The sequence below is a fragment of the Setaria viridis genome, chromosome 3 (assembly GCF_005286985.2).
Source record: "Setaria viridis chromosome 3, Setaria_viridis_v4.0, whole genome shotgun sequence".
NCBI classification, from domain to species: domain Eukaryota; kingdom Viridiplantae; phylum Streptophyta; class Magnoliopsida; order Poales; family Poaceae; genus Setaria; species Setaria viridis.
The window spans coordinates 19,755,617-19,823,389 of NC_048265.2; the positions used below are offsets into that span (position 1 = coordinate 19,755,617).

At 46.4% G+C, this 67,773-nt stretch overlaps 4 protein-coding genes and 2 pseudogenes across 5 annotated transcripts; 5 read left to right on the plus strand and 1 right to left on the minus strand.

Annotated features, from left to right (window-relative positions):
• Positions 1 to 1,705: 1,705 nt before the first annotated feature.
• On the plus strand, positions 1,706 to 2,139 carry LOC117849118 (uncharacterized). Its single transcript, XM_034730711.1, has 2 exons — positions 1,706 to 1,840; positions 1,924 to 2,139. The coding sequence occupies exons 1-2, from the start codon at positions 1,706 to 1,708 to the stop codon at positions 2,137 to 2,139; spliced, it is 351 nt and encodes a 116-aa protein (XP_034586602.1).
• Positions 2,140 to 14,306: 12,167 nt separating this feature from the next.
• Positions 14,307 to 18,547, plus strand: LOC117850209 (protein NRT1/ PTR FAMILY 3.1). 2 transcript variants are annotated; one of them, XM_034732014.2, is made up of 3 exons: positions 14,307 to 14,564; positions 16,594 to 17,377; positions 17,461 to 18,547. In XM_034732014.2, exons 1-3 carry the CDS (start codon positions 14,462 to 14,464, stop codon positions 18,368 to 18,370), a joined length of 1,797 nt encoding a protein of 598 aa, XP_034587905.1. In that variant the 5' UTR covers positions 14,307 to 14,461; the 3' UTR covers positions 18,371 to 18,547. The 2 variants fall into 2 exon arrangements, with proteins under 2 accessions (XP_034587905.1, XP_072148878.1); XM_072292777.1 differs by lacking the exon at positions 14,307 to 14,564 and adding an exon at positions 14,571 to 16,489.
• Positions 18,548 to 30,281: 11,734 nt separating this feature from the next.
• Positions 30,282 to 32,114, plus strand: LOC117849119 (protein NRT1/ PTR FAMILY 3.1-like). Its single transcript, XM_034730712.2, has 2 exons — positions 30,282 to 31,063; positions 31,193 to 32,114. The coding sequence occupies exons 1-2, from the start codon at positions 30,483 to 30,485 to the stop codon at positions 32,112 to 32,114; spliced, it is 1,503 nt and encodes a 500-aa protein (XP_034586603.1). The 5' UTR covers positions 30,282 to 30,482.
• A 3,197-nt stretch (positions 32,115 to 35,311) lies between these two features.
• LOC117849120 (uncharacterized) lies at positions 35,312 to 36,644 on the plus strand (annotated as a pseudogene).
• Positions 36,645 to 55,058: 18,414 nt separating this feature from the next.
• Positions 55,059 to 56,272, plus strand: LOC117849121 (anthocyanidin 5,3-O-glucosyltransferase-like; annotated as a pseudogene).
• Positions 56,270 to 58,744, minus strand: LOC117847708 (protein NRT1/ PTR FAMILY 3.1). The gene is made up of 3 exons (XM_034728973.2): positions 58,414 to 58,744; positions 57,499 to 58,297; positions 56,270 to 57,333 (listed from the first exon to the last, which is right to left on the minus strand). The coding sequence occupies exons 1-3, from the start codon at positions 58,496 to 58,498 to the stop codon at positions 56,373 to 56,375; spliced, it is 1,845 nt and encodes a 614-aa protein (XP_034584864.1). The 5' UTR covers positions 58,499 to 58,744; the 3' UTR covers positions 56,270 to 56,372.
• Positions 58,745 to 67,773: the final 9,029 nt, after the last annotated feature.

A 67,773-nucleotide genomic window follows, 5' to 3' on the forward strand; every position in this document is an offset into this window, starting at 1 on the left:
CACCCCTAAATAGGAAGACGTGCTCACCAGTGTCCTCAAGGACAACTCGGACATATTCATGTGGAAAGCATCCGATATGCCTGGTGTCCCATGAAAACTGGCTAAGCACTCCTTGGAGCTGAGCAAGATAGTAAGGCCGGTCAAGCAGAAGCTTTGCCGTTTTGCTCAAGATCGCAAGGTGGCCATTAGGGTAGAAATAAATAAGCTCTTAGCTGCCAGTTTCATCCGTGAATGTAAGCACCCCGACTGGTTAGCAAATCCAGTCCTTGTAAAGAAGAAAATCGGTGAATGGAGAATGTATATCGACTACACCGATCTCAACAGGCACTGCCCTAAGGACCCCTTCCCTCTTCCTCGCTTCGACCAAGTCGTGGACTCCACAGCCGATTGCACCCTACTGTGCTTCCTTAATTCCTACTCGGGCTATCACCAGATCACCCTCAATCCTGCCAACTAGGATAGGACCACATTCATAACGCCGTATGGCATCTACTGCTACAACACCATGACCTTTGGGTTAAAAAACACCAGCGGCACCTACCAAGAGGCAATCCAGAGTTGCCTCGCGAAACAACTTGGCAAAAACATAGAGGCCTACGTCGACGATGTGGTTGTCAAGACCAAACATGAAGAAAACTTCATCACCGACCTTGCCCAAACCTTCGACAACCTTCGGGCCTATTGATGGAAACTCAACTCGGGCAAATGTGTCTTCGGTGTCCTGTCCAGAAAGCTCCTGGGCTTCATGATCAACCAATGCGGCATCGAAGCTAACCCCGTCAAAGTGGACGCCATCAGGAACATAGCGCAGCCGGCCAGAAAAAAGGACATTATGAAGCTTACAGGCATGATGGTGGCCCTTAGCTGTTTCATCAGCAAGCTTGGCAAAAAGGGACTCCCCTTCTTCAAGCTGCTCAAGAAGGTGGACAAGTTCGAGTGGGACAACGAGGCCCGCAAGGCCCTCAAGGAACCTAAAACATTCCTCTCAACCCCTCCCATCCTGACAGCTCCGGCCGACCAAGAAATGATACAGCTATACATCTCTGTGACAACACATGTTGTGAGCACGGTGCTAGTTGTAGAACGCGAAGAACGCAACCACGCCCACATGGTGCAAAGGCTGGTATGTTACGTCAACGAGATCCCGAGTGACTCCAAGGTCCAGTACACGCAGGTCCAGAAATTGCTCTACGCAATCTTGATTACCTCCCGTAAGCTGCGTCACTACTTCCAATCGCAAAAGATCCAAGTGGTCTCCTCCTACCCAATCGATGAAATGCTGCACAACAGGGATGTACACGGTCGAGTGGTCAAATGGTCTATGGAGCTCGGCAAATTTGACATCGACTTCTACCCATGTCATGCGATCAAGTCCCAGATCCTGGCTGACTTCGTCACTGAATGGACTAATATCCAAGAGCCGCCCTCCCTGGAGAGGTCGGAGCACTAGATGATGTACTTCGGCGGCACCCTCAACCTCGAAGGAGCTGGCGCGGGAGTCCTCTTCATATCCTAGAAAGGCGAGCAGCTTAAGTATGTTCTCTAGATCCAATACAAGGCTACCAACAACGTCACTGAGTATGAGGCCCTCATACACGGGTTTCGCATCGCCGTCTCGCTTGGCATTAAGTGCATCCCGGTGTTTGGTGACTCCAAGGTTATCATCAAGCAGGTCAACAAGTCCTTGTAGTGCACCTAGGAAACCATGGATGCCTATTGCGCCGTGGTCCGCAAACTTGAGGCTCACTTTGAGTATCTCGAGTTCCATCATGTCCCCAGGGAACACAATGTTGCCACCGCCATCCTATCCAAGCTCGGCTCGAAATGCACCCAAGTCTCGGTTGGCATCTTCGTCTAGGACTTGAGATAACCCTCTATCAAGGTTTTGGATCTGGACCAAGCTAACGCAACATCCAGGCTCAGGTCGACCCAACGCCCACCGATGTCCTGATGATCGAGGCAGAGGATGACTGGCGCGCACCTTTCATCGCATTCATCACCGACAACATGTCCCCAGAGGATAAAGCTGAGCACGAAAAGCTCGCACGATGCAGCACCAACTACGTTGTGATCAGTAAGGAGTTGTACAAGAAGGCCGCATCTAACGACATTCTGATGAAGTGCATCCTCCGCAACTAAGGCCTTGAACTCCTCCATAAAATCCACTCTAGTTCATGCGGGAACCATGCTGCCTCGGGCAACCTGGTCGGGAAAGCGTTCCGCTCTAGCTTTTACTGGCCAACTGCTATCGTTGACAAAACAGAGCTCGTCCAGAGGTGTAAAGGGTGTCAATTTTTCTCCAAGCAACAACACCTCCCAGCGTAGGCCTTGCGTACCATCCCACCATCCTAACCCTTCACCTGCTGGGGGCTGGATATGGTCGGCCCTTTCAAGACTGCTCCGGGTAGATACACCCATATTTTCGTGGCGGTTGACAAATTTACCAAGTAAATTGAAGTCAAGGCTGTCACCAGCATAGAGTCGGCTGAAGCCGCTCAATTCGTCGAAGAGATCACACACCACTTCGGGGTCCCCTATTGGATCATCACCGATCTGGGCAAATAGTTCATATGATCCGAGTTCTGGGATTTTTGCTAGGATAACCTCATCAACATATACTACTCCTCAGTAGCTCACCCACGATGCAATGTCCAGGTCGAACATGCGAATGGGATGGTCCTTCAATCCCTCAAGTCTTCTATCTTTGACAACGCATCCAAGTACGCCACCAAATGGCTTCGCGAGTTACCCCACGTCATTTGGGGCCTCCGCACTCAAAAGAGTCAGGCCACCGGCTACATCCCATTCTTCCTTGTCTACGGCTCAGAGGCTGTACTGCCCACAGATGTAGCCTTTGGTGCCCAGCCTAGAAGAGCACCGTTTGGCGGCCCTCATCCAGCATACGTGGCATGAGCAGTAGCTTTGATGCTATCATGACATGAACATCCAGGAACGCTTACTCAATGTCGACGAACTAGTGCTCCGCCGGATCCAGTCCACCAAGGACATGCACAAGCTGTCGGCCCCATAGGAGGAGCCCTTCATCGTTAAAGAAGTCATCCAACCCAGCACTTACCGGCTGCAGTGGGCGGACGGCTCAAGCGTCCCCAACCCATGGAACATCCAACACCTGCGGTGCTTCTACCCCTAAGACCTAAAAGCTATGTACTCTTTTTACATTTTGCATTGAATAAATAAAACCCCAGAGGTTCCTTGTGTACCTACCACCTTCTCGCTTCCTTACCCGAGCCCTTACCGGGGGTTGTTTCGACCTGATCGACGGACCATACCCTTGCCATTTTGCTCAGGGGCTTCCCCCGTTATGTGCCGACCTTCGTGTCTCACCCCTTCTCCTTCCCCTCCCACGGCAAATATGACTAACTCATGTGGACGGTGTCCTAGCTCGTGAAACCCAGACAACTTTGCACCTGCCCCCTCTACAAGCTCGAGATCCACTCTCAGCAGAGTGCTGGCCAAACAAGGTTGGGCACTTAGCGGCTATAGGTCTAATCCACTTGATGTCCTGTCATATACAATAAAGGAGGGTGGATGCTTTCCATTTTCACAAGTCATCTATTTACATAATTATCCATAACCTGGAACAAATTGATACACCACAAGTTCTGTTTTATAGGTCCAGCTCCTTAACAACATTCTCCACCACACCATTAAACTCCTTGGCCAGTTCCGGGAGTTTCCTCATGTCAAAGTCCACTACGACCCCTGCACCAGCACACTCTAGAGGAATCCGTGGGAAGTGCATCTTTAGTACCGCCAAGACATTCTTGGTGCACTCCATCACGGTTTCCTTTAGCAATCCTTTTAGTTGGCCAGGCGCACTCTTAAGGTGATCGAGAAGTGGCATCGGCCCGGCTGGGTCAGCTTCCAGTTGGACCATGTCCATCACATAGCCGGCCGCCCTGCGCAGACCTTCCAGCTCCACCTCCAGCCCTGCAATCACCAATTGGTCACGCTTAAGACTTTGCATTGCGGTGACTAAGCATTGGTCAGTGTCCTTATGCAAGCCAACCTCATAAGTCAGTTTCTACGACACTGCATACTCATAGTGAACTACCACATCGTGATCTTGCTGGAGCTGGGCGTTGGCCGCCTCGCACTCCTTGAGGTCCTGGCTGAGCCTCTGCTCCCTTGCATCAGCATCTGCCCATCAGAATCAACACACATAAGCACCAGGAGTTCAGGATTAGAACCAAGCCAGCAGGTTGGAGCAACATACCTTTTAACAGTGCATCGAGGTCACCCTGGATTTCCTTGGTTATCTGTTTATGTTCGGCAAGCTCTCGGTCCTTCTGCTTGAGCAGCTTCACGGCGTCCTCCTTGGCCCTCTTGAGGTCGGCCTCAAGCTGCTGTGCCTTAAGACTGTTGAAGCATCCCCACATCATCAGAGACTAAATATGATACAAATATCAGTTCCAGGAGGCTGATAACACATTTATTCAATAGATAGTTCAAATACCGTACAACTCCCAAGGGAGTGGGCGCGAAAGCCACGCCGAAATGATGAGCAAATAAATCACAGCAGCGAGTCAAGCTATTGTCAAGCGATAGCACTCAGGACTACACGGCAGTGGAAGCACTCTGCAAAGGCCAACACCACAGGTAGCGTTGGGTGCGGAAGCGACCTCCTACTCAAATTCCTCGGCAACGAAGTCTGGGTCTTCCTCTGTAGCAACAAACAAGAGTGAGTACAAAAGTACTCAACAAGTCCAACCCCATCCATGGAGGGGGATACAATCAAGAATATGCTCAAGATAACAAGGATAAGGCTAAGGTTTATTTTTGCCATAAAGCTAGGTTTTTCCACACATGCAGGGGTTCCTTTTCAAAGAGATTTTCACAAAACATTTTCTTTATTACTCGAATCTATAAGAGGGGTTGATCTTACACAAAGGATCCAATTTTTAATGCTACTGGACTCCCCGTCCACAGTAGCTCACGGCGCGACTGCCGGACACCTTCCAAAATTCAACTCACACCATGGAAAGCATCCATCACCCAAACACTAGTTATGTGTGCAAGCCGTAACTCGTCCAATACTGTGGACACAGCTATCCGGATAGGTTCTAACTCTGCAGAGGTTGTACACTTTACCTATAAGTAGGGTACCGCAGCACGATCACCTTTGTGTTGGTGCAGATCCTATCAAAGCCATTACCCACCTTAGCTAAGAATGACTAGCCAACATGGAAGCAACCAAGGGGTTAATGACCTTCCAACGATGTCTTAACCGGGATTTAAGTTCACAAAGTTTTTAGTCCTTCTCCATGGTCTCCCATTGCTCACCAGCTCTCTTGATGACTAATAGACCAGCTAGTGGGATTTATGCTAAGCCGCCGCCCACACAACGGTCGAGTGGTTGCATGATAGTGGGTTAGGCAATATGGCACATCACTCGGTCCTTAAATGTGACAAGATGGATATCTCCCAACCTTTCTCAACCATAAAGGTATGAGCCCAACCTACTGGCATTTCACACAAGAAACACCCATCCATCTCATCTAAGAATTTCCTTTCTTTATTTCCGAAAATCCATTTTCTCATTTGAAAACACTCACACATTTATCCTTTAAATAAACTATTGTGGTCATGATTGAATTGAGTAACAAGGTCCGAAGCATTCTAGCAGTAATTATCATCCAAACAGAGCAAATCATATTTAGAGATAATTATAGGACAAATAAGAAATGTTCATAAGAATCAAGGGATGGCTATCCAACCGTATTTCAGCAGTAAAACAATATACAATTTTGTAAAATAGGCCAATAGGTTGTGTTTGAAAACTAGGAATAAATATGCATCAAAGGGTGAGATTGGAGTTGCCGTCCTCAAAGCCTTCCGGGGGTTCTTGCTCACGGTGCTGGTCCTCGGGCCTGGGCTCACGGTCAAACTCTTCCTCAGGTACTCCACGACCTAGGGCACACACAATCGAGCACACAATAAATAAAAGAAAATAAGATTTTACCCGTTGAGCTTCGAACAGAGAACGCGAACGAAAAGTAGAAGGAATGAGTATTTCCATGAAATTTGGATATGACTTGGCGGAAGTATATTGGAGGATGACGTGGTCGAATTTGGGATTAATTGGAGGAAGTTTGGCGCATGAAATGATGAGATAACCGTGTATTTAGGGGTCAAAACAAGGCTTTAGGACTAAACTGCGAGAAACCAGGGACCTATTTGTAAATACTTTTGGGAGGCGGAGGGGTTGATCTATGGAAAGAGTATGAGAGAGGTGGGAGGGTTATTTCGTGAATAGAGAGAAGTAGGAGGTTACATCGAAATGGGGGGGGGGGTTCTTCTTCCTCCTTTGAACCGTGACTTGGAGAGGAGAGAGGAGGGGAAATCCGGTGGGGGCGGCCGGCCATGGCTCGCCGGCAGCGAGCTTGGGCGGCGGGGGAAGGTGGAGGAGGCCGTGGGGTCTCCATTTTGCCCCTTACCTTGGGGATTTGGTTGTTGGGAAGGGGCGGCCGGCGGAGGATAGGAGGCGGTGGCGGTTAGGCGTAGGGGGAAGGCGGGCTGCTCGGTGAGGTGATGGTGGGGCGACGAGGCAAGGCCAGGGCTCTGGCAGCTTTTATAGGTGGCGAGGAAGGGAGCTGCCGGTGGGGGCCTGGACGGGGCGGGCGTCGTCGCGGCCGGCGCAAGGCGGGGCTAGCGCGGTGGTGGAGCGGGGGCCGGAGGCACGGCCGGGCAGGCGCGGTAGCAGAGCGGGGGCTGATGGGGGACAAGCCGGCAGCACGGTCGTCGAGGCGCGGCCGGCCGGGGTCGGGGATGCCGTGCCAGGAAGCAGGGGGCACCGGGCATGGGGCCCTGCGTGAGAGGCGAGAGAAAAAAAAGGGGGGCGTAGGGGCGCAGGCGCGGGCGATGGGCCCCACACGCCGGTGGTGAGGAGAGAAGGGAGGGGGGCCGGCCAGAGGAAGTGGCGCTAGGAGGGGGGCTAGCTTGGAGGGTGGCATGCGTGACCAGCCAGGGAAGAAGGTAGGAGAAGAAAGAAGAAAGAAGAAGAAGGAAGAAGAAAGAAGAAAGAGAAGGAAGAAAAAGAAAAGAGAAAACAAGGAAATAGGAGAGAGAGAGAAAAAAGAAAGGGAGAGTCAGCGGTGATTGCGGAATGCGGTCGGAGCATGCGCGGCGGTCTGTCGACCGGCAGGCGGCGAAATTTACGGAGAGGATAAAAGGATGGTTGTCGGCTTCGGGTGCCGGGATGGCGAAATCGCCGGGATGATTTAGATTTTCGGGTGCTCAACAGTAAAAAGATTTTGGAAACAATTTTTAGCGGGTGATTTGAGTTGGCATATTTTACGGGTGTTACAACGGTATTCCTCGGCTCGCTAAATCGTGTCTACCTTCTTGTGCGCACGCACGGCTAGATTCTGCCCACACACTAAACTCAGCACACTGGAAAGAAATGAAACCTCAAATGCAGATCTCCAATGGTAGTTGGCATACTTACATATAACAGTGTAGAGACCTTGGAAGACGTCTGCTGTAGCTCAGCAAGGTCCTTCTTGTCTTCCAACACGTCCCCAACAAGGCTAGTCCCGAAGAAGTCCAAGGTGTCTAGACTATCTCCTTCTTGCATATCCACGTCGGCATCCTCGGCGAACCTCTCTAGCAGTGGATCATCCCTGGGCAGCTCCTCCAGGTGGGATGTAGCTCCAGCTCTTTCACCAGTCACTTCTGTAGCCCCGGAGCTGGCTGCAGTAGCGTGCATAGCAACCGCACTTGAAGCCGCAGCATCCTCGACCATGCCCTACTTTGGCACCGGAACTTGCACTGCTTCTCCTCCCACCCGACGATCTTGGTCCTCACCGGCCTCTGGAGGTGAGGAGTGCTGAAGGATGTGGCCGCTCGCTCCTTCAGCATGACACAAACCAACAGTCGGCTGTGTACCAAACTCATCATCTAGCACGTTTTTCCTGTATTGTTGGTGCAAAAGGAAATATGAGAAAGACATGCAGCAAAAGAATCATGAGGTGGATAATATAACTAGATTACACTTACATGGTGCTCTATTTCACTCAAAACTTGGGACAAAAGGGTGGTGGCAGCACCAACATGTCTTCGCTTGGTGTCCCTCCTCCCCCCTCCCCCGAACCTCCGCCTTCAGCTTCTCCTTGATTCGCTCTGCATCGGCCATGGTCATCTCAAGGAGCTCGGCCTTCATCTTCTTAGCGACCGGGCTCGGCAAGTCGGACTCCTCGTCCACTTTGCTGGTCGATCCGTTCGTGGGGGCAGTGCTCGATGCAGTCTTTTCCTTCCTCCCGGCCACTTTTTTCCTCTTACTGCTCAGCTTCTGAGAATTAGAGGCGGGAAGTTTCCTCACGGCCTGCCATGTCCGGCATCCAATTGGCACGGAGTCCTCAGCCCTGCTGCCCTCGTTTGGTGCATCCTCATCCGACCCTTCAATGGAGGAGTCCGACTCCCAATCAAGGGCAACAGGCAGCTGGTCAGACTCGGTGGTCGGGTGGATCTTGGGACGCTGCTGGTAGGCTCCTTCGGGAAGCGATGCCATACAGAAGAACTCAAACTCACGGCTTTGGCCAATCAACAAGATCGGTCAGAGAAAATGCAAAAGCAAAGTAGGAAAGCCAAATGATGTAATTAAGATCTTACTGTGTCCACCAGCCTCTTGAGGGAGTACGTCTTGGGGTAGCACTTGTTCTTGATGACACCACCGAAGAACTCACATACAAGGTTGGAAACTTCTTCCTTCGACACCTTTCGCTGCACCTCTCGGGTCGGAACCAGTAGCCCTGAGTACTCATACGCCGGGTGGACCCTGTCCTTGATCGGCTGCTTCAGCCGCCGACAAAAGTTGATGCTGACAGCCCCGACTGTGATCCCACGACCTTTTAGGTTGGCAATTTCCTTCAACAGCTGCTTCACCTAAACCATTTCCGCAGAGGTCAACTGGTTTGACCACTCCGGCATTGTCAAGGGTGCATATCCAAGGTGGGATGACAGCTTGGGCTTCTGATTGTCGATAAGGAACCATTCCTTGTGCCACCCCTTGTTCGAGTCCTTGAGCTTCAGCGAAAATCCACAACCACAGATCAATCTCGACTTCTCCTTGGTCAACACAATTTTCAATTGGTAGAGATATTTCCACAGATTGAAATGGGGAGGAATGCTGAGGAAAGCTTCGCAAAGGTGGATAAAAACTGCGATCTCCAAAATAGAGTTAGGGTTGAGATGCACTAACTTGATCTTGTAGTACTTTAGCAACCCACAGAAGAAATCTCCCATCGGGATCCCAAATCCACGCTTGAAGAACACCGCGAAGACAACAGCCTCTGTCCTGTCCTCAGTAGGGAAGTCTTGGCCGGCGGTCACCTTCCACTCCAGCAGCATGTTGGGCCCAAGGAGACCCCGGTTGACTAGGGCCTAGATTCGCTCCTCGGTCATCACGGACTTCACCCAATAGGTGGAAGGGTCCAGTGCTTGCTCCACCGCTATCACTTTAGTCTCTACCCCTCGTGATGCAGATCTAATGTGGGCGGGTCTCTTGGTTTGCATACAGCGGGGATAGGCGGCGCAGAGGCGGTGGCTACAACCTTCGAGTGGAGGAGTGGTGGATGCGGCGGCATGACTTAGGGCTCTCAGGCGCGATGATGATAGCATTGGTGGTGGCGGTGCTTGACGGTGAGTGTGGGGCAATGAAAATGAAAATGCGCCTCTTCGGCTTTTGAAGGCATTAACGGCGTAAACCTAGCACCGGAATCCGCGGATCCCCCATTACGACACATGCGATGGATGGAAGCCACGGGTTTTCTGTTAAATCTCACGGCGTACCTCCGTGGCTCCGCCGGTCCTCGTGCTCGGGGGTTGGTCGCCTATCTCAGGTCAGCGTGCCTCCGTGGCTCCGCTAGTCCTAGTGCTCGGGAGATGGGCACCTATCTTAGGTTAGCGTGCCTCCGTGGCTCCGCCAGTCCTCGAGCTTGGGGGCTGGGCACCTATCTCAAGTCGGCGTGCCTCCGTGGCTCCGCTAATCCTCACGCTCGGGGACTGGGTGCCTATCTCAGGTCGGCGTGCCTCCGTGGCTCTGCCAGTCCTCACGCTCGAGGGCTGGGCACCTATGTCAGGTTAGCGTGCCTCAGTGGCCTCGCTAGTCCTCGCATTTGGGGGCTGGACGCCTATCTCAGGTCAGCGTGCCATCTTGGCTCCGCCAGTCCTCGCGCTCCGGGGTTGGGCGCCTAACTTAGGCCAACATGCCGCCTTGGCTCCGCCAGTCCTCACGCTCGCGGGCTGGGCGCCTATTTCAGGTTATCGTACCTCCTTGGCTCTGCCAGTCCTCGCGCTCGGGGGCTGGGCGCCTATCTCAGGTTGGCGTGCCTCCTTGGCTCCGCTAGTCCTTGTGCTTGGGGGCTAGTCACCTATGTCAGGTCGGCGTGCCTTTGTAGCTCCACCCTTCCTCATGCTCAGGGGTTGGGCGTCTATCTTAGGTTGGCATGCCTCGCGCTTGGGGGTTGGGCGCCTATCTCAGGTCGGCGTGCCTCCTTGGCTCCGCTAGCCCTCGTGATCGAGGGCTGGGCGCCTATGTCAGGTCGGCATGCCTTTGTGGCTCCGTCAATCCTCATGCTTGGGGGCTGGGCACATATCTCTGGTTGGCATGCCTCTTGGCTCCGCCAGTCCTCATACTTGGGGGCTGGGTGTTATATTTGGATTCGTTTTATGACGGAAATAATACATCAGATTCTTAACCATTGAACCGATTACTTTAATCGCTTCAATGCTTGGGGGATACTCCATATGGAGTGCGTCTTGCGACGTCCTCCATGTGCTTTCCTTCGATCTACAGGATGTCAGACATCCCGGAGCTTGGCAGTTGCATAGCCATGTGCATTTGGTCATACGCCTGTGGAAGCTTCGATTTTTCTTCCTTTTTTGAGCACTGTGCAGCCTCTCCATCACTATGATGACACCGCAATTTCAGTCGAGTGCATTACAAGCTTCGTTGCACATCCGCCAAACTCCTGTTCGACTCCACATCGCTCGGGGGCTTAAGGGATAAAGGTACCCACGGGTCCCCACCGACCAAGATACTCGTCGACTCTAACAGGTGGGCCTGCCCAACCATGCCGTGTGGGCCAAGGCATGAAGACATGTGAAGCGCAAGCTAGGAGGCCGGGCGAATCAATTCAGCCTGGATATCATGGGATTCATGTTGTAAACCGACTCAGATTTATTTCCTTGTAACAACTGAATAGGATTAGATCCTATTCGATTTGTAACCCTAGGTCGTCAGCCTATATAAGGCGGTTAGGGACACCCCCTGAGGATAGAGAACCCAACGCATGTTAACTCTTCGCACCTGCAATTAGCAATACAACAAACTAGAACACATGATGTAGGGTATTACTCTCCGGAGGTCCAAATCTGTCTAAATCTTGCACCCCTGTGTTACCATTCGAGTTCTTCATCTTACGATCTTCCCCGTCTACAAATCTACCACCTAGGTAACCCCTAGTGGACTGCCGATCACTAAATCCGATACAACCATATTTGCGCACCAACATTTATCTTTTTTTTTGTTTCAACAGCATGACCATTACCTGTTGATGAGATTCGATCTGATTCACAAAAGAAAAAAGAGACAAAAAAATAAAGAAAATAAATTTTATTGACACTTGGGATCCGATGATTCGTAATCCAATTTAGTACTCTCTCCGTTGCAAATTGTTAGTTTAGCTTTTTATTCTAAGTCAAATTTATATAACTTCAATCAAGTTTGTTTGAAAATATATTAATATCTACAATATCAAATGAATACACTATCAAGGTATATTTCATGATCTATTTAGTGAACTTAGCTTGGTGTTGTAGATATTTGTATATTGTTCTATAAACTTGCTCGATCACTTAATACAAAACTAAAACGACTTACAATTTCAAACAAAGTGAGTAACAAGTTTTTGCTAGATAATATACACCCAAAGATGCATCATACATTTTCTCCACAAGCGCACTGAAGTTTATAAATTTAGATGAATATTTTAAATTTGCACTATGATCAACAAAGAATTGTGCCAGTCTTTGTCCCATGTAGCCACTTCAGTGCCATGCCAAAGCCATAATTTATGAATAATAGTCTAATACTAGTTGCAATCTAGGTGTACATGTAATCCCAACTTTATCATCAATTTATATTTTATTTTACCTTCACTTTTTTGTATAGCTACTATGCTTTCTTCATGATATAAAAAATTCAAGTCTAGGGCTATCATAATAGCATTTTTCAGTTGCAAACATAGCTCAACTTTGTTAGAATTTTCACGATGGAACCTGTGCATATACATTTGGGTCTCCGACTCAGTACGAGTGCTCATATTTTTACTAATTATTATTTTTTTAGTAGTTGGTGATGTGCCTATTGACATCGGAACGCCTGTATGACTTCGTCAATCTCAATATATATTGGCTCATATTCTCGAAGGTGTTTATAGAGGTAGTGTGTGTGGTTTTATAAGGATGAATGTGTGTGTGTGCACTGTGAGCGTTTGGCTCATATTCTCGAAGCCCATCTTATCTCTTTTTTCCCATTTTTACCAAGCTGTGTTTCTATTTTTACTATTTATATTAAAAGCTAATGCGAATTTAAAAATTGATATCTTATTGCATACAATGTGCAAACTTTATGTTTAAATCATGTTATCTTCTAGGGTGTCTTAGGGTAGTGCTGATCGGTAATTTATAAATGAACATATATGTCTTTTTGTTAATTATTTCATTATGGGAAGGATAGGTAATTTATAAATACTAGTACATATATTGCAAGGGAGAAAAATAAAAAAATATCGCACTTCTCTTGGTGATAGGACATCTGCTGGTGCTTCTAATGATTTTTTGCATCAATGACAAAGAGGGGAGACTAGATCCGCTTGGGCGACAGGGCGAGGGGAGACTCGGTGCAGCGGACAGGGAGACTCCATTTGGTTGGTGACAGGGCAAGGGAGACTTAGCATGGCTGTTGGTGGCTGTGATGTTCCGTTCCTGTTAAGCCAGATCACCATGACATTGAGTACCCGTTGCCCATCCCTTTTTCATGGCTTTCCCAATATGCTCCCTACCTTCGATGTCTCCTTTCCGTGGCCCTACTTTCTGCGAGCTACGAGTTTTATTTGATCAAGTTTTTAAGAGAGGTGTGATGTATTCAATGTTACCTAAATCCTAAACGCTAAACAGCCGGCACCTACCATTTAGCTCTTTATTCAGACTAAACGATCAATTAAACGGGTTAAACGGTCATTAAACAGGCTAAATGGATGATTAAATGGACATGGATAGACACTGTGCAGCATGTAAATAGGCTAAACGGCTGTGTACATGAACACTGGATGTATTCGATAAGAAAATGTACTAAGAGTGGGGTTAGGAGTTTTGACTATGGTAGTGCCTGAGCCCCACCTGTCAGTGGCACATGACGGATCAAAAGTCAATGGACGGAAGAAGGGTATGCTCTTTAGCCGTCTCAGCTCTCAAGGGTAACACTGATCGGTAATTTATTGATGAATATATACGCCTTTTTGTTAGTTATTGCATAATGGGAGTGATAGGTTTATAAATATGTATGTAATTTGAACATAACTATTTTTTTTAGTAAGAGCTGTGAGTAACTTTGTTTTTTCTTCAAATGAGTACGCCTAGGCCTTAAGAGTAAAAGTGGGTCTCCTTCTGTTGCCAATAATTAAGAAAGATAATAGTACTCCTTTAATTATTAGAGACTTTATTAGCTTATTAGTATACAACTTATGACGAGAGGCAAAACAATCATGAAAAGTTACCCGAGGGCGCATATTGCTTAGTTTGTTAGATTACTTTGATGGAACTTGCAAATTCGGTATAATTCTTCAAACTATATTCGTCTGGTTGTTAGTCGACTTATCAATAAAAAGATATTTACGGTTTCTTCGTCAGCCTCAAGACTTCGCATTTTAGTAAACACTTCGCATTTTAGTAAACTGTTGAAATTATATGTGAACGTCCACGTGTACAACACTACAACTATTTAAAAACATTATAAAATTCTGACAAATTTAAAAGGAAAGCCCCACGTATATTTGTTGGCTGCAGCTGATACGGTTCGCAAAATCTAGAGCACCGAGTGGTGACCGGAGATTACCAAATACTAGCAATCAACCATACGTGCTCCTGCCACCTCCTGATGTGACTGCAGTGGATGGATTCCAGTGGGGTGCAGTGGTGCCCGGGACACATCCCGTTCCCGGACCGCTTTGCGCGTACATGTATCTATTCCAACCCAATCTTAACCCGATTCCTCTTTAAAAGCGTGCGTACAACGCATCCCCCCGTCTCCATTTCCCACACGCGTAACAAGTGTTGCGTGCCGGCACCCAGTGCCTGCCTAACTGTAGCTAACTAATAGCTCTTCCACTGGGCGCCCTGAGGCTGCTTCTCCTCTGACGGAGCAGGAGGTGGGGGAGCAATGGCGGCTGAGGATGGGAGAGAGGAGAAGAGGGGCGCGGAAGCGGCGGTCGCGAGGAAGGCGAAGAAGCAGGGAGGGTTCAGGACTATGCCCTTCATCCTAGGTGAGTGATTCACTCCTTCAAGTCCTCTGCTTACTCCATATGCTTTGATCAATTGATCTGATCTGTTCTGCTTAGAATCCTGCTTTTACTCGACTGGATTGTCCTTCAGATTCTTCCTCTGTTTCTTGAGCTGGGTGCCTCTGCAATTAATTAGTCTCCATTTTTCATCGCCAAAATTCATAACCTGTTGTTGGGGGGAAATCGTAACTGCTCATCAGAAGATAGCATGGGAACTGAACTAATAAAGAACGTTACCAAAATCTCTCGTTGCAATTTGCAAGTACTTTTCTTTTGAACTTTCATTCCAATACTGTCCCTGCATGCACGCCACCTTTCGGTGCTGCAACGGGAACGGACGCTGCATGTCTGAACACGCTGCTGGACGATACCACAGAGCACGCCAGTCCACGCATATACGGCACTCCTCCTTTCGCACCAGTCCTTGTTGTTTTCCCTCTGGGTCAAACCAGTCTATTGTGCTCGACCGACATGGGCAACTAAAAAATTGATGTCTTTGGATTTACGTCAGATGATTCAGCCAAGAACAGCATCAAGGATCTCCTTTAAGAGTAATGAAATTCTAAACTGCCAAACTGTAGCTATCAGTGGCGGCGATCAATCAACCATAGTGACCTTATTGACCATGTTTTGGCTATCTTTTAGGTGAGTTGAGAACACCTTTTTATTTAATAATTTAGGAATCAGAACACCTTTATAATTATCAATTTAGGAACCTATGTTGATAGTAACAATGTAAGGCTGAACTGCTGGTAAGTGTATTAGTTTTTTTTAAAAAAAGTAAAGCTGAAGTAACAATGTTTCTATTGACACACAAGAAAAATCCCTTGATTTGCACATGTCTCTACGTTTTGAGGTTTTTGTTTGAATAATTTCACTATGGCAGTGTTGTGAATATTATACTACTCCCACCACCGTTCTAAATTATAGGCCATTTTGACTTTTGTAGATTTATAGACTTTGTTATGCACTTTGATATACCCTATGTCTAGATGCATAATAATATTTAATTATGCATCTAGAAAAGCTAAATGACTTATAATTTAGGATGGAGGGAGTAGCTTTGAAAGAATGAGAGCCTTAAGCCTACAATATGAGTTCAGGACTTCAGGTCTTCAGAAAAAGCTGCAGTTTATTGATCATATCCAAATGAAAAGAATGTGATCTTGTATTTGTAGAGCTTGAGCGAAAGGGGGTCTCTAGTTGAATTGGTTAGATGGCCTCAGTAGCACTCCTCAGGTTCTAGATTCGACTCCTCGTGGGAGCAAATTTCAGGTTAGGTTTAAAAATTAAAAAAAATCCGGGAGCTGTTTTACCCCTCTCGGGTCGAGTTTTTATTTGTAGAGCTTCAGGCGGGGGATATGCTATTAAGGCCTGTTTGTTTCCACTATTGGAGGATCCAGCTTTTAAGTTCCAGCTTGTGATCCAAAGTCCAAACATACTAATTAAGTAATTATGGTCCAGCTTTTACAATCTACCATGTTACCAACCCTAGATTGTGCAATCACACAAGCTACCTCATCGTAGCTTTTACTAGCTTGTGAGGCAACAACCTGGGCTGGATTCAAAACAGGCCCAAAATTAGGCTTTAGAAATATATGGGTGCATAAAGATACAGAATCTCACCTGAAAAGGAGCTCAGAGTTTATTAGGATACACCATTGAGCGGTTGAGCCTATGTTAGGAGATGTGAAGGTTCCTCTGGTTCCACTGCAACTTTCCCTATTAAAAATAAGGGCTCTTGTTTTCAGTTGCTTGAAAACCAAGCTTTTCCGTCAACGGAGCACCCTCTCTTCCAAATAAACATGGGTTAGAATTACGGTGGAAAAAATGAACTACTCTTCCCGCCAATCCCTCCTAATACCTATGGAGTGGGGAGAATTACGAAATATCCAAATACAGACCTCGTAAGTTCAAATCCACAGTATGCTAGTACGATTCTATCAGCAGTACCATCTTCATCGAATTTGAACTGACGTTTCCCGCCATGCTTGTGCACGACGACACACAGCCAACGACTTCTGCGACCGGCTTGCCTCCGTGGGTTTCACCTCGAACCTCATCACGTACCTCACCCTTCAGATGCACCTGCCGCTCGTCCACGCCTCCAACATCATCACCAACTACAACGGCACGGCGAACCTCACCCCGCTCGTCGGCGGCCTCATCGCCGACTCCTTCGCCGGCCGCTTCTGGACCATCACGTTCGGCTCCTTCGTCTACCAGCTCGGCATGGTCTGCCTCACCCTCTCCGCCGCGCTCCCCTCGCTGCATCCGCCGCCCTGCGCCAAGCACGCCGCCGACTGCCAGCGCGCGTCCTCCTACCAGATCGCCGTGCTCTACCTGTCGCTGCTCTGCACGTCCATCGGCACCGGGGGCACGCGCCCCTGCACCGTGGCGTTCGGCGCCGACCAGCTCGAGCTGAACGCGCAAGGGCGCCGGGGCGCCAGGCCCATGTGGAGCTTCTTCAACCTCTACTTCTTCACCGTCGAGCTCGCCAAGCTCACGGCCGTGACCGCCGTGGTGTACGTCCAGGAGAACGTCGGGTGGGGTTGGGGGCTCGGCGTGCCCACCATCGCCATGCTCGCCGCCGTGATTGCCTTCGTGTCCGGGTACTCGCTCTACGTCAGGATGCCGCCGGCGGGTAGCCCCATGGTCCGTCTGGCGCAGGTCGCCACCGCCGCGTTCAAGAAGCGGAAAGCCACCGTGCCGGACCCGAGCCTCCTGTACGAGGACAAGGAGCTCGATGCCGGCATCTCCACCACCGGCCGCCTTCTTCACACCGACCAGCTAAAGTAAGTTGAATAAATTTGGACGAAGTGCTTCGGAATTTGAGGTGCACGTACGAACTGACTTGTCGTTTCTCAAATCTCAATAGGTTCTTCGACAAGGCGGCTATAGTGACGGACGGCGACGTGCTGCCGTCCGGCGAGCCGAAGCTGTGGCGGCTCTCGACGGTGCACCGTGTCGAGGAGCTCAAGTCGATCATCCGCATCCTGCCGATCTGCGCCGCCGGCATCATCCTGGTGACATCGTCGTCGCACAACCACAGCTTCGCCATTCAGCAGGCGCGCACCATGGACCGCGACCTCACGCCGCACTTCAAGATCCCGCCAGCGTCCATGCTCATCTTCACCAACCTCGCCATGCTGCTGACACTGGCCTTCTACGACCGCGTGCTCGTCCGAGTGCTCCGCCGCTTCACCGGCCGCCCCAACGGCATCACCCACCTCCAGCGAACGGGCGTCGGCTTGACCATCGCCATGCTGTCGAACGCGGTGGCCGCCGTCGTCGAGCGACAGCGCAGGTCCGTGGCTGCCGCAAGCGGGCTGCTCGACGATCCCAAGGCCACCCTGCCGATGAGCGTCTTCTGGCTGGTGCCGCAGTTCACCATCCACGGCATCGCCAACGCCTTCATGGACGTCGGTCGGATGGAGTTCCTGTACGACCAGGCGCCGGAGAGCATGAGGAGCACGGCGGCGGCGCTCTACTGGCTGACCTTCTCGATCGGGAGCTACCTCGGCACGCTGCTGGTGACCATCGTGCACGCCAAGACGCGGCGGAGCGGGCAGTGGCTCCCGGACAACCTCAACCGAGGGAAGCTGGACAACTACTACTGGCTCGTCGTCTCTCTGGAGGTGGTCAACCTCGTCTACTTCTTCGTCTGCGTCAAGTACTACACCTTTAAGCCGTTGGAGACGGTCGGAGGAGAGGAGGAGGTCGAGCTCTACCATGGCAGTGGCAATGGCACCGATGGCGCCAAGAAGCAGGGTGGAAGCTTCAAGTAGCTTGGTGGTTGCTTCGACCATGATCCCCAACTAGAAGACTTGTGCTGGGATGAAATAATGGTATTTAGATAACCTTTTTGTCATATTACCATAATCTTACCGATTCTAAGAACTTTACCAGTAGCACACTGTGTAAGGTAATTGTTCGAGAAATGCAGGAGTATCTGTTTATTCCCAGATTTCTACGCTTGATTTTGATCTGTAACATTATACATCACTAATACAAGAGCATGGAGAGTAAAGACCACTTTAGAAAGTCAGTGAAATGAAAGAAAACCCTGCAAAATATAAAATTCGAGGCAACTCATTTCATATATAAAAGAAGAAAAATTAGGGGATGAAACAAGAATCTTTGGACTATCGATCCAACAAAATTCATATAAAAATAGATATGAAATCACATGGGATATTGAGCAGATAGTAATATCCTATCCATCAAAAAAAGAAATAAAAATGAGAGGGGCTTCAGGTATTTAATCAGAAAAGACTGAAGTAAAAAAATAAATAGAGAAAAAGGAGTGGCTTATATTTATTTTCATGATGCTATGTTATAACGTTAAACATCACTTTGTGCTGTCGTAGTTGCCTAAAGTAGTACTGTTATGTTTTTAATTATAGAGCATTAACATTATGTTGCAACGGTGCATTCGCACTTTTAATCATAGATAGAGCTAGGATTTTAGTTAAGGACAGCACACAAATTACATTTTTTTAGAAAATGGAAATATATCCATCCTCTACCATAAACATACGCAGCCAAATTCTCAGCTCAACAGCTGATCATAAAAAAAGAGAGAAAGAATCCACATGAAGAGAAAATAATCATAAGCAATGTCTAATATTACTTATCCATTCATTGCTTTGCTCGTCGAATGGACGGTATTCCTTATGTCCTCACGCTGCATTGATAAATCATAGTCAATATGTTCCCCGAGGTAACCTCTAAAGCAATGTAGGAAGATCACCCACGAGCAGCCGAGCATGAACAGGGAATGCTGAAACACCATATGGACATCCAAGATGACATCTTCAGGAAGAACGTGACGCAATGACGTCATCATCGCCAGCCCAAGTATAGAGCTGGGTTTACACCTGGAGATTCAAAACATGGTCATATAACAGTGAAGTGAAAATGAGATCGCCTCCAAGGAGAAAGTGGCACCTGAAGGCGTCACCGACCAGCCTTTTGCCCAAACCTTCACCACGCCATGCTAGCAGCAGTTGGGCAGAAAAGCACAAAAGTGCCTCACTGAGCTGCTGATGGCGCCGAGCACGCCCACGATTGCCAGCCATAATTATCAAGAGCCAACCGCCGCCACCTCGACTCACGCCCGCCGTACTAGGGCCAAGGCCTCGACCATGATGCCATGCCAAGCCCGCCATGCCACCAGCCCGTCACACATCTGACGAGGTCCATGTAGGAGGGTGCCGGTCGCCAGATCAGCTCGCAGTAGGCCAGCACATGGAATCCACCCCATGGCTGATGCCTCTGGAGTGCAAATCTACACTTGAAGATCCTGAAGGGGGAGGGGGAACTGGAAGGAGAGGCTTTGAGAGCCTCGCGCACTATCTTGAGGCCTTGCCGTGCGTCACCATTGGCGACTTGCTACCACGCCTGGCCATTAAACGGAGTCGGAGAAAGGCCCGCCACAACCATCCTCGCAGCTCGTCGGGCTTCTGACTTTCTGCTGTAGTGGCGGCTGAGTAAAAGCGATGATGGAGGACCGTGGCGGCAGGGAACGGGAGCGCCGCCCGTCGGCCCATGTCGCCCCTGGAGCGACGTAGGGGCCTGATCCGTTTCTTCAGTGCCCCAGCATGCACATTACATAGTAGGATAGATATTCTTCCTGAATGTTACAAAATGCTATCATGCTTTCAGAAAAAATGCTACCATGATGGAACCCTCCCCCACATATACCTTCTGCCAGCCAAGGCCAAGGTCTTATTTTATCATTGCCCAGCTCATGAATTGACTTATGGTCTAAATGATATGCATTAATTGCAATCATGATATATCAGTTAAAACCAGCATGCCAGGCGATCAAAGGTCACAAAAAGACACCCAAGAAAAATCCGGTCCGGCTGCTGCTGAAGATGAAAGAAAGCTCAACAAATGGCTACACATGCTAAGATTGCCCATTTCATCGCAGGCTTTAAAATTTACAGAATTTGGAGAACTCGATCAATGGACGTAGTGGTCATCAAGCAGCAACCAACATTACATTCAGATGCCATTTTATCTTGCTGCAGTGGATGGAGATCCTCAATGGCGTCATATCATATCTCGACCGCTCGAGAGTAATTGGGCGACCCTCGTGCCTCAATGATACCTCAATCAACATTTAGGAGTTATAATGACTTTGAGGGGTCTTTAGAGTAATATATTCAATCTCGATCACCCGTCCTGAGGTGGCAGCTGCAAGCTTCCCATTCCGCGATGCTTGTCCACGAGGCATAGAATCCAAAACCAATCTTGCCTTGTGCCTTTTATAAATGCCGTGCGTACAGGCAACATCTCCCATCTCAAGGGATTGCGAGACCCGGCTGCTAGCTTCTCCTCTGAAGGAGGACGAAGAGAGCAACAACGGAGGATGGAAGGGGCAAGGAGACGGATTCAGTGCAGTAGAAGACGAAGCAGAAGGGCGGTTTCAGGAGCATGCCCTTCATCCTAGGTGACAGATTGACTCCCTCCTTATGCTTCTACAAATTTTTGAGCTTCACAAATGTTCTTAATGAATAAACGGGGCCTCGTAAGGAAGTGATTCATGTGATTAGCTAATTCCCATCGGTGCTCGTAGCCTAAGAGAGGGAATTCTTAACTTATGGCTTCTACTATTTGCTTCAAAACATAAACTAGATCATGCTATCTAGATGTACCATCTATGGTTGATCTAGTGATTCTTCCAACCCAAAACAAGTTTTGCAACCTAGAGCCAATCCTAGCATGATACTACTCTAGAAAGTAAAACACCCAAGTTGCAAGTATGAAATGCGGAAATGTAAATGAGTGGGTTAGGAAGAATGCAAACTCGTCACGATGATTTATCCCATGGTATCGGTAGGCAAATGTCATCCCTAGTCCATGATGGAGCTCCACCAAGGATATGCTCCTGGTCACCAAGTCTCTCCCGATCAAGGTTTTGAACTCGCCACAAAGGCTTGTGCCAAGATGGATGAGAAGTTTGCCACTAAGGCAAGGCTCACCACTCCCTCTCTTCCGGTCACCTTGATGCCGTATCCACTATAGAGCTTCTCCAAAAAGGAGGGGGTGTCCTCGTTCCCCGCACATGGTCGTCGATGCCGCTCCACACCAAGTTGGAGGGTCGAAGACTTGCTGGCGAGCCACCAACGCTCCAAGGCGCTGGCACACCTTGTACACTTGTGGTTCACACCTTGAACCAATCACAAGGCAGGCACACCTTGCACTCTCTCCTATCCTAGCACTAATCATTGTTCTAAACTTGTGCTAAGCTTTTGATTAATCACTTATGCACTTTTGGTGGCTTAGATGTGTTCTTGATGTGTCTTGCGCTTCAATGGACTCCTGCACACTCCAGCAACGGCTAGTTAAAGTGTACCATCAGATGTTCTGATGGTATGTATTTTTGTAGCATCAGAATAAGGGGTGCTACCATATGTCCCTCCGTATTTTGACCATAACTCACAACTCCAAACTCCGATTTCGATGAACTTGTACTTATTGGAAAGCTTATGAAGTTCTACATGAGATTCTCTAAAAATCTAGACCATTCAATCACTTTTTGAGCACCGGATGAATGCTAAAAAATCCGACGGTACCATCGGACCTTCCAGTCACCACGTCGCTACTCTTCGTATTTTGGTCATAACTTTTTACTTCGAACTCTGTTTTTGATGATCTTGTACTTGTTGGGAAGCTTATGAAATTCTACACACGATTCTCAAAAATCCAGACCTTGTGATCAACGTTTGGCATTGGATGAATGACCTAAAAGTTTGACGCATACAAATTTTCAAGCGTCGAACCTTTTGGTGCCCACCTCATCCATTTGTCAACCTCTGGAGATTTTGACAAAGTAAATATGCAAACTCCGATGGTAGCATCGTATGATCCGGTGCATGCCCTTATATGTTCATCAAATCATCCGTTGAGTGTATTTCAGTAAGCACCGGATGTTCCTCTGCTTAGTCCGATGGTACTATCGGAACTTCCTGTGCCCATTTTTCAGCACATCTTATTTTGGGCATAACTTTCTACTTCGGAGTTCGATTTTAATGATCTTGGACTCTATGGAAAGCTTGTGAAGTACTATACATGATTCTGTAAATCCAAGCCATTTGATAAGCTCAAAAACAATTATCCATGGGACAAGTCCAATTCATTCCTCTCTTTGTCCCGACTTCGGTATCTTTCTTTGTGATGCATCCATGGAACCTATGAAACCTTAAAAGTGCTCATTCTTGATACACATGTTAGTCCCAATGATAATATTGTTATTCAATCACCAAAATCACAATCATGGCCTAGAGGACCATTTTTCTTACAATCTCCCTCATTTTGGTGATTGGTGACAACACAATCAAAGCAAGCATAAATTTGTAAGAATTGATCAATTGAACCACTTACAATTGTTTGGATGCTTACCATCATCCAACTTGTACTTGATCTCCCCCTTGTTCATTCTCATCTTGCTTCACTTCTCTCCCCCTTTATATATTTCTCTCTCTTTCTTGAATTTCTCCCCCTATGCATGTTCACTTCCATGCCTTACTTGCTTTGTTTCCACACTTTTCCCCCTTTGGAATCAAATCACCTAAAAGGTAATTCCAAATACTTGCAATCCAAAAAGACCTTGTGAACATAGCTCGAGGGAAAATGTTAGTAGCCTAGGGAGATAGTTCCATGAACCATGATCCATATGAGATGATACCAATGAAGATACCACTTGTAAGACTATTAGGATGGATCAACAATTCATGAAACTAGCATGTACAAGCAAAGCTCCCCCTATATGCGTGCACAACAAGATAGTGTAAAAAATAAGTGCACAACTAGATATAAGAGCAAAGGAAGCTTAGAGCATATCATGCATGGAGATCGCTTAAAAGATCGAAGGGTTTGACAATGATACCATTTGTAAAAGCTTGAGCATTTGCATACCTCCGGGGGCATATACCTTGATGGCACCACTTGAAGCATACCACTTGATGGCACCACTTGAAATGAGCCACTTGTAAATGACATCACTTAAAAATGACACCACTTGTAAGAGGCTTAGAGAGAAACACATGAGGTACCACAAGGATGGGGAATGTATAAGTACATTGCCTTTGAACTTATATATGAAATGTAAGCTCGCAAGGACATGACTCAATAAGCATGAAAGCGCTCATATTGTTATTATCACTCTTATAGGTTTGTTAGTTCACATTGAGAGTGAATAACATCATCTAAGTGTGATGCACCAGATGGAGAGACTACATAAGATAAGCTTGAAAATAAGTTGGTCTCCAAAATCACAAACCATAGGATGAGCTCCTCCTAAATGTGTGCATTTAGTGTTTGAATCACAAATTAATTGTATGCACATTATTTATGACAACAAAAGGGAAGCTAACCCTATAGCTTGTGCTCATGATACAAAGGATAACATATGAAAGAGCATGTATCATGAAAGAAACAAGTATAGCTTTCCTACACACATGTCAAACCATGTAGGTTGCTCATGGGTTAGAGAGAGAGATACACAAGCAACCTACCATATGAAAAATAACTAGGCATTGCAACATATATCATATGAGAACACAATGCAATCCTATACATGGAAATGGAGCTACAATGATGCTTGAGTTGGGTTCTAGCTGCCATTACCTTTGAATGGGGGACTTGGGCACCATATGTCCAATCTTCCAAGCTTGGCTTCTTGACTTGAACCTTCTCATCTTCTTGTGAGTCAAGCCTCCAAATCCCCCGTAGCTGATCATGGGCTTCACGTGTCCTTTGGAACCCAAACCATTTGAGGCCCTTTCATATTGGTGATGACTTCCTTAGGCACCCAAATCGGTCAGTTCCAACCCCACTCCTTCTTCCCAACCTTCTGAGCAACCACCTTGCCATTGGTCTTCTTCTTGATGACATAGGAGTTGCTCTTAGTCTTGTTCTTGCGGTTGAACTTGGTGTAGATGAGGAAGCTCTTGATGGTGAAGTTCATCTTCTTCTCATCTTTGCTCATCTTCTTCACTTGGGGGCATTGATAGGACTTGTGGCCTTCTTGATGACATTTAAAGCAAGTCACGGTTGCTCCCTTCTCAAACTTACTCACCATGTGATCATGGTTATCTTGAGAAGGTTGAATGTTACTCTCTTGTCTTGTGGAGTTTCAAAATTGCCACCTTGTCCTTGCCCTTCATTTTGGCCAATTGCCCCATGAGCCATTTCACTTCTTGCTTGAGCTCATCATTCTTGTTTGCAATAAGGTCATCATAAGATTCTACAACAACATTCTCAAAGGATTTCTTATTGCAAGGGGGTGAGCTAGATTCCTCAATTAAATCATTGCAAAAAGTTGAAGCATCTACCTTAGAGATGGGAATTGCATAAAGGATAAATGATTCATTTTGCTCCAAGGAATTCTTAGTTTCATTATCAATTCTCTCAATTTTAGATTTGAGCTCTTCATGCTCCTTGTTAAGCAAGTTGAATTTGCACAACAAATTTTCATAATTTGTAGCAAGGGTAGCATGAAGATGATTGAGAGCATTGAATTGTTTTAATTGCTTAGATTGTTTCTTAAGGATTCCTTTTTTACTCATGGTTCAACTCAACAAGATCATCAATGGAAGGAGAATCGGATTCATCATCACTTACATCGCTTTTCGTACCTCAGGCCATTACGAAAAAGTGTGGTGATGATGATGAGGGACCTTGCATGTTGAAGCGAGTGGTGAAGTTCTTGCTTGATTCATCATTTGAGCTACAAGAACTTGATTCTCCACCACTTATCCATTGGACGGCAGTGAATGCTTCATGCTTGGGCTTCCTCTCCTTCTTCTTCTTCTTCATTCTTTTATGCTTGGTATTTGTAATCTTTATTTGTTGATGATGACATCCATCTCTCAAGTGTACCATGTACCCGAACATGTTGATCTTCTTCACATACTTGAAGACCTTCTTGGCATAAGCTTCAACCATGGATTTGGTTTCTTCATCACTTGAGGAGCTTTCATCATCATCATCTTCTTTTTCTTCACTTGAGTTTTCACGAATGGCCATCTTCCTCAACTTCTTCTCTTGATTGCTTGCCTGGGCAAGGCTTCAGGTTGGAGAAGATGATTCTTGGTTTTGCTCTTTGGACTTGACCAATAGTCGCATCTCGAATGTCGTGATCTTGTTTAGGACTTTGTTTGGGGTGAAGTTGGTGAGCTTCTTCTCATAGATGATAGATTTCACCAAATTATAGTCCGACCTCCGAAGGCTATGGAGGATCTTACGATTGAGGTCCGCATCTCCAATCTTCTTCACACCTAAAGAATTGATCTCATTCACAAGAATATTTAGACGTGAATATATAGTCTCGGCATTCTCATTTTCAAGTTGCTTAAAGCTATTGAGCTTTTCAATGAGAACATCATATTTTTCATTTGACACATCCTCCATGCCCTCATTGTTCTCTTTGATAGTCATCCATAGCTTGTTAGCATTTTCACAAGTAAACACAGAAAACACTTTCACTAAGTGAGGATAAAATAATGCTCTTGGAAATCACATCATGTTATTTTTCTTATTGCCCATTATTTTTCACACCCTCACTAGTGACTCTTCAAACATTAAGGCCCGTTGCTTGAAGAAATGCTTCCATGAGAACTTTCCAACGTTGGTAAACCATGCCATCAAAACGTGGAGCCAAACTTGTTGAATCCATCCCTTAACCCTATCGAGCTAACTCACTAGGCGCTGAAGCCTAACTATTTCCATTGAACTGGTTTCACAATTTGCCAATAGAATTGATGATTCTTTGTGAAAGATGTGAGCCCTAGCTCTGATACCACTTGTAAGGAATCAGTGCTCGTAGCCTAAGAGGGAGAGGGGGTGAATTAGGCAAATTTAAAATCCTTAATGTATGGCTTCAACTATTTGCTTCAAAACATAAACTAGATCATGCTATCTAGATGTGCAATCTATTGTTGATCTATTGATTCTTTCCACCCAAAACAAGTTTTGCAACCTAGAGTCAATCCTAGCAAGATACTAATCTAGAAAGTAAAGCACTCAAGTTGCAAGTATGAAATGTGGAAACGTAAATGAGTGGGTTAGGAAGAATGAAAACTCGGCATGATGATTTATCTCGCGGTATCAATATGCAAATGCCACCCCTAGTCCACGTTGGAACTCCACCAAGGATATGCTCCCGGTCATCAAGTCTCTCCCGGTCAAGGATTTGGACTCGCCACAAAGGCTTGTGCCAAGACGGATGAGAAGTTTGCCACTAAGGCAAGGCTCACCACTCCCTCTCTATTGGAGGTATGCCCTAGAGGCAATCATAGAGATGATGATATTCCATTGTGTTCATGTTTTATATTGTGTTCCTTGAATATCCATTAAATGCTGCTTGAATTGATTTGCAATTATGTAAATTGTGTGTGAAACTCTTTACTTGTATGTTTATTCTAAAAGTTGTCCCTAGTCGGAGTTCATTTGAGGACACACATGAATATTAGACTAGCACATGTATTAGTTAATAACTATGTTTCATAAGTCATGGACATGGAGATGTCAAACTAATAATGTGGGCACGTGTAGAGACATGTGCTAGGACTGACCCAACACGAGTTACATAGTTCTCTCTTTACACAATGTGTACGCTTTGTCCTTAGACCGGAGATTATCGCATGTACTCAAGATGTGGATCGACTTACTTAGGGGCTATCGAACGCTACATCGTAACTGGGTAGTTATAAAGGTAGCTTTCGGGTTTGTCAAGAACTATGCTATGAGGCATGGTCAGTCAAGATGGAATTTGCCCCTCTCTATTTGAGAGAGATATCTCTGGGTCCCCTTGAGTGATCGGATCTGAAAATGTATGGCCATGCTACGTGAGGTTAAGAATTAACCTAGAAAGGGATTCCGAATCACAGCATCGAGAAAGAGTGGTCGACTTGGAGCTAGACCGAATATCGTGAGGCAAAGGGAAGAGCATGTATGTGATGTTGTGATGGTTCGTCTGATATGATCTTTGTGTGCGTATAGGAGTTAGTATGGCCGAGTAGGAGTACTCGGGCCATGTGTATACATATATGAACCTGTAGGGTCACACACTTAAAGGGTTGGAAGTCCAATTCGGATGTGATATGAATTGGACCAGGTTTAGTAGTACTTATGGGCCTCGGACCCAGAGGCCCGTTAGGAACCCCTATATATTGAGGGGTGGGGGCACCCTAGGGTCAAATCCTTTTCGCACCAGCAGCAGCCACGCATCCCATGCCCTCACCTTGTTGCAACTCAAGGACCTAGCAATCCGACTTGCGACGCTTCCTCCCGCATGTGTGGATACCTTGGAGGTGTTGCATCTACAGCACTTGGATGAGCCGCTGCACGAGAGCTCCGACAAGGAACTTGATGAGTCGATGACGAGCCAACAACGAGCCTGACGAGCCGCGGCATGAGGAGGGAGTTGCTGCACGTGGACGAGCTGCTGAGGAGCTGCTCAACGTCGACGTGTTCGTCTACATTACGTCGACGTGTGATCAACTTCGTTGCCCTGACGTGTATGTACAACTTCCGCACTTGTGCGTCGAGTGGTAATCCCGTGATCTATAATGACAGTTTTTTTCTTGGTTTACGTGGTAGAAATTTTTGTTTTGCGCTAGCGTAGCCTACCTCGTATCCCAATACTCTCTTCCAGTTACCATGACACCGTATTCATTACAGAGCTTCTCCACGAAGGAAGGGGGTCTCCTCGTCCCCCGCACACGGTCGTTGACGCTGCTCCATACCAAGTTGGAGGGTTGAAGACTTGCCGGCGAGCCACCAAGGCTCCAAGGTACCGGCACACCTTGCACACTTGTGGTTCACTCCTTGAACCGATCACAAGGCAGGCACACCTTACACTCTCTTCTCTCTAGGCCTATCCTAGCACTAATCACTCTTCTAAACTTGTGCTAAGCCTTTAATCAATCATTTATACACTTTTGGTGGCTTGGATGTGTCCTTGATGTGTCTTGCACTCCAATGGACTCCTGCACACTTTAGCAACTTTAAATGGGCAAGTGGAGGGGGTATAAATAGCACAAGACATCAAAGAGCCGTTATTCCAACGGTCAGTTAAAGTGTACCATCGGATGTTCCGATGGTATGTATTTTTTGGCATCGGAATAAGTAGTGCTACCGTATGCCCCTCCATATTTTGGCCATAACTTCCATCTTCAAACTTCGATTTTGATGAACTTGTACTTGTTGGAAAGCTTATGAAATTTTACACAAGATTCTATAAAAATCCAGACCACTCAATCACTTTTTGAGCACTAGATGAATGCTAAAAATTCAGACGGTACCGTCGGACCTTCCGGTCACCACGTCGCTAGTCTTCATATTTTGGTCATAGTTTTTACTCCGAACTCCATTTTTGATGATTTTATACTTGTAGGAAAGCTTATGAAATTATACACTTGATTCTAGAAAAAATCCAGACCTTTTGATCAACTTTTAGCATTGGGTGAATGACCTAAAAGTCTGACGCATGCATATTTTCAAGCGTCGAACCTTCCAGTGCTCCCCTCACCCATTTGTCAACCTCTCTGGAGATTTTGACAAAATAAATATGCAAACTCCGATGGTAGCATTGGATGATCCGATGCATGCTCTTGTATATTCATCAAATCATCCATTAAGTGTATTTTTGTAAGCACCGGATGTTCCTGTTTTTAGTTTGGTGGTACCATTGGAACTTCCGGTGCCTATTTTTCAGCACATATTATTTTGGGCATAACTTTCTACTCCGGAATTCAATTTTTATGATTTTGGACTCTATGGAAAGCTTGTGAAGTATTATACATGATTCTATAAAAATCCAAGCCATTTGATCAACTCAAAAATAATTATTCATGGGACAAGTCTAATTCATTCCTCTTTTTGTCCCAGCTTTGGTATCTTTGTTTGTGATGCATCTATGAAACCTATAAAATCCTAAAAGTGCTTATTCTTGATACACATATTAGTTCCAATGATAATATTATCATTCAATAATGAAAATCACAATCATGACCTATACGACCATTTTTCTTGCATCCCGGCCTTAGATTCCTTGTGTTACTCCATCCGTTCTCTGTTTCTCGAGCTGGGTGCCTGCAGATGTGGTTTTCCCAAACTCTTTTCCTTCACGGGTCATGCTGTGAAATAATAACTTAACATGCTGATAAGATATTAGGCGCATCTCGGATGTAGAGATTAATAATGATATCACTGCTGCAGTCTGTCAACTTAACTTTGGAGTGCAAATTTGTAACAAAGAAAAACATGCCTTATCCCTGGGGAAATAAATGCTTAAAAACCTTTCTAGGAGATCAAGGAGGCGATATTGTATAACCACGTATACTTTCGAGGTCAAACTTTATGTTACATATGAAATTGGCAGATAGAAAAGAGAAAGACAAAATGATCTTGGATGAATATGTCCCGTGCTTAGGTGCCTAGACACATAATCTTAAACTAAGTCACACACATTTTGAAAGCTTATCCAATATGAAAAAAAGGCATTTAGCTGTGTTCTTTTTAGAAAACAAATAGGAAAATCTTGGTCCAATAACCACTAAACAAAATGAAGGTATTGATTATTAAACCAATTCAAATCAAGAAGTACTTCGCAAGATATCAAATCAAGGAGTACTCATATATGCGTGACATTTCCCACCATGTCTTTACACTACGACAGCGAACGACTTCTGCGACCGGCTTGCCAATGTCGGGTTCAGCTCGAACCTGATCTCATACCTCACCCTCCAGCTGCACCTGCCGCTCGTCGAGGCCTCCAACATCATCACCAATTTCAATGGCACCGCCAACTTCACCCCTCTCATCGGCGGTCTCATCGCCGACTCCTTCGCCGGTCGCTTCTGGACCATCACGTTCGGCTCCGTCATGTACCAGCTCGGCATGGTCTTCCTCACCCTCTCCGCCGTGGTCCCCTCGCTCAGCCCGCCGCCCTGCGCCAAGGACGCCACCGACTGCCCGCGCGCGTCGTCCTCCCAGGTCACCGTTCTCTACCTGTCGCTGCTCTGCACGTCCATCGGCACCGGCGGCACGCGCCTCTGCATCATGGCGTTCGGCGCCGACCAGCTCGAGCTGGACGCGCACGGCAGGCCCCGGGAGGCCAAGCCCAAGTGGAGCTTCTTCAACATCTACTTCTTTGGCATCGAGCTGGCGAAGCTCACCGCCGCGACCGCCGTGGTGTACTTCCAGGAGAATGTCGGGTGGGGGTGGGGGCTCGGCATCCCAACCATCACCATGCTCGCCGCGGTGATCGCCTTCGTATCCGGGTACTCGCTGTACGTCAAGATGCCGCCCGGCGGAAGCCCCCTGGTCCGGTTGGCGCAGGTCACCGCTGCGGCGTTCAGGAAGCGGAAAGCCGTCGCGCCGGACCCGAGCCTCCTGTACCAGGACAAGGAGCTCGACGCCGGCATCTCTACCACCGGCCGCCTTCTCCACACCGATCAACTAAAGTAAGCTAAATTAAACTCTTATTACATGTGTCAACTCAAACGTGATGAAAATAAGGGTCGGTTGTTTTGTTTTGTTTGAACGAGCTGACTAGCTAGTAGCTACTTTACTTGTGCAGTTGTGCTCGCTAGGTTCTTTGACAAGGCATCCATAGTGACGGCCGGCGACATGCTGCCGTCCGGCGAACCAAAGCTATGGCGGCTGTCGACCGTGCACCGCGTCGAGGAGCTCAAGTCGATCATGCGCATGCTGCCGATCTGGGCGGCCACCATCCTCCTGATGACTTCGGGGTCGCACAACGGCAGCTTCGCGATCCAGCAGGCGCGCACCATGGACCGCGGCATCACGCCGCGCTTCAAGATCCCGCCGGCCTCCATGCTCATCTTCACCAACATCACCATGCTGCTCACCCTCACCTTCTACGACCGCGTGCTCGTCCGCGTCCTCCGCCGCTACACCTGCCACCCCACCGGCACCACCCACCTCCAGCGCACGGGTGTCGGTATGACCCTTGCCATGCTGGCCAACGCGGTGGCCGCGGTCGTGGAGCGGCGGCGCAGGTCCGTGGCCGCCGCGAGCGAGCTGCTGGACGCGCCCAAGGCCACCGTGCCGATGAGCGTCTTGTGGCTGGTGTCGCAGTACGCCATCCACGGCGTGGCTGACGCCTTCATGGACGTCGGCCGCATGGAGTTCTTGTATGACCAGGCGCCGGAGAGCTTGCGGAGCACGGCGGCGGCGCTGTACTGGCTGACCAATTCAGTGGGGAGCTACCTCGGCACGCTGCTGGTTACAATTGTGCACGACAAGACGCGGCGGAGCGGGCAGTGGCTCCAGGACAACCTCAACCGAGGGAAGCTTGACAACGACTACTGGCTCGTCGTGGCATTGCAGGTGCTCAACCTCGTTTACAACTTCGTCTGCGTCAAGTACTATACATGCAAGCCATTAGAGACGACCGGGGATGACAAGGAGGTGGAGCTCGACTGTGTCAGTGGCAATGGTGATGATTACGCCAAGAAGGGTGCAAGTGCAAGCAAGCTTCAGGTAGCTTAGGGTGTACTTCGATGGCGTCGTTTTCTTCATACCATGAATTGCCGATATTTTGTGGAAATAGTGTTTGCAGAAATTTTTTCAGAAATGTACATGCTTATGCCCTCAAATCGCTGTATGCCTGATTTGAATATGCAAGGTTTATGTGACATGTGAGCTTTGTTTAGAAAGGGATACGAATTCTTAAGACACATACAGTTCGAAGTTAAAAATTGTAGTGCAAATCATCTTCCAAACAAGTGCATCTGCTATTCTGAGACCAATCGTCAGGGGACAAGCTTGACAGTGGTACTAAAATTGCTAGGCTGCACCGGAAGAATCTTATCTTACTTACAAGGCTTCTTTTGAAACCTTCGTGTGAATCCACGTAGGAATTCTACGTAGACACTCTAGAAAAATAGAGAAATTCTAGAAATTCTCTCAAAAAAGCAAAACACGTAACCATCAATTCGATACCTCAAATCATCATATCATATCTTACTAATTAGAGGCTTCTTTTGAAGTCTTCACGTAAAGCCACCAAGGAATATTTTGTGGACGCTCTAGAAAAAGAGAAAAATCCTAGAAAATCTAAAAAAAACAAAACATCTAGCCATCAATTCGTTACCTCAAATCATCATAGTCATTGGATCTATTATACTTTCTAAAAACCTACCCACCTATGCTATTATAAAATTAGTCTAAAGTAACCCCTAAATCTATATCTAAATTATCCAGTGCTACCATTATGAAAATAGCCAAAAGTAACCTCTAAATACATATATATCTAAATTATCCACCTCTATCATTATATAAAATAAACTTAAGTAACCCGTAATATTCCTTTAAATTAACCACTAACTCCATATAAAAAAATAATCTCCTAAATTTGCATATAAATTGCCAACCACTAACATTATAAAAAATAACTTAAAGTCACCCCTTAAATTTGCATCAAAATTACCACATATGCTAATCATCTACATACCACAGTGTGGGACTATGGGTTGCTGAATTTGGCAGAGATATACTGCAAGTATAAAATTGGTATACCGAGAAGAGGCTCGAAGCTAATGTTGCGCTAAGGAAATCCCATGAATTTGGCCCATACGCTTCGAAGAAGTTCCCACGAATGGGCTCAGAGTTATAAAATGGTGGAGCCCATCACAATCTTCGTCCAGCCAGATGACAAGCCACGCCACCGACCCGACCCAACCCATTCCTTACGCAGCTCAATGGCCACCCCCTTTCCTTCCCCCACTCCAACCACCCTCTCCATCTCCAATGCCTTCCATCCAGCTATATGTCTCGTGGCACCACAAGTGTACAAGAAGGCACGGAGGGCCTCCACCACCACCTCATCCCACCGCTGCTCTTGCTCATCCTCCTCTCCGAAGCAGCAGTAACCACACAGTAGTGCGAACCCACCACCTCACCATCGAGATAGCCTGCTTCTGCTCATCCGACTCTGACATGCCCACAATACCCTGCTGTGAGCGGGTCGTTGCGTCTGTCAACAACGGCAACAGCATCCCTTACCTCTGCCATGTGGCGTCGCAGCATTAGATCTTCCTCGCCTGCCTCAATGCCTCCCACATCATGTCGCTCTACACCGGCTGTCAAGGACTATGCACTAATGGTGCCCACCTTGCCCCCCTATCTAGGTAAGTAACGCAGTTCTGGAGCTTGGGAGATGTCTGTGTACCCAACCTGCTTTCTAATCTTATTCTCAAAGCCATTAACGAATGTTTCCTGCAGGTCCACTACTTTCTATCATCACCCTGCGCCCCCAATCATACTTCTCCACGAGCAACGAAGAGCAAACATGTACGAACCTCCCTCACATATGCTCCTCTTGTAATTATTACTTTGCAAACATTGGGTGCTTCAATCAAGGATGATGCGATCAGATTAATATGGGCTTTAATTGATTATGTGATTCGATTCAACAAGTAGCTTTGATTCAAATCATGCTCTGTATTTAGGCAGACTGGTTGAATTTGAAGCTGGAGTTGAGCGGGAGAAATCTTTAGTTTAACAATAGATGATAGTGTGAATATAGGGAAGTAACATCAATGGACAAACTTCATCTTCTATTTACTCCAAAAGGCACCAGTATATGTTGGCAAATTCACCATACACACACGCGACATTGAATGACAACCTTCTTAGCTTATGAGAGGGTGTCCAATTGTTAGCTTAAACTAGCTATAAGGTTGCTGATGTCATCTATAGATTATCTTAATCTGATTTGAACCAAGTCTAGTTGAGATGATTTTTGAAGAATTGCTTTGACTACACCATCTACTCATGCATTTTTCATCTTTACATAACTGACACTACTTGCATATGAATTGATGCAATATTGTCATCAAAACATGAGAATTCCAACTCCTAGATGCTTCGCAAGTGTGCTAGATCATGGAGGCAAAAATTATTTGTGCTTTGTGGTAGAGACAGAAAACATGGTGGTCTCAAAATTAGATGTGGGTGTGATTTGGGACTTCTACAAACAGTGTGGGGGAAGACGTTAGTCTACCAAACAATAGAGGTGACTGCGACCACGTGCCATCACCACTACCGCCACCCCAGCTGCCTCCACCGCTGCCTTCTCCCAAGATGCACCATGCAATTTTAGGTTGGATACTTAACGTTTGATCATTTGCTGATCTTGGATTGCATAGTGAGCTGAAGTGTGTGATAGATTTTTCTACTATCATGTATTGTAGTTGTCAAATTGGTAAAAATGGATATCTACCATCAAAACAAAAAATATATGGGTATTTACCATCAAAAGAATCGGACTTGGATATTTACCAAGGAAAGGTTACACGTTACAACTTTGTAGCATTCCGTTGGCTTCCGTTCGTTGGATTAGTAGTCTTTCTTTTTTTTTACTGATTAACAGTTGCAGGATTCCAATTGTTCCCTTGGCCAATTCCCTCATGCCCGCTCCTTGGCCCGGTCCACAGCAGCGACACCCACACGCATGCGATGCGTGAAAGGAGCAGGGCAGGCGACCAATGGTGCGCTCGCCCACAACTTTCCTGGTGGCGCACTCCCCCGCGGCCACTCGGGTCCCAAATGGTTGTGGCCTCCTCCACCCCCCCCTCCACGGTGTGCATCTCCCTCCTCTTCTTCCTCCCTTACTTTGAAAGTTATAAACCCTAGAGTTTTCTTCTCTCTCGTAGTGCTTAGGAATCGGTCCAAAATTGAGACATATGGATCCTGCTGAGGTTCTTGAAGAGTAATAACATTTTCCTCTCGGTTGAATCTATGCAATTTCTTCCAATTTGTACCTAATTTGTTGGTTTGAGAGGGGGATGGGGTGAACAGATAGCCTTGAAAAGGGAATAAATGAGTGGATTAGCATTGAAATTGTTATCGATTGGTCCTTACATTTGATCTCCGTTCCATGTGTTTGTCGTTGTTGTTGCAGTATTGATCCGAAGAGTGCATGTAGAGTAGAGATCTCTGTCAACTCTTACTTCTCTGTAAGGGATGGTCGAAAGGAATAGAGTAAGCTTTGTTGTTGATTTAGAAGCATACTCAATCATTGATCTAGAGACAGATATTGCTTCTAAATTTAAATGGGGTAGCAATCAGCAGGCAAATTTCTAGGTTGTAATAGGGGGTAATATGACATGCAATTTGGCTTCAGATGCGCAACTTCTTGACTTGTTAAGGACATATAGAGTATTGAAGTTGTTCATGGTAGTCGGCACACGTGAACACAATGTAAGCGAGGAGCAGATGCCTGCTGCAGTGAACATTGGAGAAGAGCAGATGCCAATTGCTTTGAACATGGGAGCGGTGATGCCTGCTGCATTGAACATGGTAGAGCAGGTGATACCTGCTGCAATGTACAATGATTTGGATGTTTCAGATGGAGGATTTGCATGGGCAGAAGTACTTGAATATGGTGAAACAACTGCAGGTCCACCAATGCATGAAGAGGAAGAGTAAGAGCACTTCATCATTGGTGGGTGCGATCCTAATGGACATGAGCTTGCTGGAGGAGATGAAGAGTGAAGGTACTTTAAAAGTGTTGATCATGTAGTTATTGATCCAGTTGAAAATCTTAAAGTTGAGGTGCAGAAAACAAAGAGGGCAAGACCTATTCAACAAATTAGAGACTTTAATAATGAAGTTGTTCTTGATGATTTTATTGTGCCTCGCACATCACATGATGAAGAGAATCCAATCATTAAGGTGGGAGACACAATTGTAGACAAGGATGCTTTTATCCACACTATCAAACAGTATGCCATCAGAAATGAGTTTGAGACTAGGCTTGAACATAGTAACAGGGAATGGTACAGGGCAAGGTGCAGATGAAGATTGTGAATGGAGAGTATTTGCAAAGAAACTACATGGTGGTAACACATTCATGGTCATTTTTCTTTCTTTTTAACTTCTATATTCCCTCACATATTTGAAATTGTGATTAGATAAATGCATTTCTTTATACTATTTTTTTTTTGCTTCTTTCTTTTCAGGTGGCCAAACTCTCGGAATTGGATGTGCATACTTGTTCCAGTACAAGCAAGATGAAGGGGCGAGAGGCTTCCATAGCTTGGTGAAAGATGTTGTAAAATAAGATCATACTTTGGGTGCAAAGAAATTACAGAAAAGATTTGAGAAGCACTACAATATTCAGTTGTCATACTATAAAGTGTGGTATGGCAGCACGTCTGCAACTACTTGGGAGGAGAGCTTCAAAATGTTATGTAGGTTCAAATCAGCACTAGAAGATTCATGTCCAGGAAGCATTATTGAGATTGATTGCAAGAGAATTAATGGGAAAATGCATTTCTCCAAGATGTTTGTAGCTATTAGAGCTTGTGTTGATGGATTTCTGGCTAGGTGCAGACCTTTCCTTGGGGTTGATTCCACTCACCTAACTAGGAAGTATAAAGGACAGGTAGCTACAACAATTTCAATTGATGGGCACAAGTTGATGTATCCAGTTACATATGGGATATTTGGCAAAGAGACAAAATCCAGCCGAGCATGGTTCATGGCATAGCTGAAAAGAGCAGTTTCTTCTAAGAGATATAAACTGTTGTTTATTGTTGTGTTGGCTTCTAATACATGAATGTTATCTTCTAAAGAGAGCATCTTCTTATGTTCATTCTATTTACATTCACTAGTTTTATATTTGATTTTATTAAATATTAAATCCCTCATGCAATAATCCAAGTATCAGAACTAGAGGCTCACTACCATGTTGATTTATATATAGGTGCCAAGTTTCATAACTCATATTGTCCTACATACTCCTCATGTAGAGGCTCACTACCATGTTGACTTATACATGTAGGTACTTAAATTTGATAACTGGTTGTATAAGTCCCTCATTCACCACTAGAACTCCTAGTCATGATATATTTCTCTCAAAAAAGTAGTAAAAGCAAAAGCATGACTTCAAGATTAATGAATACAAACTGGAGACGTGTGTAGGATTCAATATCTATACACCTACTACGATATTGTGGACTGTCCATGTGGTTAGATATGGATGGATGATATGATGACCTACTATTTAAATATTTATTGACATTTTTTGTTTCAAAAGTAAGATAAATTGGGGAAATATCTTCGTATTAGTTAGATATAATTTTCATATGTAATCCAATTAGATCTAATGTTTGGTAACCCATGTGACATGTAACGTGGTTTTTTCATATGTGATCCTATTAACGTTATTCCCATACCTGAAATAACGTGACATTGGTTCCTAGGGTTTTGTTATTGCTCCCTTACCTTACATGCCACATCAGTATGCGGCAACATTATATTCACTCCTAAGTCATCGAATGGTAATGCTACATCATACTGCATGGATCGGATCGGCTGGATACAGATCATGTCAAGGAGGCAACAAACTAGGCTAGGGTGGTTTCCTCCTTTTTAGCTGCTTGGTGCTTGTTTGTCATTCAACATTTATGCATATGTACTAAACATTTGCTGCTTGGTGATCCTTTTCCATTCAACATTTATGTATATGTACTAAACATTTATATCAATCAAATCATCATGTGTTTGCTCCAACTATCCATGCTTTAAGTGAGATGTAACTTGTTGTTTTCCTAAAGAATACGTACTTTCAATGAGATGTATGATGTTGTTTTCATAAGACTTATTATTGAGCCAATTGCGCCTAGCATACAACAATTTGGTAGGTGGGTGTAAATTGGTCCTACAACTATAAGCTGCTCATTTTGTGTCAACAACTTGTGAATTGGTATATTTAGGGTCCAAATATTACTAGCATGACAACGTACATGTTAGCCTATTAGGCCATAGGGTTATTGTTAGGTTTAGTCCCACATCAAAAATTGATGGTGGGAGAGCACAATATATAGGTGGGGGCAGCCCTTACCCATCAGGCTAGTCTTTTGGGTTGAGTTAGGTCCAAGGCCTTATTGTTGTGGGCTCCAGTGGACCTCGGCCTGATGGGGTGCCGGCTCATGGGTATAGCGAGCTAGGCCAAAATCATCCAGGCCAAAGGTTGGAAAACCTGGAACATCTCCGGGGTCACATGGTGACGGGGGAGCCTGTGAACATCTCTGAAGGGTCACACGGTGTTGATGTGATTGGAGAGTTGGATTCGGGGCATGGGATAACCTCTTCAGGAGATCACATTGGTTGTATGTGATGGAAGAGTGGGCCCGATGTGTGACGGAGGAGATTGTTAGGTTTAGTCCCCCATCGAAAATTGATAGTGGGGGAGCACAACATATAGGTGGGGCCATCCCTCACCCATTAGGCTAGTCTTTTGGGTTGAGTTAGGCCCAGGCCTTGTTGTTGTGAGCTCCGATGGACCTAAGCCTGGTGGGACACCAGCTCATGGGTATAGTGGGTCAGGCCGGGATTCCGCTGCACACTCTAATAGTTATGGTGAGTTTACGGCACAAACCTTGCGCTTGAGGCTAGTGGTCAACAATTTAGCACTGTAAATTAGTAGGTCTAATGTTAAGGATTGAGATGTCGCCTATAGGAGATGAATAGGAAAATTCCTGCAATTAAAAAACTTATGGTTTTGTGCAGGAGACCCAACAAAATATGCACAAGCCCCTTTCTGAGTTTTAACCCAAAACAAACTTAAAGATAAGCTTATGTACATGTTTTTTTAGTAGGTTCACTAGGTCCTTGCATACACAAGACAAGCATACTCAAGTAGATGGAAGCGAAAGTTCGAGTAATGAATAGAAATGAACAAATAAGGCAAACCAAATTGAACACTACACAAACTTTACAATTCCATTAAGGAAGCTTATAGCGAACCAAGGGTCAAGCTATGTCTTGAATCCACTAGTTGACCTTTTTTCCTTGTGTAGGAAAGATCGTATACCTCACAAACTTGCCCACGGCTTACCACAAGCTTGGGAGCTTGCTAGGTGATGTCTAGCCATCTAGGAGGCTTCACCTCCAAGAGTGAAAATGCTTAATGGGTTGCTTGTCTTCAACCACAAGACCTCAAGGCTTTATAGAACATAATCTCTCTCCCAGCCTAACTCAAATATTTCACTCAAATCACATAAGTCTCACACAGAGAGGTTGGGAGAGCCCCACTAGTGTTATAAAGAGTCTAGGATGAGCAAGAACCAAAAACAACCACCCATCCACCAAAGAAGGGACCAAGGAGTATTTCAAGACAGCAAACTAATCATTGGAAGTCAACAAAATTAGCCACACCAATTTCCCAAACCGGCCAGGCTAGTTTTTTAAACCAACTAGCAATTACCCAAGAAACCCTACTGAAACTGATCACGCCAATTTTGGCCAAGTAGCCACATTTTGTCTCCTAAGAAGGGGTTTACTTGATGACTATCTCACATAGGTCGACTATCGGCACTTTTGGTGTTGTAATCCAAATGTTGCATCCCTCTTAATATTATGGCATATCTATACTTAAGATTACATAAAAATAGCACTTTGACCACTTGTGCTTGTATGACTTCATTTATGTTGATACTTGACCATACCATTCTCAACCTTAGGGATTTCAATATTGCATAAAACCTGAGCATATCTTGATATCCACCTTGAGCTAGTGATTTAGAACCATAGTTAAAAAAAACCAAACTGGGACACCGGGAGGACTGGAAAAACCGTGAACACTGGCGACTCTGCCGGTTCGCTCCGAGTAAAAAATTGGATCCAAAAGGCATATTATATGCCATATTGGGCTGAAAGCTGGCCCTATGGAGCAACTACAAGGTTCTAACTAGAAAGCTCAGTGAAAATGAGGAGAAAGGTGGAGCGATCGGGTTTGGACCCTGCCTGGTTACTCCGAATCCCGCTCTCGTACCAATATTGTATAGATTCCAAACGTGAATGGCGAGGGTATACATGAACTATAATTTTTAGTGAACAACTATTTGACCGGTAGACCAAATGGTCAGACCAGTAAACTGGTGAACCACTAGCATCACCGGTTCAATCACAGGTGTGGATTGTTGTTATATATATGCTTAGAATCTACCAACATATATGATCAGTGTCACAGTTTTCATCCATAACATAAACCACTTCATCATTTGATCCCGCAAAGATTTCATGCTTTGCATTGCTTCACTACATTAGTATCTCCAAGTACAGTAAAGCATTCGTCACTTGAACTACCATTTCTTAGAACCTCGTCGTTAATCCCTGGTTTCACTTCTTCACCCAATCTTGCCAACTTGAGTAAACCTTTCTTTGACATCAATAATAAAAAAATCCACTGGATTCCATAACTTCATTATTCGATCAATCTTTTGATTTTTTGCTTCGCAATTTAGTATTTCATGACTTGTCAATAAACCTTCCAATTTATGATACCATCGACAAAGCATGAACCCAAGTCTCTTGACCATGTATATTTGCTTGCTACTTTTTCTTCCTTTTGTCATATAGGAACTCACATTTCTTCAATTAAGGTCATTATCTTCAATTTGATATCCCATGAATCAACAACAAGGATTTACACTATTGGGACCATCCAATACACATATTACTCTAGATGAAATGATAATAATGTTTTCTTTCATAGTCATTTAATTTGCTTGTCGTTCATTATTTTGCTTTATGGAATCAGACACTTACTTGCATATATCAATATGACCCATCAAATAATTGACTAAATTCATGGTCAAAGTTTTACCAAACAAGTTTTTGCTTTTATTGCTTTGTTATTTAACTCACCAAAACCCCCTTAGCAGCCTAGATGCACTTTCACATCTTAAATCCCTATCTAAATTACTCATCCCTTCCATTATTGAAAATATCCTAAAGTAACCCCTCAATTTTCATCTAAATTACCCACTTATGTAATTATAAAAATAATTTAAAATAACATCTTAAATTGGATCTAAATTATCCACATTAGAAATAAGAGCTTTGTTACAATGCTTTTAAAGTACCGGTACTTGCAGGTACTTTCCTTTCTTATCCTTCCTACCAAAAAAGAATTAAATAGATTTACACATAATTAAAAGGGCATCATAGTGTGGCGGAACCACCCAAATTAACCTGACTAAAATGCATTGAAGTCGCCTAACATGCACTTTAAGCAAGTCAACTTGGTCGACCGTCGGATTTCATCCGATTAACCACATGAACAGGAAGGTGAGTAGCACAGAGGTTACAACATTCCATCACATAACTTAGTCTCTCGAATTATTACATCAGAGTTCTGAAATTCAAAATAAGATGCAAGGTTCGAAAAGTCAAATAAAACAAGCGGAAGCTAAACGTCGATACATGACATCACGACGGAGCCGATCATGACATGAAAAATCCTTCCCTCGCCGTCCGAGGAGGGATCCCACTCGACTGTCCAGCCCGGAGGGAGCTGGGTAGGCCAGGTGGTACCAGCAACCAAACTATTGACATCACCTGAAAAGATTAAGCCACAACAAGGCTGAGCAACTAATACTCAGCAAGACTGACCCGTCGGGTGATAGCTATTTTCACCAAAACTTAGACATGAAAGGCTTTCTGGCTTTGGGTTTGCTTTGTCAAAAGCGTCTATAGTCGGTCCTTACTTTCAATATTTTAGCTCATGTTCTACGTTCTTTATCCAGTCTAGATTAGCAACTATTCTAAGCAAGCATAGTTTCCAAGCAATTTATGACAAGCATTAACTTAACCTTGTAATCATGTTTCATCGTTACTCAGTGCAGAATAGCGATCAAGTAGTCCCAAACTGTGAGAGGCAGACGAATCGATTCGAATTTATTAACCATGCATGGCAAACCTAATCTCACGACATCCGCGCACCACGAAGGGTCGCTTCATTTGTCAGCCGTCCCCATCGATCCCTTAGGCTCGTGTCAGGGCCAACTGCCTTTGGCATGCAATGCTCCATAATCCCGGCCTCTGCCGTACTATGACCGTACTTGCACCCATATGATGCACCATGGGAACGACGTTCCAAGGACAGCCGGAGGGTATGCCACGCCCCAGTTCAATCAGATACTAGGCTTCCCCATCCCATACTAGGTATGAGATTAGTACTTTCAAACACTTGATCACGAATGCCCACACGTTTCGACCTTAGATCAATTTCATTTAGACAGACGGGGGAAACCACCAAGCGTCGAACATAAGCCCAACCCCGTCTGTCGACCTTATAGTTGCAACATAAATAAAACATTCAACTCCTATAACTCGCGAGTAACAGGAAATCACTCGACTTTTACCGGAACCTATTAAGCATTGCAACTACTCGACTTTAGCAACTAGTATTCAGATCAAGGGACTAAATTCATGCATCTATGGTTTCAATCAACTCCTACAAACGTAAATGCATAATCATAAGCATCACAATTGGCATAAGAGCGAAACAGGGAATTCATGCACTGGGGCTTGCCTTCAGGAAAAGTTAGTGGGTCCTCGGGGTCTTGCTCCAATTCGGGCTCGCCTACGAAGGGGTGAAGCTCCGCAGCGGGGTCTTCTTCCGGTGCCGGGTGGAGCTCGTAAGTTCCGTCGGCGAGATTTGCTTCTATACGATATGCACATGCAAACATTTAGTTGGACTCGCGCGTTTAAACAATCACACAAGACAAAGCTGAAAACAAGAGTTACAACAGCCATAACAAGGCGAGGTTTACTTTCTTTTAACTTCAACGGAAGTGGTCGCTTTAAACTTGAGTTCGCGTTGAATGGCGATTGTGTACATATATAGTTTCTCGCATTTTAGAGTTGCATAAAGAGAGTGAAGGGTCACATTTGGGTGGTTTGGGTGCATTAGCATAGTTACTTACTTCTGAATGTTTTTATGTACCTCTTTCGGTTTCCATTCATTTATCGTATTAGAGTGTGTGCTTTCCTTCTTATTCTTTTAGGTCGATTAATTAACCAAAAAATGACATCCTATTCAAACAGTAGTTAAAGACATTGATAGAATTACCGTATCTCTTATAAGCCATCACTAGGTCACCGTAAAAGTTTGGGGGCCAACGGACGACTTAAAAAGGAGTTATATGAATTTCTTTATTTAAGGTAAAATGAACTTATCTTTTTCTATCCTTAAAGTTACTGTGCAACAGGGGGTGAAACTTAACCAGTGTATTAAGGTTAGATTACAGGAGCATTGGTGAATTTTTCAAAATTTTTGGAGAAGATTAACTATTTAGTCTATTTCCTTTGTAATTACACATGCTTAATGAGGAAGGTGCTCTTCTTTCTGATTTGCATAACAATTTACATTTTTCTTGCAAACTTCTCAGCAAAACAAAATTACCCCAACTAGTTTCACATTTTTCTGAGCTTTGGAACAATTATATGCAAAAAGGAAGATTTATACTTAGATTACCAATTTTAAGTCAAAACAGTGACTTAAAGTGTTAGATCAGAGCCCTAACCATTTTTTTGAGCTTCTACACATATAAACAAGCATCACAGAGTTGGTTTCATATTTTTCATACTTTTTTTCTATTTACTAGGATTTAAAAGGCCTAAACCCAGATTAAAAGAATAGGATATTATTTACCATAGTAACATGCGCAAACTTATTTCTCTTAGAAACTAGACAGATCAAGGATTCCAACAAAAGTTGTTTGGTATTTTTGTGATTTTTCTACGATTTACTGGGCATTTCCAAAGTTAAATCTTTTTTCTACCTATTATTAAAAGAAAAGTCGTGGCAGACTTGCAAGCTAGCCCCTGGGTTTAAGGTTAAACTACGCAGAGCTCCCTGAGTTTTGCGCCCAGGCCCTTAGAAAGAATGGGGACGAAGCAATGCAGTCCCCCGGGGCGCGCGCGGCGGCGGTGGGAAAATTCCCGGCGGTTCGCCGGCGATGATGGGGCAACAACTGGCCAGGAGGGCGCGGGGGCTCACCTGAGCTCGGTTTGGCAGGGTTGGGGTGACGGAGATGGCCGGCGGGAAGCGTAATGCGGCGGAGGCAGCGGAGCTCGGCTGGCGGCGGTGCGGGCGGCGTTCCGGCGCACCGGCGACGTCGGGAAGGCGACGAACTGCTCGGAGACGTGCGCGGAGAGGTGACGAAGCGGGCGGCGAAGTCGCCGGAGTGCGGGGTGGTGCGGAGGGGTGAGCTCCATGGGAGCTCAGCGGCGGCGCAGAGGAGAAAGCAGTGGCGCGTGTGCAGGTGGTGGCAAAGGGGTGGCGTTGTCGGTGAGGGGGGCCCTTTTATAGGGCCGTGGTGGAGCGGAGGGTCGAGGCGGGGCTCCGGTGGGGGAGGGATAAGGCCGGGAGCAGCGGGTGCGTGGGCAAGGCGGCCATTGGCCAGCGGCGCCATTGGGCAGAGGAGGCGGAGCTCTGGGTGGTCTCCGACGGCGATTGGCCTTGGGCGACACGCGTCCGGGGCTTCCGGTCTGTCGGGCGGGCGAGGCGGAGGGCTACCGTGGGGCTTGGGCGAGCAGGCGGAGGTGCGGGACGCCGTGGGCGTGGCAGCTTCTCCGGCAGACGGGCGGAACGGGGTTGGCGGAGCAGAGCCGTGGCAGACGGAAGACGACACGCGCGCGGCTGGCGGTTGGCTAGCCCGGCGTTCGCCCCGTCTTGTCGCAAGCGCGGGTTGGGCGCCGTGGCCCTCGCCCTGTTGCTGTCGCGCCGGTGATAGGGTGCCGGCGAGCTGCCGGTGGTCGGCGGCCACGCGGCGCGCGGCGCGCGAGCGAACGTGCTCCGACGCGTGGGTGTCGAGGCTCCCTTCGGGCAGCAAGCCCGACCAGCTTTGGGAAGATCTTTCTCCAGATTTTTCAACACAACTTCCAAAACTCTTTTAAACAAACTTGGTCAACTCTGGACGTTCTTCAAACTTTGTTTAATGTGTCAGTTTAGATTGTGAAAGAATTTGAAGATATCTCGTGCCAAAGTTTGCTAAAAATCTGGAATTTGGCCGGAGAGGTAGGATTGCAGGGACTTAGCTATGTTTGAGTCAATTTTTGGGGAGCTTCCAAGTCGAATTAGACCAAGGTGTTATTGAAAGAGTTGCTCTACAAACTGAGGACTTCAACTTTTATTTAGGGTATTTCTTGAGCTTAGTTCAGAAAATTGGAGGAACACCCTGTAACGACCTCGATTAAAATCCTTCGCGTTAATCTTAATCCGAGTCCCTGATCACCTGTCTCAGTTTACCAAGCCTAAGTGCTCAACCTCCAGATCTCGCGACCCCCGTGATCTGACCCCTCACCGTGTTTCCCCCAGTTCCGACCCCGCCGACCCCCAACCCACCGTCGTATCTTTCTAAGTCTTCCCACAACGCCTCCCTTCAATTGAGCCGTGGACCACCAAGACTGACCGGTGGATCCACGAGATCTTTCTTCCAGATCTCCCGCGACAGGCGCACTCGAGTTGCATGCCCGCTTCAGAGTTCCCTAGCCGCGTGGCTCAACTCCTCCGACGCCCGCCGCTCCGCCTCGTTGCCGGCCACGACCGGATGGATTCTCGCGCCCCCTTCCCCAATCACGGCGGAAGCTCCTCTGCCATCCTTTCTGCAGCACCTCGCCGCCCGCGCCCATCATCACATCACCAGATCCCGGCTGCAGAGCCCGATGCCGCCCATCTTTTCCGTCACCCTTCCACAGTCGCGCCGCCCCGGTCCTCGCTACGCGATGATTCCTCCTCCGCCAACCCAGACTGCGGCAGCGACAGCTCCTTTTCCGCCTTGTCAGAAGCTCCGCCCCGACAATCTGTTGCTCCATGCTCGCCCGCGCGACCGCAGCCGTCTGTCTTCTCACCTGTGCACCCTCATTTCTAGCGCCATTTCCCCGGTCACTTCCATCAGATCCACCGCACGACGACGCCCACCTCCGCCAAATCTCAACCACCGGCAAACCCGCGCCTGCGCCGCCCTGACATCGGTGCCCAATGACCACCGGTGTCATCCCCGAAGTCCTGCTCCACCGCCCTCGTCGCTCAATCGTCGTCCCGGCAGAGCACTCCATCGCTCTTCCCCGGCCTTCGTGCCGCTCCCCCTTCTCTCTTCCGCGCAGCTATAAAAAGGGAATGCCGGAGCCCCGCCGGAGTCCCCCTTTGCCATCGCTGCCCTCCCGCTTGCTCCCTGTTCGTGCTCATAGCGCCACCGCCTAAGTCTGAGGAACTCTCCTCCCCGCTCAAACACCACCTTTCCCCAATCCACCAACCACTACTTCCCGTGCTGCATAAGAGCTTGCTTGTGATCCACAAGAAGCACCGCCGACGTCGGAATACCACCGGACATCCTCGCCGCTGTCCCAAGCCTTAGTCTTTCCACCCAAGCCTGTTCTTTCCCGACCCCAAGCCTCATCTGTAAGACGAAGGTAAGCTACCGACCCTTTGTTCGCCTCGTCCGACCCCTCCTATCCGCCCGACCCTGTCTGTTCCGCCGACCTTTCTCCGCCTCACCCGAGGGCTCGGCTGTACCTTTTTCCTTGAACCGAGGGTGTATGTGTAAAACTTGGGGACTTTTCAGCGTTGAGTCTGAGGACCCCTAGCACATCTATTCCTCTAGATTAAGGGTAAGATCCTAAGTTCCTCCCCATCCGACCCTTATATCTTGATCTCCACCGACTCAATCGAACCTCCCCACCCTCCTGTAATTTGCCGCAAGTTTCTGGGCTCAAACTTGCAAGTGTTGCTGTTGAAATAACCGTCTAAATGCTAACCAATGCATTGCATTCGTGTAGAGCTGCGTCTCGCCGACGGCTTCTACGAGCTGCACCCGGCGCCAGAAGACGAAGGTGTAGCCGAGCTCCTGCCTCCAGAAGCCGAAGCCGCCCAAGCAAACGAGCAGCTTCCCTCCTCCTTGCTCGAAGGCAAGCCCCGGATGCATGAATCCCCTATGTTTTACCAAACTTGCGCATGCCTTCTTTAACATGCTTGTGCATTTACGTATAGGAGTTGTTTGGAACCATAGATGCATAACTTAGATCCCTTGATCTGATCACTAGCTGTTGGACCGAGTAGATGCCTTGCTTAACTAGGAAACGGTAAAAGCCGAATGATTCCCTGTCACTCGCGAGTTGTAGGAGTTGGTTGTTTCCTCTTCTGTTGTAACTATAAGGACGATGGACGGGGCAGGGTTTTGGGTAACTCTTTGGTGGTCGGCTGATCGCCCCGTCTGTCTATAAAACTTGCTAAGGCCCGACAGTGGTGGTGTTCGTGATCAAGTGTTTGAAAGTACTAATCTTATACCTAGTATGGGATGGGGAAGCCTAGTACCTGATTGAACTAGGGCGTGGCTTATACCCCTGCTGTCCCTGGAACGAGGTTCCCATGGTGCATCATGTGGGTGCAAGTGCGGTCACAGTACGGTAGAGACCGGGACTGTGGAGCATTGCATGCCAAGGGAAGTTTGGACCTGACACGCGCCTGGGAATTGATGGGGACGGCCGACACGGGAAGCGACCCTTGTGGTGCGCGGATGTCGTGAGATTAGGTTCGCCATGCATGGTTAAGAAACTCGAATTGATTCGTCTGCCTCTCACAGTTTGAGACTGCTTGATCGCTATGTCACCCTGAGTAATTAAACAAATCTGATGATGACATGGTCTTGATGATGATGTATGTACCTTGGTTGGTTCTATGTCTGTTTAGAGTAGATTGCAAACCTAGACCGGATAATGAACTTAGAATCTGAGCTAAAACTTGAAAGTAGGGATACGCCTAGCGCTTTTGGCAAACAAACCCCTCAGCCAAAAAAGCCTTGCATGTCTAGAAGTGGTGGAGTAGCGTACTCTCTGTCGGTTAAGTCTTGTTGAGCTTAGTACCTCAGCCTTGTTGTGGCTCTTCTTTTTCAGGTGAAGTTGCTTCCTCTGAGCCTCCCTCTACTGGCACTTGGCCGCCCCAACTCCCTCCGGGTTGGACGGTTGAGTGGGATCCCTCCTCGGACGGCGAGGAGAGGGATCACTGATGTCCCGGTTGGCCTCACCAGGGATATCCGACCCCGACGAAGTAGCTTCCGCGCGTTGTTTTACCTTCTGTTGTTTTTCTTCTGAACCTTGTAAACTCTGATGTTGTTTTATGGCCAAACTAAATGGTTAATTTGTTAACTCGGTGGACTTGTTGTTTTCTCTGGAACCGCTCACCTTCGTGTGGGTTTGCTATTCGGTCTTGTTCAAGTGGTTAAATCGGATGAAATCCGACGGCACTTCGTGTTTACTTGGTTAAGGCATGAGCGTCGCGTATCAGGCGGCTTAATCATGACTAATCAAGCAAATCCGAAGTGGATCCGCCACACCCCTCGCCAAGAGGTGTACTCTGCTTAGTTTTCCGGACTTAGGATTTTAAGGCATCAGGGGTGAGTTGACTATTTTACCTCACTTTGACCGAGGTTTTGAACAGGTTCTGGCCCGATTTGGACCTGGGTCAGTGTAATAAAGTTGGAACACACTCGAGTTACTACAACTTTCATTAAGGTCCTGACTCGAGTTTAGATAGGAAATCGTGAGATAAAAGCTTGCAAAGTTGGAGGAAAACTCGAACTCCAGGACTTAAGAGGTTTTTAGAGTTCTTTAGTATTCTGATTTTGATTGTTGTTTTTAACTTCCTGCCACTCCGAATTAGTCAAAGTGCCTTGAACAAAAGTTGTTTGAATTAAAAAGTTTTGCAACTCTTATTTGGGCATAAACTTAAGTTTGTATATAAAATTCCAAGTTTTATTTCAAACTCCAAAAAGAGCTTCTTAGGGTTATAATGGTCATTTCACCTCTTTAATTAGGGATTAACTACTGGTTTATAGTTAAAAGCACTTAATTTAGGTAGAGTTGTTACACATAGTAATTTCTCACTATTTTGCACATGATCCCACCAAATTGGTACTTCTTGGTACTTCTCTTTAGGTACTTCATTGTACTTCCTTTGTTTCCGCCATTCGATTTCGCCGGATGAATAGCTCTCATTTTTTTCAGGCACTCTAAAATTTCTCTAGAATGCAATGTAACATATGTTATACATCTTACCTACAACAACCATTATCAAATATATACTAAAATAGAGCAATATAGGATTCTAAATTATCTATTTCTACTATTATCAATGTTTGGTACTTTGGCCAAAATTCACCTGGTGAATTTCATTTCTAGCGGTTACCACTAATATATATACTAGTAATTTCAGTTTTTTGTTCGGATATAATTTGTTCATATTTTCAAGTTTTAGTAATTTTTTAAAACTTTTGGCAAAGATTTTAACCATTTTTGGTCCGCTTGCTTATCGACTCCCTCAAAATTTTGACTGAAAATGCTAGACCGACGCTAGCCATAGTTAGTAAAAATACTAACTTGTAATGCATGATGTGTTTCACCAAGTAGACAACATGTATCAAGAAATTGATGAGAATTTTAATTTCCTTATTAAACATTTAGCTCAAACAAAGGGTTGATGGGCAGTTGTCAAACATATATAGATATAAATGTGTGATGCAAAGTTTTAAAAAATGAAATGTGGATAATAAAATATAGCACAATTGCTGACTAAATCCTACCACAACCAAATAAAGATGAGTATGTGTGTCTATACGATAACAGTTAGAATATGTAATAAGGGAGAGATGAGAAAGAGTAAGACAAGCCATTTAATTATTAGTTATGTCTTGTAAAATTACAAGTCCATGTGGGAGCATGCCTTGATGATGCGTTGGTAGCGAGTCACCGTTAGAGAAATGCACATACTTCCTCTGTCCATAAATATAAGTATTTATGAATTTCTCAGAAGTCAAACTTTTTAAACTTTGATTATCAATAGCACGAAATTCATAAAGATTACTAACATGTAAATGATGTTATGAGATTCATCATGAAAACAACTATTATGTAATGGTTTCTATTTGAAATAATTTATTTTATAGATAAGTAGCATGTTGAAGATCGTCTCAATGCCCTAAAAGGCTTATATTTATGGACAGGAGGGAGTATGTCACCCGGGTAGAGCATTATCCAATTTTTTTCTATATATTTGGCGGTTGAGCTACTTCTTTAAACTCACGCTACCATCTTACTATTACTAATTGGAGGCTCCTTTTGAAGCCTTCAGGTAAAGCCACCTAGAATTCCTAGGTGGACACTCTAGAAAAAGAGAGAAATCCTATAAATTCTCACAAAAAGCAAAACATCTCGCCATCAATATGTAGAATCAAATCATCATAGCCATTGGATTTATTTTTTTCTCTAAAAAATTACCCACCTATGCCATTAGAAAAACAGCGCTAAAGTAACCCCCTAAATCTAGATCTAAATTACCCACCTCTACCATTATATAAAATTAACTAAAGTAACCCCGAATCTTCATTTTTCTCTAAAAAATTACCCACCTATGCCATTCGAAAAATAACGCTAAAGTAACCCCCTAAATCTAGATCTAAATTACCCACCTCTGCCATTATATAAATTAACTAAAGTAACCCCAAATCTTCATCAAAATTACCCACTCATGCCATTATAAATAATATTTTTAAATAACCACCTAAATTTGCAACTAAATTATCCACCACTAATACTAAAAAAAACTTAAAGTAATCCCATAAATTTGCATTTATATTACCCACATATGCCATTATTAAAAATAACATGAGGTAACACTACATTTGAATCCAATCACCTTAATTAAAAATATACAACAATATATGAATCTAAATCATCTATTTCTTACACTATTCATATATGATATAATAACTAAGGTATATACGCATGATGTGCGTCACCATTTATAAAGATATAGAGCAAGTGATAAGAATATAGATTTCTATGTTAAAATTATAGCTCCAACTTAGGGTCCATTAAACAAATTCAAGCACATACCTGCGATGCAAAGTGAAAAGTTAAATATTATAAATATGGATGCAAATATTATAGTGTAATTACTAACTAAAATCTATCACAATTGGATGAAGATAATAAATATATATCTATGTAAGTATTGTGTTCGAATATTTAACAAATGAGATGTACCTCATGGTAAAAGTTTCGTAGCAATGTGGTCTTATTTTTTTCATTGGAGACTCTGCATTAGTTCCCATGAGACACGCTAGGAAAAAAAAAGATAAATCCTAAAAATTCTCAAAAAAAATCAAAAACATCAAACACCAATCATGTAAACTCTAATAATCATAGTCATTGATCTATTATATTTTCTAAAAAGTTACCCACCACTATTATTATGAAAATATTCAAAATAAACTCCAATTCTATATATAAATTACTGAGGTCAGCCATTATAAAAATAATCTAAAATAACCAAATAATTTTCATCCAATTTACCCATACATATCATTATAAAGCATAATTTAAATATCATTCTAAATTTGTATCTAAGTTACCCACGTATGTTGTTATTAAAAATAATATAAAGTAACATCTAAATCATGATCTAATTATCTTCGTGTGCATCATATAGAAATATCAAAAAGTAAACTAATATATGATTCTAAATTACCTATTTATATTATTGTTAATATAGAAATACTAAGTTAAAGTATATACACATGATGCGTGTCACCATTTAGACCATTTAATGTATTTGAGGAATTGATGAAAATATTGATTTTTATGCTAAACACAATGTATGGAGGTGTGATACAAAATGAAAAAAAAGTGTGAACGTGGATCAAAACGTTTATAGAGTAATTACTAATTAAAAATTAATCACAACTTGATAAAGATAAGTACGTATCTATATGAGTATTATGTTGAAGTATTGAAACAATGAAAGAGTAGTAGGTAATTTTAATTATCAATTAGGAGTTTAATTTCTAAATAATTTTCAAATTCAATAACATTTAAAAACACTAGCCTGTGCGGGAGCACGGTTGATGGACTAGTTATGTTCTAGTCATTGTCATGAACTCCTGATTAGCCACTCATAAGCATCTTTGGCCCTTGGCTTCCATAGTTCCAAAACGTGCATCATTCTCCCAACAACAATTGCCCGGCTTAGTTTTAGTGCTAATTAGATTCCTTCCAGCACCGACAGTCTGGTCGCTGGAAAAGCAATGCCGCCATGAAGAAGATTGTCATCCTATACCCCACCATCCTCGCCAGCCACTTCGCCCCCATGATGCAGCTCGTTGACGTCCTCCTGGAGGAAGGCTACACCGTCGCGGTCGCGGTCATCGACATCACCATGGAACAAGATGTTGGAGGTATGCCCTAGAGGCAATCATAGAGATGATGATATTCCTTTTGTATCCATGATTTGTATGTTGTGTTCATTGAATATCCATTGAAGGCTACTTGAATTGATTTGCAATTATGTGAATTGTATGTGAAACTCTTTACTTGTATGGTTATTCTAAAGTTGTCCCTAGTCGGAGTTCATGTGAGGACACACATGAATATTAGACTAGCACATGTATTAGTTGATGACTATGTTTCACAAGTCATGGACATGGAGATGTTGAACTAATAATGTGGACACATGTGGAGACATGTGCTAGGACTGACCCAACATGAGAAGTGGTTCTTTCTTTAAACAACATATACGCTTTGTCCTTAGACCTGAGATTGTCGCATGTATTCTAGATGTGGATCGACCTACTTAGGGGCTATCAAACGCTACGCCGTAACAGGGTAGTTATAAAGGTAGCTTTCGGGTTTGTCAAGAAGCATGCTATGAGACATGGTCAATCAAGATGGGATTTGCCCCTCTCTGATTGAGAGTGATATCTCTGGGCCCCTCGAGTGATCGGATCCGAAAATGCATGGCCATGCTACGTACGGTTAAGAGTTAACCTACAAAGAGATTCCGAATCACAGGATCGAGAAAGAGCGGTCGGCTTGTAGCTAGACCAAATATCGTGAGGCAAAGGGAATAGCATGTATATTATGTTGTGATGGTTCGTTTGATATGATCTTCGTGTGCGTATAGGAGTTGGCACGTCTTGCTAGAGGCCGCTGCCGACTATTGGGCCGAGTAGGAGTACTCGGGCCATGTCTATACGTATCCGAACCCATAGGGTCACACACTTAAGGGGCTGGAAGCCCAATTCGGATCTGATCCGAGTTGGATTAGGTTTAGAAGTACTAATGGGCCTCGGATCCAGAGGCCTGTCAGGAACCTCTATAAATAGAGGGGTGGGGGCGCCCTAGGGTTTACACCTTTTTGGCGAAACACACTTGCCGCGCCTCCCACGCCCTCGCCTGTTGCAACTCGCGGATCTAGCAATCCGGCTTGCGACGCTTCCTCCCTGCACGTGTGGATACCTTGGAGGTGTTGCGCCTGCAGCACTTGGACGAGCCATCGACGAGCCGCCGACGAGCCACGACGAGCCGACGACGAGCCGCGGCACCGGAGGCGATCTTGCTGCACGTGGACGAGCTGCTGAGGAGCTGCTGGACGTGATCGACTACGTACGACTACGTGATCGTCTTCACTGCACCGACGCATATCTACATCTTCCGCACCAGTAGTGCGTCGAGTGGTAATCCCGTGATCCTTATACGGCAGTTCTTCCTGGTTATACGCGGTAGAAATTTTGATTTGCGCTAGTGTAGCCTACCTCGTATCCCGACACAAGACGCCACCTTCGCCGCCACCGTCGACCGCGCTGCCTCCTCCAGACGGCTGTCGGTCTCCTTCCACACGCTCCCTCGGATCAGGGACCCTCCGTCTGTCACCCACGGCGCGTAGGTGCTCCTCTGGTACCTCTGATACAGAAGTGGTCCAGTCTTCTCGACGTAGGATCGCTGAACCACATGTAGTGGTAGAAAGATAACTATTGTATTCTCTGATCTCCATGGACTAGCAAGCACAATCTTGATCTTGATAAGTTGCCTTCAAACCCTCAATTCCCAGCGGAAAAGCAAGCACGACCTTCGGCGGAGCGCCCGACTCCCCCTTCTATGATATGCATAGGAAGAACAAGCATGAGACCCTCATCATGGAGAAGCACATAGCTAAATCAATTCATAATTCGAGTCTAAGGTTACATGGACGCACACCCCTAACAACTTATATAGTACCTAAGGGAACCAAAAACCTAAAAACTGGACTCTCACAAAATTTGGACTCAATCTGCCGTCATCTTCCCTTCTGATTTGCGGCGCATACTAAAAGAACCTTGGCTTGGGACTCCATCCATCACATGGGAAATCAAATTAGCTTTCCAAAGAGTACTCAAACGTCCAAAACGGACTCCATACATAGGAGATATGGACATCTTAATCCAGGGTTGTCAAGCTATGACGTGGCAATCCAAATTGAATTCAAATTTTCCAATCTTCAAACTTCTTCTTAATTCCGAACCAAATTCTTGCCAAACTTGAAGAATGAAGTCTTTAAATACCTTCTAAATTAATGGTAGAGTCGGATACGATAAATAAGGGCTTCTAGAATACAGACTCTCCACGTTTTACAATCCACGCTCGTCAACGTGACAGCCTGCATAGCCTTAAATGAAATTGTCATAACTCTTGGTACAAAACTCCAAATCATGCACCGTTTGATCAACTGGAAAAAATACTTGATAGGCTTTCAAAATATCATCTTCCTTCACCTTAGAACCTTCTGTACTGGTGCGCACACCTCAAGAAAATTGACGGACAGAACTAATGACCAAGCAACTTGACCTCTTACTCATCAACCTCGAACTCTTGAGGCGTTACAACAAGCGCCTCCGCGGATTCCTCTGCTCCATGCCTCCCGGTAGTGTCCACGCCTTGGTCGTGGACGTGGTCTCCGTCGACGCGTTCGGGCTCAGGATCCCCGTCTACACCTTCTACCTCACGAGCACGTCCACGCTCGCCGTGTTCCTCCAGCTTCCTTCCATCCGCGCGCAAGGCCAGCCAAGCTTCAGAGAGCTAGGAGACGCCCATCTCAACTTCCATGGCGTCCCACCCATGCCGGCTTCTCACCTCATGTCTAAAATGCTCGAGGACCCGGAGACCGAGATATACAAGGTGGTGATGAGCCAGCTTTCCAAGCATGCATCTTGAGGCCGACGGCATCCTGGTGAACACATTCGCTTCGCTGGAGGCTCGAGCTGTGGGATCACTCCGCGATTCATGGTTCCTCCCGGACAGTAAGTGCACGATACCTCCGGTTTATTTTATCGGGCCATTGGTCGTTGAATCTGGTGATGGGGCAAAAGGAAAGCACGAGTGCATCGCATGGCTCGACGAGCAGCCAGAGCAAAGCGTCGTGTTCCTCTGCTTCGGAAGCATGGCTGAGGCCAGGTTCTCAGAAGCCCAGCTCAAGGAGATCGCTGTTGGACTTGAGAATTCCGGCCACCGGTTCTTGTGGGTGGTGCGAGCACCGCATCACGACGAACAGGGAAGGCCGTTGGACCCGCCGATCCAGATCTTGATGTGCTCTTGCCCGAGGGATTCTTAGAGAGAACCAACGGCCGAGGCCTCGTCGTCAAGCAGTGGGCACTGCAGGTGGACGTGCTCCGTCACAAGGCCACAGGCTTGTTCGTGACGCACTGCGGGTGGAACTCAGTGCTAGAGGGGATCACGGCAGGCGTGCCGATGCTCTGCTTGCCGTTGTATTCAGAGCAGAAGATGAACAAGGTGTTCATGGTGGAGGAGGCTGGGATTGGCGTGGAGGTAGTTGGGTGGCAGCAGGGGCTCGTCAGGTCCGAGGAGGTGGAGGCCAGGTAAGGATCATGATGGAATCCGAGGAAGGGGAGCGGCTCAGGGCGCGGGTGACAGCGCACAAGGAGGCCGCGACCATGGCGTGGAAGAACGGCAGCTCGTCGCGTTCTGCGTTCAGCCAGTTCTTGTCGGATGCGGCGGGCATTGGGACAGGGAAGACGCGCGTGTAACTGCATTTTGTTACAAGCACTTTGTTCATCAGCACAACGGTTACAATTTGGAAATCACACTTTTCCTTTGCACTTTACTAGATGCTAGTACAACTGATCGCTAGTGCATGTGCTTCTCGCCATCTCCCACGGTTCCCACACCTTTCCCTGATGCCCCAACCTGGCCGTCGCAGGGCTGTACCTGCCATTCTCCACCTTGCTCCCCACCACCATCACGAGGCCGTTGCGCCTCGTCGCCGGCGTCAACCTCGAACGTTTTCAAGGTGTAGAAATGGAAACACACGATGTAGTAAACAAGATTGAGCACCAAGAGGAAGGTGACGAGCCAGTAGTAGTAGTCCAGCCTCCCCCTGTTGATGTTGTCCTGGAGCCACACCCCTTTGCTGGCGCTCTGCACCACCGTGACGAGCACCGTGCCCAGGTAGTTTCCCAGGGAGCCGGCGACCCAGAACAGCGCCGCCGCCGAGCTGCGCATGCTCTCAGGCGACTGGTCGTACAGGAATTCCATGTGCCCCACCGTCGAGAGCGCGTCGCTCATGCCGTGGAGCGCGTACTGCGGCACCAGCCAGAACACGCTGATGGGCACGACGGCGTTGGGGCTGTCCAGCAGGCCGTGCTCGGCGGCCACGCTGCGCCGCTTAGTCTCGACGAACGCGCCGGCCATGACGCCGAGGACGGAGACCGCGAAGCCGGCGCCCATGCGCTGGAAGTAGGTGATGCCCGACCGCCGCCCCGTGTGGCGGCGCGCGAGGGGCACGAAGACGCGGTCGTATAGCCCGAGGCTGACTAGCATGGTGAGCGTGGTGAAGATGATCATGGTTGCCGGCGGGATCTGGAAGCTCGGGGTGAGGTGGCGGTCCATGGTGCGCGCCTGCTGGATGGCGAAGGTGAAGTTGTGCGACGCGGCCGCGATGAGCGTGATGCTGGCCGCCCACAGTGGCAGCATGCGGACGATGGACTTGAGCTCCTCCACCCGGTGCACCGTCGACACGCGCCATAGGTGCGGCTCGCCGGAGTCGGCGACGTCGTCCGTCGTCAGCACGGCCGCTCGGTCCAAGAACCTTCACGTGGGACAAGTACCAGCAGGCATTAGCAATTCTATAATCTAAGCTCGGAGACGTTGGAGACCAGCCAAAATAAACAACGAGAGCCACTTGAGCTAAATGACACAGCGATGCACATGGGAGTATGGGACCAACGACTAGTAAGGAGTCAATGGCACTTGCCTAAGCTGATCGGTGTGCAGCAGCCTGCCGTCGGCGGCGATGGGGGCGTCCAGCTCCTTGTTGTGGTACAGCAAGCCGGCGTCCTCCGGCACGTCTTCCTTCCTCTTCTTGAACGCCGCGACGACAACCTGCAGCAGCCTCTTGAAGGGGCTCCCCTCGGGCTTCACCTTCACGTAGAGCGGGTAGCCGACCACGAACGAGAGCACGGAGAGGAACATGGCGATGGCCGGGATGCCGAACCCCCAGCCCCACCCCACGTTCTCCTGGATGTACACCACCACCGTGAGCGCCAGCAGCACGGCGAGCCCCATGCTGAAGAAGTAGAGGTTGAAGTAGCTCCACTTCTGGTCGCCGCCGGGGCGCCTCCCGCGCTGGCCGAACTGGTCGGCGCCGAACGCCACCACGCAGGGACGGATGCCGCCGCCGCCGAGCGCAGTGAGGAGCAGTGGCAGGTACAGCATGGCGAGCTGCCCGCCGTTGGCGCGCTGGCACGTCGAGGGCGCCCCGGCGGCGGCGGCGGCACCGCACGGCGCGGGGCGGAGCGCGGGGGCGAGCGCGGACACGACGAGGCCCAGCATGCCGAGCAGGTACAGCGCGCCGCCCCCCGCGATGGTCCAGAATCGGCCGGCGCCGGAGTCGGCGACGATGGCGCCCAGGACCGGCGTGAACGCCGCCGTGCCGTTGAGGTTGGTGAGCAGGTTGGAGGCCTCCACGAGCGGCAGGTGCAGCTGCTGCGTCAGGTACGTGATCAGGTTGGCGTTGAAGCCGGCCGTGGCGAAGCGGTCGCAGATCTCGTTCGCTGCAGGGCATGATCGGAGTAGCATCAGCCGCGGTACAGTCAAAATTCACAACAAAACACTGACGAAATGTATTATAGAAAGCTGATTCATGAAAGTGCGAGTGCCGTGACCGCACCTAGTATGAACGGCATTGTCTTGAAGCCGCCCTGCTTCGTCTTCCTCGGCGACCCATCCTCATCGGCCGGTGCCGCAGTCGCCATGATAGATGCTAGTCGTCCGTCCTTACTCCTTACTGCCGTACTGGACTAGTTACGGTCTTACGGATACTGAGATACAGTACGAAACTGAAGTGGCAGTGGAGGCGCAGGTCAGGGCTAAAATAAGTAGCAATCCTCTGGCAGAATGGGCAAGTGGGCAGTGTAATCTAGTCCGCGACGACCAACCCGGCGTGCGAACAGCGACGCAACTACCAGAGACAAACGAGCGAACAGTGCAGTGGGGTGCAGCTAAGGCCACCTCCATCGGTTCTGGACTCCTGGTGACTTCGCCAGCGAACGTGAAGAAGAGAGGAGCATCGCACGTGGGGCCCGCGCTCTCTATCCCGTTCTCCCGCCACGCCTGCAAATCGATCGGCGATGAGCGAAGCGCTGGCCGGCTGGTTTTTTCACTGCTCATCGATTAAAAAACTCTATAAACTAACCTCCGCGCTACCGTTGGAGACGCCAACGAGTTCAGAACTAGAATTCATATCCGACAGATCACAGTTGTTTAGTGAGACTCGCATTCAGGAAAGTCAATTCGTCGCCGGTCCAGGACTCCAGGTCCAGCCAACCGAGGGGGACCCCACAAGTATTTCTAGCATCAGATTTACTTCTAACATAGGCTAGTAGGATGCCTCTCCATGCTTAAGAGACTCGCGCATCTCATCCAGGGATGCAGTCGTGACATTTTCTTTAAAACACCGTCAATGCTACCCCTCCGTTCCAAATTATAGATCGTTTTAGCATTTCTACCTACATAATTCTTACTATATATTTAGACACAGTGTATATATAGATAAGTAGTAAAAACTATAAACCTAAAATGGTAAAACGATCTACTTTGGGACGGAGGGAGTAGGTTATTACAGTGTAATCATCGCAGACGCCATCTGGCAGATCAAACAGCCACACATATAGGCTTACATAATCATACAAAGCACTTCTCGTCAAATAATGTGTATCAAAGTTGAAGTCTCTCCATTCATGGACGAACTCCTCACTGGTTCTCGTTCTTGACCGAGAGAAAGAGGAGCGAGAGAAAGGCACCGGAGGGACGAGTGTAAAGTAGTTGGAACTGTGGTTGCTTATCCCCGCATATCACGGGTTGCGTGTTTATATAGGGGCCATGAATAGAGGATTACATGGATGAGGGTTGTTGAGCCTGGTTCGGTTGCGTGGGATTACAAGCTTGAGTATCAAGAAAGATATAGAAGAGAAGGTAGGGGCAGAATTGTCTATTTACTTGGTCTGGAAAATGAAAATGAAAAAGAAAAGAATTGAAATAAATAAAAGGTGAGGATATTTCTTGAATAGAAAGAATTCACATGCTAAGGGTTGCATATCAAAAATTTTTGTTCCAAGGTGAGACCAATTTGGTTGCTAGTTAGCGGGCCGAGCTTGACTTTGCACGCGTGACCAGCGACCCACACACATCTCCTGGCCCACCTGCCCGCAACACACAACGGCACCTGCTGAGAGATGACGGGGCGCAAAGCCACAAAAGCGCCCCCGTGCACGACAGCAACCCGGCGCGATACGGCTATCCTATCGCATTTTCGCACAGAAGCCAGACTGCCAGAGCGAACCAGACGGGACGGAAACACCAGCCAGCTGAGCCCCACGTCCGGATTTACCCACCACCAGGCCACCACGATTGCGGCTGCCAGCCCACAACGCGCCTGGACCGAACGGAGAGCGTCCCGGAGTCCTGGTGGGATGGAATGGAACTATGGAAGCATGGGCGCGGAGGCACGGGAGACCACCGTACCGTACTGCATTGACTCATCGTTGTCTCGCTAAGGCCTTGTTGGGCTGGCCTTGTTCGGCTGCAGAGGCAAAATCCAAAGGTTGATTAATTTCTTGCCAGGATTGGGTGGATGCCCTTGATGCCACCCAATCCCTGTGCGGTTTAATTCCCGGCTAATCCCTTTCCTCCATATCTTATTCGGTTAGGTAGGGATCGGCAGGGATAGGGATCAACGATTAATTCCAGAACTGCATTCAAGCTCAGAAGTAGACACATTATCAACTGATAAGAAGTACAAATGCATACACAAGGGATCAGTTCAAATTCCAGAACTACAAATGAGGCCATTTCATCACTAGTTCTAGCCTCTACCACAAACAATAAGAGTATGACCAATATAGGAAAAAGAGAAACAAGAACAACCGTACAACAAACATGTTCATACATCAATCTGAGTTGCAACATATATCATCTGAAATAGTCAAACCACAAAGCTGAACTATCTTGGGGATCAGCACAGCAACCCATGCATACATAGTCGAAATAAACAATAGGTTCATAACAAGCATTGGTCCGCCGAACAAACAAACAAATATTCCAGCAAGTCTAAAATCTGAGCAAGAACGATAGCAGCCTTTCCACATGAAGCAACCTTCCCACATAGCATAACCACCATTGTCCTGCAGGATACAAAACACAGAGAAGTATGAATTAACAGAGTATCTTTTCAAATACTTTTGCAGTAACTGAACAAAGCTAGTTAGGATATTTCAGATTGCTACAGAAGAAAATACTCAAGCATTTTAGGAGTTGAATTTACATGCATCTGTACCAATTAACAGACCACAGCTAGTTCAATGTTGTAGTTAAATGAGTGGACATCCCAATTGAACCACACAGGATGCATGCTGAAAGTGACTGAATGCATAAGTATGATTGTTCTAAGTATGATTGTTAATGATACAGCAACAGGTATGCCACTATTCTAATGAACTTTCTCTATTTTTACCTATGATATTCTTGCCTCAGTTAAGCTTCTACTACTACCCCTAATACTCTTACTGCATGTTGACTCCTCGACTTTTGCAGTAACTGAAATAGAGCTAGTTAGATAACTAGCTGACTCCCTAACTTTTGCCTCAGTTAGCTCTATCTATGAATTTTTTGGAAGTGAGATCAATAGCATTATCAGATTGACAAGGAACAAAATACTGCAATATCTATGAATTTACATGCATATGTACCTGCTAAGCAGTCTTTTCAGGAAGTGAGATCAATAGCATAATCAGATTGCTAAGGAACAAAATACTGCAGTATCTATGAAAATACTCAAGAAACAAGTAGGAGAGGAGAGGGGAAGGAAGAGAGCACTACTAGTTAATGGTACCGGGTCCCAAGAAGTACCTTTAAGAGATGGTACTAGGTCCTAAGACGGTGGAGGTTGTTCTTCTCCGACTTGAACCAATGCAAGGATAATGTACAAACAAAAAGTAGAATATTCAAGAACTTAGCCAGCAGAGGTTAACAGCAGACAATTTAAGTTTTCTACAAGTAGGACTTAGCTAGCAGCAGTTTATAGGGTTAATCTAAAAAAAATCATAGGACTGTCTACTAGTATTTTCTATGGAAGAAAATATCCTTCTGGTATTCTTTAACGATAAATATTAACCTTACCTTTACTTGCAAATGGCATAACAAAAAGTACTATAGGATTAGGATAATTTATTTTCTCAAGGATGGCTAAGCCATAACAGCAATAGCAGCCTTTCAAGCAAAGGAATCATGACATAGATATCTAGAAACTAGAAATGACAGGACTTTGAGCTGATAGTAATTGGAAGTACATATGTAAATATCAAGAATTGAAATTGATAGAAGGCCACAGTAAGAGTGCAGTCCGCTGTACCAGGCCCAAGCCAACTGCTACTACTTTTCATATATGTTGACCATAAAATAAGGTGTTTGGCATTCATGATCAACTAAATATGTAGAGTGGAAATAATGGTTTGGCACTCAGACAAATAAATTATACCACACCTTGTAAGGTAGATAAAATGATGCACAAAGTTAAAAAATTGATGACAAGTATTAAAGTCTTCATCCAAAAAAGGTACCAGTACCGAATAACAGAAATCAGGCCATCAAGATCAAGGCTTGATGATGATTGCATAGCCATCATTAGCAATTGCAAACTTGATTGTTTATTTAAAAACATGATAATCACTAGTAACAAGGTGTGATGATAACATCTGGATGATAAATAACATAAGAATCCCCACTAGTAAAATAAGGTTCAGAGACGATAACAAAAAGATGATGTTGTCACAAACCATAGTAACCAGCAATGCAAGTTCTAACAGTTCGGTCTTGAGACAAGCATCACCATCAACAGATAACACATTCAATTCAGTGCAGTGAAATAACAGTAGAGCACAACAGTTGATCCAATATTTAGGCAAATCAACAACTGCATTTTGCGAATCAAGAAATGCAAATCAAGAATCTTGTGCACACTTGGACTCTTGACAATTAGATCTGGGCATGTGAATCAAAACCCTAGCAGGCAAGGGAGAGAAGAGGAGAAGGGCGAGGATGGGTGACTCACTGTTGACGCTCGTTATTGATACACTTTTACCCCTATTTATCTTCAATAATGATATGAATTTAATACCTAAACTATCGATCACACCTATTAAACCGGTCATTTTCACAACGTATTTTGGAGGATGTTGTGTTTTTGCAGGAAATTGGGCCTAAAACATATTTTTGGATAAAGCACTCAATGAGCATTGAACCAGACAAAGACGAAGGTCAAAGGGCCTAGGAAAGGGCCAGGCTAATCGGCCTGATACCCTCAGACACCCCCTGGTGCCCATCTTTGGCAAGCAACCCTCCAACATTACTTAGGGGCTAAGTTTATGAAGATATGGCAAGGACCAGCTCGGCATCAAAGAGGAATCAGAGAAGATCAAGCAGAGATTTGGAAAGTCATTGAAGATCAATCTCATCCCGAAGCTACCGACGTGCCAGGCCCACATGCAAGTGAAAAGAACATTTCAAAGCACCTGAGAAGACTTGGAGATGAAACAGGACATGACAAGGCAAAAGGAAGGCCCAGGCCGGCCGATCGGCCTGGACCCTCCCAAGCCGATCGGCCTAGGGGTTTCCTTCACCCTCTTGCCTTCCAATTTTTGCCACGCGACCTCTGGACTATAAATACCCCCAAAAACCACCAAGCCCGCAGATTGGAAACAACGTACTCGATGTGAAGCAGCAGAGAAGCAAAAGGAGCTTGAGGGACACCACTTCAGAGAGCCGAAGGTCGTGCAGGGGTTAGCGTAGGCGAGCCTGTGCTGGCGTGATCACCCTGCGAGGAAGATCACGCTGGAGTTCTGGAGCTAGAAGTCATCAAGATCAAGGTAGGATCTCGGTGGCGATCTTGTGATGTACAATCATTCATGATGAAGTAATAGATCTGTTTGTATTCTTAGCAATCTAAGTATTTCCTTCTATGGTTTTATGCTCCATTGGGTTTGCTTGCTTTTCAATCTATTAATCGATGATAGATTGCTTAGGATGTTGTTGTGGTCGTGGTGATCGAATTTGCATGCCTGATCTACCAATGAGTATAACATGTTCTTTTGATCGTACATTTAATGTACCTATGCTGATAGAAGGGATCGTGATGGGATCTTTCTTGTGTAAGATAGGGGGTTTCAGAAGCCGGACCAAAGGTGTAGATTTAAAGATGCTTTTTACTAAGATCATATATATGTTATTTTGCTATCTATGCTTAGAATTATAATATATGCATAGTCTAGGTTGCTCTAGATTGGTTACCTCTACTATATCTGTTATCTGTCTATACATATTTAGTAGATTAGATCTGAATCACTCATCAACACCAAGTTCATCCTAACAATGCTAGTTAAAATAGATCTTATGCTATAAATTTCACGGATTGATAAACCTTGGGGAGTACTCTGAGGGAAGAGCTACAACTGATCTGTGCACTTGCGGTTCACAACTTGGAGTGCTAACAGCCATCAACACTCACTGGCGAGAAGACAGCCACCAAAGGGGATGAGTGCTTGAGGGGAGAAGACCGCGTGCCGCCAATCTGTCGTGCCCCTTGTGGGTATCCACCGCCACCATCAGGAGAGGTTGCCGTAGAGGAGACAACCGCCCTCCTGCTGCTTCACCCGCTCCGTCACCGCTGGCCGAAGATGTCGTGCAGAGCCGCGTGACATCTCCACGCCACCTCTTGTGCGCAAACCCACATCGCCTATCGTGCGGGGGTTCCTTCCACGCCAATGAGAAGATGATTCGTTCCTGGGCTAAGTGCAACAACATGGCCTAGGAAAATAGCTAAGGCCCACTCTACACGTTGAATGGACCACACCTGCTAATTAACACACTTGTGCTTTCGTCCTCGCTTCGCGCAAAAGGTTGCAACTGGAGTTAACAGCTTCCTACAACCACCTATTTAAGCTGGTTCGATTCCCTCTCTGTTTCCGGTTTGGGACTATCCTCGTGTTGCTACAGTGTTTTTTAGCGCTACAGTGGTTGCGTGCTACCGTAGCCCGAATTCTACCGTAGCCCGAATTTGTCCAGCCTAACTGGCCCATGGGTTGGGATGTCAAACTGGGTAGGAGAGAATAGGGGTTTTGGACCTTGATACGACCTAGACCGGGGTTAAACGAACGTTGAGTTTTTGATGGGCTGGGATCCGAACCAGGATGGGGTGACCTGTGGATCGGGCCGCAATCCCGGCCAATACCGGTGCAAACAAACAAGGCCTAAGAGAGATCGTGAGCTCATAAACCGGGTCCAACCGAACCAAGAAGTCCAAGATGACAAGAACAAGAGACAGGTGTTCTCTAGGTCTCTCCACAGCTTTTCAATGGTTGTCTTTTTACGGTTATTTTGTTTCCTTTTTATTAATATAACAGGGCAATGTTCTTATCGTCTTTTCGAAAAAAAAGAGATTGGCGTTGGTCCGGCGCACCAGTCTCGCCTGTGGCACCATTGCCTTAGTGCGAAAACCTACGGCGACTATTGGGAATTTGACTCCGCCAAACAGGAGAAGAGAGGAAACTAAATGAGAAGAAGTCATAATTTAAGGAGAAGTGTGGGAGTGCTTCCGGTGAGTCCCCTCCTCGAGCCTCCATGGGCCCTTTATATAGAAGAGGAGGGGGTGGCAATTAGCCCCGAGCTCCTTGTACGTACAAAATTTACAACTAGGCATTCCAATCTTTACATGGGCCGCCCTTCACTCTTAGGTTGGGCCATTCCGCCAAGTTGTCATCCTCACTTAAACACGCTACAACAGTTAGAAACTAGTGAGACGAAAGGTGGGGTGACCTGCGGAGCCCTTTTCCCCCAACAGGAAAGTGGCTTGAAATTGGGAACACAAGCTTTGTCACAGGAACGAAGTCAAGCGAATCAGCTGCCTTGTCGCACATTATTAAAACAGCTTGTCCTATCCACATGCCAAGCAAACGAAGTACCCGTTGGTTAGCTTAGCTAGCAGCTGCCTGTACCAAACAACGAAGTTGATAGTTGCCCAGCAATGATAATCCACAGATATTTCTACGAGCATTCGAAATCCACTTCGGCGCGTCCAAAATGGTTAGCTAGCTGCTGGTGCTCCCAACAAAAAGCCCCAGGTTCCGGTTCAAGTATAAAAAATATTTTTGTGAATTTTTTTAATCAATAGTCAATCGCAAATAAAGGTGACGAGAGACATACTAGTTAAGATAAGCGGCAACGGGGACACGGCAGACCAGACGCCCACAGCACGGGATGCAGGCCACCGCCTGGTCCAGGCCGTGGATGCACAGGTGGGCATGGTGCCCTCTGCGACACATCCTGCACCCGTCTAGGAGGAATCGACCGTCGACGACCTCTTCACCATACCGGCTCTGCCAATTCTGCATCAACTGCCGGAACATCGTCAACGCGTGCGCCGGACCTTTGACATGTCTTTGGTACGCCGAAGCGCGCGACTAGCTATGAAGCTGGTTGTGCCAGCCCTACAGCGCGCCCAATGCAACTTGTGGCGCAAGTTGGGTGTCTCGGACGACGAGCTACGCCCTATTGAGGATATCCAGCAGGAATACATGAACTCGCACAAGTGGCCGCTCCCGGACCACATTATCGTAGCAATGACGACCCTCTTTGACCTGGACGATGAAGAAGCGGAACAGGTGAATGACAAGCTTCTGCAGCATGCTGGACAGGCAATTGATGACATCCAGGCTGAGCGTACTCCCTCCCAAGAATGAGAGCCTCGGTACCTCTGCACCGTTGGAGAACAGTCCTCTTCATGTATCCAATTCTCTTCCCGCACTATTTTATGTTTACCCCTCCACGCCCTGTTGGCTGCGACCTTCGGGCTAGGAGCTGCACCAGTCCTACTGGCTTCGACCTTCGGACTTACTGTACGCCGCATCGACTTCGCCCTGCTGGCTTTGACCTTCGGGCACTGCACCTATCTGCGCAACGAACGTTAACTACAAACGTCGCTCCGAGATCCCCCTGCGCTAACACACTCCTATGCATGTCTGCCCCAGCTAACTACATCTACAACGAACGCTACACGACTACCAATGGCGCCGCAAAATTTTTAATATGCATATAGGAAGTTTCGACACTATCAGGTGGAATGTGCGAGGACTTAACGCTCCTGCAAGATGCATGATCGTTCACGAAACACTAAAATCGATGCCATGCCATATAGCGTGCCTTCCGAAAACTAAACTAAATCAAATCGATGCGGCCCTCGCTTCTTTCCTGGGTGGCTACCGCCTGTCCAACTTCACTTACAAACCGGCGCTAGGCACCAAGTGGGGAATCCTCATTCTATGGGATGTTAACTACGTTGACCTCAAAGATATCCAGATTGGGCGCTTCTCAATTACAACAACAGTATCGGCCAAACAATGCAACTCCGAATTCACACTAACAACAGTCTACAGACCATCAAGGACGGAACTGAAAACAGCTTTCCTACAACACATACGAAACATGAAACCTGACACCAACACTAAATGGCTCATCTTTGGTGATTTCAACCTAATCTACAAGGCAAGTGACAAGAATAACAGACTGAATCTCCAACTAATGCGTCGCTTCCGAAGTACTCTAGCTTTTTGTGGCCTTAAAGAAATTCACCTACAAAATCGCAAATACACGTGGAGCAGTGAAAGGTGCCAACCAACGCTTTCGCGTCTGGACCGCTTCTTCTGCAACGAGGCTTGGGATCTCGCTTTCGACGATCACACTCTGCATGCTCTCTCCTCCTCACACTCCAATCATTGCCCCCTGCTGCTAGCAAAACTCTCTGGATCATGGAAGCCACGCCCTTTCAAATTTGAGAACTTTTGAACAAAACTGCCACGCTTCCAAGAGATACTACAACAGGCATGGAGTCTACCCACGCATCATACAAAACCTTTCCACCGCCTTGGCCACAAGTTATACTCAACAGCTATGGCGCTTAGGAGATGGAGCAGTTCCCTCATCT

What these genes read in the sequence shown, in the direction of transcription:
- LOC117847708 (XM_034728973.2), bottom strand. Translation starts at nt 58,498, where the DNA reads ATGGCGACTGCGGCACCGGCCGATGAGGATGGGTCGCCGAGGAAGACG. An exon ending in GACAATGCCGTTCATACTAG is followed by an intron (nt 58,298 to 58,413) that starts GTGCGGTCACGG and finishes CATGCCCTGCAG; the next exon opens with CGAACGAGATCTGCGACCGC. An exon ending in CTGCACACCGATCAGCTTAG is followed by an intron (nt 57,334 to 57,498) that starts GCAAGTGCCATT and finishes TCCCACGTGAAG; the next exon opens with GTTCTTGGACCGAGCGGCCG.
- LOC117849119 (XM_034730712.2), top strand. Translation starts at nt 30,483, where the DNA reads ATGTACCAGCTCGGCATGGTCTTCCTCACCCTCTCCGCCGTGGTCCCC. An exon ending in CTCCACACCGATCAACTAAA is followed by an intron (nt 31,064 to 31,192) that starts GTAAGCTAAATT and finishes TGTGCTCGCTAG; the next exon opens with GTTCTTTGACAAGGCATCCA.
- LOC117850209 (XM_034732014.2), top strand. Translation starts at nt 14,462, where the DNA reads ATGGCGGCTGAGGATGGGAGAGAGGAGAAGAGGGGCGCGGAAGCGGCG. An exon ending in GACTATGCCCTTCATCCTAG is followed by an intron (nt 14,565 to 16,593) that starts GTGAGTGATTCA and finishes GACGACACACAG; the next exon opens with CCAACGACTTCTGCGACCGG. An exon ending in CTTCACACCGACCAGCTAAA is followed by an intron (nt 17,378 to 17,460) that starts GTAAGTTGAATA and finishes AAATCTCAATAG; the next exon opens with GTTCTTCGACAAGGCGGCTA.
- LOC117849118 (XM_034730711.1), top strand. Translation starts at nt 1,706, where the DNA reads ATGGATGCCTATTGCGCCGTGGTCCGCAAACTTGAGGCTCACTTTGAG. An exon ending in CGAAATGCACCCAAGTCTCG is followed by an intron (nt 1,841 to 1,923) that starts GTTGGCATCTTC and finishes ATCCAGGCTCAG; the next exon opens with GTCGACCCAACGCCCACCGA.